This window comes from Chionomys nivalis, chromosome 18 (assembly GCF_950005125.1).
Source record: "Chionomys nivalis chromosome 18, mChiNiv1.1, whole genome shotgun sequence".
NCBI lineage: Eukaryota > Metazoa > Chordata > Mammalia > Rodentia > Cricetidae > Chionomys > Chionomys nivalis.
Window position 1 is genome coordinate 21,453,036 of NC_080103.1, and position 72,089 is coordinate 21,525,124.

The window sequence follows — 72,089 nt, forward strand, 5'->3', positions numbered from 1 at the left end:
TTGATGAGCCAGTTAACCTTTCCATACCTTAGTCACTTTATCCACAACATGGAGGTGGAACTCACTCCGGGGATGACTGTGGGCTTAAAAATGAGATAAGAGGTATAAACAGATCGGCTTTGCAAAAGCTGGTTTTCATGTCTAAATACAAGAGTGAACACCAAGTTCACAGATACTAAGACAGAGATCTGAAAGTGGAAATCTGTAGCAGTTATATGGTGTGGGATTCTCCTCTGTATGCTGTGATTATGTGTTATTACCATTGGTCAATAAAGAAGCTGCTTTGGCCTGTGGCAGGGCAGAATAAAGCTGGGTGGGAAAACTAAACTGAATGCTGGGAAAAGAGTTGGGCAGACGTCACGTAGCTGCTGAAGGAGAAAGACACCAGAAACTTACTGGTAGGCCACAGCCTCGTGGTGATACATAGAGTAATAGAGATAGGTTAATTTAAGATGTAAGAGCTAGCTAGAAATATGCCTGAGTCATCAGCCAAACAGTGGTGTAATGAATAAAGTTTCTGGGTCTGGGCAACTGGGAAACCAATGTGCAGTCTCTGCTTGCAGTTAAATATTTTAGGAAGAATGTCTGTCTTGCCGGGCCTGTGGTACCTTCTGTAATCCCAACACTTGGGATGCAGAAGCAGGACTGTCGAAAGTCCTAGTTCACCCAGGTCATCCAGGGCTACCTGTGTAAGACCTTACCTCAAAAACAAAATAAGACAAAAAGAAAGAACATTTGTTACTTTCTCTGCTCTTGACCCTTGCAGTGGCTTCCCTGTTTTCTCCTGGTCCCTGAAAGCTTAGAGAAAAGACCAGGAATGCACCAAATTCTTTGTGTGAGTCAGAAGTTTGTCTAAGTGGCATATAGAGCATACTAGCTATTTTCTCATTGTTGGGACAAAATCTCAGAGAAAAGTGGCTTCAGAGAGCAAGGAAGGGCTTATTTGGGCTCATGGTTTGAAGGCTCATGGTTTGAAGGCTCACAGTTTGAAGGCTCACGGATTGAAGGTACAGTCTGCCATAGAGAAAGCACAAGAGCAGAAGCGTGAGGTGGCAGCTCACCTACATCCTCAGCCGGAGAAAGACGAATGCTGGCGTTTGGCCCTTCCCCTTCTTATTCAGTCTGAGACTTTAGTTCATGGAATGGTGCTGCCCGCACTCAGGGTGGGCCCTTCCTGCCTCAGTTAAATTGATCCCTCACGGCATGCTGAGGGGTGTGGCTCCTAGGTCGCCTTTAATTCCTGTCAGGTTGACAGTGAAGGCTCACCATCACGGAGAGTAGACAGGACACTTCAGTTCACAAAACTCTTTCCTTTCCCCATCCTATCCTCACATCTCCCTCCCAGAAACAACTCTGTCACTGAAAGGTGTAGAGACAGAGGCCTGTCCATCAAGCCTTCTCCCTAGAATCTGGTACCTGGAAGCAGGAGTAGGGGACCCAGACTTTGGACAGGAGCACACATGGAGCCTGCTATTCGAATCACTCTGTGAGGGTTGCTTACTCAGGACTCAGCATGAGATTTGTTTTCATTCTCATGTGTGTGTGTGTGTGTGCTCACATGCGTGCACACATGTACAGCACGTTCATGTATGTGCAGGCACATGTGTGTGCACACACATAGAGGCCAGCTGACATCCTTGGGGTTGGCCCTCAGAAGCTGCGCGTCTTGCTTTCCAACAAAAGATCTGGAGCTTAGCAAGCAGGCTAGGCTGCCTGGGCATTGAGCCCTAGGCACCTGCATGTCTCTGCGTCTCCAGCACTGCGATTACAAGTGTGCACCACCACTCCCAGCTTTGTGTACGTGCTGGGGGCTGAACTCAGGCCCTCCGGTGAAACGCTTTAGTGACTGAGCTATCTCCCAGCCCATCTCTAACATATTTGCTGTACGGAATACAAGCTCCTTGCGGAAGAGATCCTTGCCTGCTTTCCTGTTACCCAGCACAGTACTTAGCAAACTAGGGGCAACGATCCATAAAGTAATTGAATCCGCAGTGAGGCCACAATGAGCATAAGGTTGGCTCGTGCTGCTGAACACGCTGCCACTCAAAATGACCAGCCCTGCTGAACTTCCTGTGCAACAGGCTTCCCCCAGCGGAGAGGAAACAGAGTACTCCTCCCTTCTGCCAGCTGCGCAATGCTGCCCAATAAAGTGGGTGGGGCTATTGTGCTGGAGCAGTGGGTGAGAGCTCTGCATCCTGATCCACAGTCCGAAAGCAGAGAGAGAAGAGACAGGATGAACCTGGCATAAGCCACCCCCCACTGACACATTTCCTCCAACAAGGACACTTCCTAATCCTTTCCCAACAGTTCCATACCCTGGTGACTAACCATTAAAATAGGAGCCTATCGGGGCCATTCTCATTGAAACCATTGCACTTATAGACAGGACCATGTAAATGTCCAGGGCCCTTCCGAAACATTTACAGAAAGAAGATCTCCTTCACTACCTCCTTTGCAACCAAAGCTCAGGTTTATCTACACAGGACCTCAGCTCAGACGCTCTGGTTTCATTCTACTTTGCTGGCAAGGGCAGTAGCAGTGGACATGTGGTGGGTTATGTTTTCGCTGCAGAGTGTTTCCAGTGCCGTGGGCAGACGTGGGCACCTCCAAGCCTTCAGTGAGGGTATGTTCTTCATGTGTAGTCTGGAGTTGTGTGAGGAAGCGCTCAGGCTGAGCTCTTTAGCGCTTCCTACACTGCCCAGGCTACAAGCATCCTTTTAGTAATCCTGTTCTGAAAGACAGAGTCAGCTCTTACTGCAGGCAACCTGGCCTGATTCAGTTTACATCTGCTAGGATTTCTAGAGATCCTAACAACAAACACAGCTTTTGTCTATTCTGAATTTGTAAAGTGCCTGAAACTGGGTATGGAGTCTCCTTTGGAATCCTAGGGCACCACCGGGGGGTGGGGGGGGGGGGCACTGTCATATCTCCACTTAGAGCGGAAACTCATCTGAGCTATCAAGGTTCTGCAGGACTTGCCCAAGGACTCACAAGAGGATAGTGAGGTGCTGTGGTCATACATAACTCCTTGAAGCAAAATATGGACTGTAGGCTAGGTGGTGGTGGCGCATGCCTTTAATCCTAGCACTCGGAAGGCAGAGGCAGGTGGATCTCTGTGAGCTCAAGACCAGCCTAGTCTACAAGAGCTAGTTCCAGGACAGGTTCCAAAGCTACAAAGAAACCCTATCTCGAAAAACCAAAAAAAAAAAAAAAAAAAGGGACTTTAGGGTAGACTTTGGCAGTCAGGAAGAAAACATACTTTGTTCCATGGTGGAGTGGGCAGGAGTGAACAGATGGCAGTGGTTCTCAACCTCCCTAATGCTGCGACCCTTTTCCTCGTGTTGTAGTGAACCCAACCACAAACTTATTCTCATTGCTACTTCATAGCTGTAATTTTGCTACAGTTATGAATCATAATGTAAATTTTTTTGGAAACAGAGGTTTGGCAGAGGGCTTGCGACCCACTGGTTGAGAACCACTGCTCTACAGCAGCTTCCTCTCTGCAGTAAGAATCAGTAATTCCTCACTGAAAGTGTAGGTGGCAAGATAAAGACTTGGGGATATTTCTCTGTCCATCATGGATTCTGCTAGAGCAAGAGCAGGGCTAGATGACAATGGTATCCTTTGCTACCCCACAGAGGGAGTCTCTGAAACCCACCTTGGACCCACAAGAGGCATTCACTGGGTAGAGTGACGCACAGCCAAAGCAAACATAAGCCTGCTTTTGGCTAAAAGCCTCAGTGCACAGGCCTGCCCTGAAAATACATTTAACACAGGTAATTTCTTTTCCATTTATTTTCCAGAACTCATTTCACTTGGCCAATTCGAAGTCAATAAATCTTAACATTAAGTCTGATTTGATGTGTGATGCAGACAGTCTAATTAAGGCCAGGGTATTTTATCAGCTGCTCTAAACTGTCTTCTCTCTGGTCTGTAATTTTTTTATGCTGGTGTTGATCATCTTTTTATTCATAAGGGCTTCATTCCCATTTGTCATGGTTGCATTAACTGGGCATCTAATGAAGGCTTGGATATAGAAGTGTGTGTCTCATTTATCCTTGGTAGCAAAATTAATAAAGCAAGGGGAAGATAGCTTCCTGTTCTGAAATGCTTTTAGTCCACCTTGACTCATCTAAAATATATTTCACCGTATCTTCTAGAATCGGGATTTGGCTCAGCTTTAGGATACAGCACCCACTTTATCCTTCACTGACAGCCCCATACCCTACTCCCTGCCCACTCCATGGCTTGCAGAAGCTTGGAGAAGAGTGGCCATTAGCCTGTTTTCCCCGAATACACATTTACTGAGTACCTTCTGTAGCTGAGGCTCAGATACAAAATAGTTCAAAGGGATGGGGAAATGGCTCACTGGTAAAGCCTTATAGGCGTGAAGACCATGTAAAACTTCTGGGCATGGTGGTACAAGCTTGTAATGGGAGACAGAGACAAGAGAACCCCTGGAACTCGCTGGTCAGACAATCTAGCCTAGTTGGTGAAACTTCAGCAAGAGATGCTGTCTGAAAGGACGTAGACAAGGTTCCTGAGGATGACACCACACACACACACACACACCACACACACCACCCCCTACCCACACACCACACACACACTCACACATATACAACACATACACCACACACTCACACATACACAACACACACCACCCCTACCCACACACCACACACATACACAACACATATACACCACACACAACACATACACAACACACACACCACCCCTACCCACACACCACACACATACCTCACACCACATACATACACCACATACACACTCACACATACACAACACATACACCACATACTCACACATACACAACATATACACCACACACTCACACATATACAACACACATACAATACACACCACCCCTTCCCACACACCTCACACCACACACATACACAACACACATACACCACAAATACATGCACACAACTATGCACACATAAGCACATGGCACATATGTCTATAATAATTTAAAAAGAAGATTCAAAGCCCAACAGAGTTAAATAGGTTATGTTACCACTGTTGGCCAATATCCAATGGAAGAAAACTATCTTAGCCAAAGGCTAACCGTGGGAGCAAGCTGGAAAGTTCATCTGCTCTCTCTCACTCTTTTGGCCTCTGGGAGGGTGATCTTTCCAACTAAGCCTTCTGTTAAAAAGTCACCAAGTGTCTATAATAGCTTTGACTTGTGGACTTCCTGGAGACACGAATGTACTCATTCCCCATCATAATAATGAACCACTAACTGGGTGGTTTACCCACAAGTCTGGAGGACAGAAACCCTAAATCAAGGCTTTGGTAGAGTTATTTCCTTCTGAGGGCTGTGAGGAAGAGCTATGTTCTAGGCTTCTCTCCTTGGCTTATGGCAGAACCCCTGTCTTTCCCCTGTATGTGTCTCTTTATATAAGGATGTCGATTACATAAGGGTAAGACCCACCCTAATATTTTCATTTTAACTTGAATGCCCTCTATAAAGGCCCTGTCTCCAAACAAGACCACATGCTAAGGTCCTTGGGATGAGGATCCTCACATGTGAATTTGGGGGAGAGAAACACCAGCAATGCATCTCTCTGAAGCAGTTTAACTGTGGCTGCATAGCATCTGGCAGCATGCCGGGGTAGAATACTGGAGACCAAGTCAAAAGGAGGTTTAAGTTGTAAATTAGACCCCTCTCCTCTCTGAACCTCCCAGTTCTTGTCTAAAGTAAGAGGAGTGAACTGGGTTTCCACCTCTGACCCTGAGTTCTAGGACTTGGTTCTAGACAGTGTGGAGCAGTAGAGGAGGGAAGGTAATAGTTTGGCGCCATCACCTTCAAGCAGGATGACCCTGACCTGGCCAGAGTTTTGTTCCGGTTTTGACTGGGAACTCTTTATCTAGAACTGACTAGATTTGAACACGTGGCCTGTGCATCCAGAGTTCTGGGACTACAGCTGCGTGAGACTGTACCCAGTTCACACACTGTACTGCTTTCTGAGCTTTGTGTTTCTGTAGCACATAGCTGTCAGCCCCACACACAAACCATGGCATTGATACCATGTTCAGGAGACGAGCATTCTTTTGAGTCTCAGGTCTCAGTGGTATCCACTGCTAGGTGGCACCACACCCTGTTCCCCAGCCCCCAGCTCTCACCAGGACCCTGTGCTGCAGTTTGGAGTGAGATGCTTGAGCTGGCAAGACTTTGCCAAGCCTTGTGGCTTGTCTTCCCCATTTCCTGTCCGGTTCTATTTCACTCCTTATGAAAGTCGTTACAGTTAGGACTGATTTTTTTCCTCATTGTATTTTATGATTTTATATAACATGTATAGCTTTAGTTATAAAAAAAACTAACAATAAAATTGATAGAACTGTCTCCCTTGGTAGAGCTTTATACAACCATGGGAAGCTACGTAGCTTTAGCTCCCCGCAGCTGTAGACTGATGTCCACAGCTGTCATTCGGAGCTCCTGTCCCCTCACGTTTGGCATCAACCAGATCAAAATCAACCCAAGGAAACAAACAGATTTTCATATTCAAATTGACTCTCATAACACACCAGCCCCTCCTACACAAGTAACCATGTAATCCTCGCCACACCGTGATGAGGCATAAGACAGTGCCCCCTATGCCAAAGGCTCCAGGAGGCTCAGAGAGCCCTTGGGCAGCCAGTGCCCTGACCAGGATTCAAATGTACAGCTCTGTCTCCAAGGCCACCCACCACATTTGATACTTGACACTCTCCTTACCAGCCTCCACCAACTCAGAAGGCTTATACAGCCTCCTCCCATCCCTCACTGCACTACCACACACACACACACACACACACACACACCTCTTAGGCATTGTGCAGTTTTCTGTGTCCTTGGTGCCCCCTAGTGGCTGATTTCGGCTCATTGCACCGGAGGCCTGTGACTAAGCATTTGAGTGATGGGAAAGTAAATGTGGGTGGCCCTGAGATAGCACATCTTTCTGCTCCCAGAGGACAGCTCCACCCACCATTAAGGATCTTTCTTCCTTCTCTCTTCCTCTCTTTCTTTCTTTCTTTCTTTCTTTCTTTCTTCCTTCCTTCCTTCCTTCCTTCCTTCCTTCCTTTCTTTCTTTCTTTCTTTCTTTTTTTCCACAGGGTCTTTCTATGTAGCTCAAGCTGCCTTAAACTTACTAGGTCATCCAGGTAGGCCTCAAATTCACAGAAATCCTGAGGGCCCCGTGGCCCACCAACACTGTATCTAAGTCAGTGCCTCAGGAAGGCCTGCAGGGGTCAAAGCAGAGGAAACAGCACCAAGATAGTATGTAACCTCTGGGGTTCCAATTCGGTACCTCCTTCCCACTCTCAGTTGGGATATGTGGGCTTTGACATTCTCTGCTGTACCCACTGGGGATTTTCATTTCTCAGAGCTTGTTTGGCAGGGTGGGGAGACATCAAAGAAATTGAAGTGAAGAACTTAATAGTTTTTCATAACCAGCTCTTTTCCCCCTAGGACGCCATCTAGAATCTTGTCTATACAGGAGAGCGTGGGGATGGAAGGGATAGGAGTGAAGGGAAGATAGTAGGGAGGGTGATAGACATGTGTGACACAGAGGAGACATTGGAATATTGAGGGTGAAATGGTATGGAAGTCAGAGCAGGAGATGGGGGCGGGAAGTCGGGAAGGAAGATCAACCAAAACAAAGTGTTGTAACAAGGCCACGAGGAAGCCTGCTGTTCTGTGTGCAAACACAGACATTAAAAGTAAAAAGTCACCAGCAATGGTGACACACACCCTGGAGACAGAAGCAGGTGGATCTCTGTGAGTTTGAGACCAGTCTGGTCTACAGAGTGAGTTCCAGGACAGCCAGGGCTGTTACACAGAGAATCCCGGAGTGGGGTGGGGTCTCCCCAGGAAGTGATTAGCCAGCTTCTGCTTCTCTGTGAGCCTTGTGTGCAAAGATGAAGAAGGCATTCTCTCCACTTCTGCAAAGTAAACACGTGAAAAACTCCAACCCAATGAGGCCAGTGTTCGGACATGGGTGTTTGGGATTTTCCCCAGCATTCCAGAAATGGCTTCCAGCATTCAAAACTGCTAACAGTGCCACAAGTTTCCTGAATGCTAAAGAGAGTAGAAAGCAATCTGCAGTCAGAATCCCTCTCTAAACAGCACCTAAGTTCCCAACCCCAGACTCACGTCTATAGCTTTCCTGCCCCCCTCCACTGCATCCACCTGTGCAGGACAAAAGGGATGCAAGACAGAGAAAGAGACTACAGCCTGTCCCCTGTCCCTTCCCACACACCAAATACCCACTCTTCCTGTTTTCTTCTTTCCGCTGAAAAGCCCACCTAAGACCTTAAGAAGTGGCCTAATCTGTAGCCTTCCTGAAAATCCTTTAATATTTATCTGTCTTTGAGATCATCGGAGATGCCCTGGAGATATATTCACCAATACTGGAGCCTGCGTTCACCCAAGGCTACTGCCTGCTTGAAATGTGGTCAGTCGGAACTGCAATGTGCCACAGTGCAAAATGTACCTCATATTTTTAAAGATCCAAGACAGGAGAAAAATAATATTGTTTAAAAAAATCAATTACATGATAAAATGATTTTTTAGATACATAAATTATTGTCAAAATTAATTTCTTCTGTTTTCTTTATGTGGCTCCCAGGCTATTTAAAACGACAAACGTGACTCACGTTGTATCTGTCCGGACAGTGATTGGCGGTTCAGGATGCCAGAACTGGGCCCAGGGTGGAGCTCAGTGGTAGAGTAGTTACCTAGCATAAGTAAGCAGGCTCCTCAGCACCACAAAACAAAACAGAAAGGCCAAGCTCAGGAGTCTCAGCCCAGTAACATTTCTTACCACTTGGGACAGCAGGAGGCAGACCTGATACTGTTTCCTCAGGCATAGTGCTGGCGAGGAGCAGGCTCTCTCAGACAACTGGGGTAAACTTTGCTTGGAATCATATATACTTTCTTTCATTTTGTTTTGGCTTTTCAAGGCAGGGTTTCTCTGTGTAACAGCTCTAGCTGTCCGGGAACTGGCTCTGTAGAACTGGCTTTGTACTCACAGAGATCTGCCTGCCTCTTCCTCCCGAGCACTGGGATTAAAGTCACGCACCGCCACCGCCGCCAACACCACGGGTGTAGGTCCATATTTCTACATAGTGTGACAGCCAGGCTCAGGCCATAGATAGTACCTGAAGTAGTCAGGTACCCTTCCAGACAGGCTGTTGCTACCCTAACAAAAGCTCAGGTATGCTGCTCCTTGCTTTGTAATTATGGAGATCGCCTGGGAAGAGGTGTCAGTTCCAAGCTAGTGACAGAGCTGTAGATGTGACTTTAGTCCAGCTAGCCGGAAACAGAATGCTAATGAACTTCCACCTCAGTTTACCCAGGGGGATGAAAGGTGTTTGGATAATAAACACCAGTGATCTTTAGGATTTGAATGAACCCTGAGACTCCCTTCCAATATTGCTATGTGAACTGTGTTTCAATATTTCCCACGCTTTCACACCAGTCCAGAGAGGAAAAAATAGTTTATGTTGGGGCTTTGGACCCCGACAACGGGCTATACTTAAGTTTTTAAACATAAAGTCTTAATATGAATCCCAGCCTGTCCTGGAATTTATACTCTTCCTGCCTCAGCCTCCCAAGTGCTGGGATTCCCGGCATCCCCCAAGGTGTGTAACTCTAATGCTATCTTTTAAAGGTATCTTTAAACTGCTGCTCTAAAATCTGGATGTCCTACATTGTATTATCCATAACTCAGGTAATTTCTTTGAAGCATGCACCCCCAAAGCCCAAATTACAACACACAAATTGGAATCTTAAGAAAGTTAAAACTCTAGAACCAGGAGCAGGGGAGATGGCTAGGTCAGCATTCTTACCTGACTCACATGAAGACCTGGCTTTAGCCTCCAGAGCCCATAGACAACTGCTGGGCATGCTGGCACACACCTGTAATGCCAACACTCGAGAAGCTGAGGCAGGTGCGGACAAAAGGATGGGGCTAGCTAGCAGTCAGACTAGCCTAATCAAAGTCTCAGACTAGTGATAGACCCTGTCTCAAAAAAGGGTTAACGGCACCTGAGGACCCAGACGTGAGGCTGATTTCTGACCTCTGCCTGCACATGTACGCATCAGAACACACATGAGCATACACATAGACTCATAATCCTGGAAGCGTAGCCAAACACCGTGGCTCACACCTGCACGATAGCTTTATAGCATTAGGAAGGCAGAGGCAGAAGAATCACATGTTACAGATAAGCCTGAGCTGTGGAGGTTTTTTCCTCTTCTTTAAATAAAATTAATTCTGCAAGCTTCATTTTTAACAATACAGTAATGGGCAGACTCTAAATTCCAGTACTAAGTCTTGGCCCCTTCTATTAAGGGGACCAGATCAGAAAAAGCATTGAGTAAATGTCAGAGGTCAGACTGTTGGAGGTAACTTTGTACAAGGCATGCTGCACAGGAGGTAGACATGAATGGGGACTGGAGAGCTGTGGATATACCTGCATGTTCGTCTAAGCTTCTGAGTGTAAATCTGCACTACTGTTCTGGGGAATAATTCATATATATATTCTTTAAAATAACCTTACCTTTTGACCCAAGAATTCTATTTCTAGTAACCTTAAGGGTTGGAGAGATGGCTCAATGGTTAAGAGTACTGACTGTTCTTCCAGAGGTTCTGTGTTCAATTCCCAGCAACCACATGATGACTCACCACCACCTGTAATGAGATCTGGCGCCCTCTTCTGGCCTGCAGGCATACATGCAGACAGAACGCTGTATACATAATATTTTTTTAAAAAAAAAAAGAAAAAAGAAAAAACTTAAAAGTACAATATCTGGATATAAGAATACTCAACCATCCCTGCAACAGCGCCGCCAGGATTGGGTAGGGGACAGGATGATGACACAGAGCAACTTAACTAGTCACTGATAAACAGCAAACTCACTTTGGGTGTAGCTATAACAAAAAATTCGGGTGTTTTGCAACTATTGCAAACAAAGCAAATGAATACTTACTGTCATGAAAAGGTATTTAAAATAAATTCTGTGAGGAAGCCCAGTTACAGAATTCAGCATTATGCCGATTTTGCTTCAAAAAGAAGAGAGAGAGAGAGAGAGAGAGAGAGAGAGAGAGAGAGAGAGAGAGATCATTTGTAAAGACGGCCATATGGGAAAAGTTATTCTCCAAAAATATCCTTAAGGAACTGCCATCTCTGGACTCTGGACAGTGGGGCTGTAGGTGGTTAGTTTATTTTGAAGTTCTTAAAATGCTGGTGTAATCCCAGCACTTGAGAGTGAAGGCACAAGGATCAATAGTTCAAGGCCAGCCTCAGATATATGGCAAATTTGAGAGCACAAAGGCTATATGAGATGTTATCTCCAAAACAACAACAAAAAGGAAATACAAATTTTAAAAATTAAAGTTATTTTTAAAGTAATAATACTTGGTTTTCACTATCACCTAACTGAAACCTACCTTCTTCTCCCAAAACTTTCTAAGCCCTAGGTAGTAGAAATATCAATGCAAACCAACTGTGGGGGAGCATGGCAGTAAATTCGAGGTCCAGGAATTCAAGGCCAGTCTAAGAGAACAGAGAAGCTACCAACGCCTTAACATGTTAAGATTCTGACACTTTCCCAGCACCCGCTCTGGGGCTTCAACCTGTGCCATCTCTTCTTCCTTTAGTGCCTCGTGTGCACCCCTTCCCAGTGGTCCTGGGTCTTCTTGGTGATTGCCTTACTGCCTAGATGAGACCCAGCCAAACCAGCCGGGTTACTTTAAAACTTAAAAAAAAAAAAAAAAAAAAAAGGCCAGCTCTGGCTAGGGCTGGGAGCCGTTTGAACCGAAATCCAAAGGTTAAAAATAATTAAGACCAAGTTCTAGGGCAGGCACAGAGGTCCTGGGGCCCGACTAAAGATCTCCCTGAGGATGGAGAGTAATCTGAGAGCCCGGGACCGGAGACCGAACGCCAGTCACGGCGTGGGTCGTGCCACAGCACCCACGTCTTATCGTAAAGAACGCGGACGCAGCTCCGCGCTGAATTTGGTCCCTCTGGAGACGCCGTCCGGGCGCCCGCCTCGCTCAAATCACGTGACCGAGGCTTTCGGTGAAGCAGGAAGCGTTTTGCTGCGGGGTCTAGGACCGGGGCGGATAGCGGGCGGGATGGAGGCGACTTTGGAACAGCACTTGGAGGACACGTGAGTGTTGTGTGCAGCCGGTCCTGCGCTCTGACGGAGGAACTGGGGCGGGACAAGCGACACGGACTGCGAGTGCCCACGGAAGCGTTTGGGGCACTTGGGGCGGCGAGCGGGTGACTTCTGCGAACGCCCGGGCCGCGCGTGACTCCAGATTAAAGTTTCACTAGGCTCTGTACGCATTCTTATGGAGCAAGAGTCTTGTGGGTCCAAGCGAGAGAGGACCATATCACCAGTCGCCTTGAGATCGTCCGTAGGGTCCGAGTAGCTCCTCAGAAGTTTGGGGAAGGAAGTACCAGATGTGCTAAATCTGCAATGCAAATGCACACCCATCTCTTCTCGCGTGTGTAACCCATCAGTTACTCAGCGCTTATGAAGTAAAGACATCCGTCAAGTTTTTCGGCTGTCTCTAAAATTTAAAATTGGAAAGTGGCCACCTCCCCCTTTAGCTTTTAAATTCCCCCTTCCCCCAGGAGCGAATCCAGTGACTTAAGAATTCTGACAGTTGTTTTGAATGCATTGCTATCCCAGAGCATACTTTTACACCAAGAACAAAACCCTATAGATAACTGCAGTGTTTGTAGCCCTATGAAGCCCATAGGTACCCGGCACAGTTCGTTGTGAGAAAATGGTTTCTTTATTTAGCTTTAGTGCCATCCTATTTTGTTTTTTAAAGCTGATTTGAAGCGCTTAATACTTGATGCATAGAAAACTTATTTGTACTATGATAACTTAAGTATTTCTTAACATCATCTGGCTCGTCTTTCTTGTGTTCCTAAAATTAGAATGAAGAATCCATCCATTGTTGGAGTCCTGTGCACTGACTCACAAGGACTTAATCTGGGCTGTAAGTGTCTCATACCAGCCTCCCTTTGAGAGTCACTGGGAGTTTTGCTTTGCTATTATTTTCTAGCTTTTATTCCTGTTACCTTTTGAACATAGAGAATATCTCCAGGTAAGACTAGGTAATTGACGCCTTTCCATTGTTCTTAAAAGGCAGAAATGTTCCTCCTGGTTCTACAACTGTCCCCACTAAAATGGTTTTGAGTAATTTTCAAGAGGTCTAGAAAAGGGCTTTAAGTAAAACAATCGTCACCGAATGCATTTCATATGCAGGGACTGTTGGGCCATTAAATATATATATATATGTAATTGAAGGATATATATATATATCCTTAATTGCTTCAATAACTGATGGATGAGGCTGTTAATTCATACACTCTTAACTTAGTGTCAGTAAAATAGGGACTTCACAGGTAGACCTATCTGACCAACCCCATTCTCCTATTCTGTCTGCTAACATGAGCCCAGAACAGAACCCTTTGTGGCTTCATTTTCTTCACCGTGTTATTAATTATGCAATGAATGAAGAATTAAGTGTGTTGGACTCTTAAGTATCAGAAACCATTATTTTTTCTTACTCTACACTACATGGACCTGGCTGTCCTGGAACTCACTATGTGGACCAGGCTGGCCTGTAACTCACAGAGATCCTCCTGCCTCTGCCGCGAGTGCAAGGAATAAAGATGTGCACCACCACACCTGGCTAGACACCATTCTTCGTGTTTTACATCGTACAAACTTAAATATTCCTCAGAAAAGCCCTTTGTGGTAGAGAGAAACTAAAACATGGAGTTAATTAAGTACCTTGCTCAAGGTCTTACAACTCCTGAATGGTTAAGATGGGATTCCTTAGCTGCCTCCAAAGCCTAAAACACTCAGTACACAGAACCAAGATGTGATGTTCAATAAACTGTAGCAATTACAGATAAGAAACTAAGTCTAGAAAGGTAAATAGCGCCGGGCAGTAGTGGTGCAGGTCTTTAATCCCAGCACTCAGGAGGCAGAGGCAGGCGGATCTCTGTGAGTCGAGGCCAGTCTGGTCGAGAGAGTGAGTTACAGGACAGCCAGGGCTCCACAGAGAAAGCCTGTCTTGTAAAACCAAAAAAAAAAAAGAAAAGAAAATAGCTAAAGTTAATTAGTGTCAGAAACTGGTTAAACCCAGGAATTCTTAGAACTATGCAGGACTTTTTAGAGCTCTGAGCTTTTATTGGTTTGGTGACGGACAGAGGTACTACAGTTAGTCATGTCTTATACGAAAACCAGTCATTTGGAACAAAGGTAAATATTTCGAAGCATTTGCCAGGACGCTAATGGAAAACTTTAAGTGCATGTGTGAAAATCTAAAGCTGAGTAAGGAAAACCTTCGAGGTCTGAAGTTGCTGTTTGCTGTAGACCTTCAGGCTCCAGCTTGGCCTGTCGATTTCTTCTGTAGTTATAGTAAATTCAGAACTTCTGCCAGGATATTGTCTACCACCTTCATTTCAGATGTAAGCAAGCTCCCATTGCCTTTATTTCAGGGATCTGTTGTACCTAGGATCTGATTTAGGCAATGGTACAGAATCCTTGAGACGTTTGAAAATAGCCCTGCTAGCTTACACTGGCAGAAATAATTGCTTACAGATCTTCACATATGCTGACAAGGTGATCATACAGCTGAACTTTCTGAGTAACCACTTGTTCTTTGTGATTGAGCTTAGAAAAAGAAAATCAGATTTCCCATAAGGAATTAATTTAGCTTCAACAAGTCCCTTATCCACATTGACACACTCTCATCTTTCAATCTTGGTTTTAGCAAAATTCCCATAAAATAAATTTATGATCACCAGATTGATTTGAATTACAGCTTTCTTTTGTGCTTGAGAAGGTGTATAGAGACATATGGTGGTAGGAATAACTTTGAAAAAAACTGCATGCCATTTACAACTTTACTGGTTTAAAAACAATTGCCGGACTTCCTCACTGATGTAATGAGCTGAGTACCAGGTAGGGAAAAATTTCATGTCAACCTAAAAGGCCATGAGCTGAGTTTCTTTTTAGATAGTACGCTATAGGTTTATATTCTAGACACTTAGGTAACAATTTCTTCTCTGTCTTTAGGTCGTGGTACCCTGTCAGATGAGCATGCTGGAGTGATATCTGTTCTAGCTCAGCAAGCATCTAAGCTAACCTCTGACCCCACTGATATTCCTGTGGTCTGTTTAGAATCAGATAATGGGTGAGTACATATCAACACATCCCTTCTTGTTCAGAAAAACTTGATTGGGCGTTCCCCTGTGTCCCTCAGCAGTTCTTTAGTCAGGGTACCGCAGGGCCAGTGGGCATTGAGGCCCATGACAGACTTCATTAAAATGAGCATAAGAACTGTCAAGAACTGCCAGTGTGCCAAAAAAAGAAGAAAAGAAAATAGTAAAAACACAAAAAATTATTAGTTGAATAGAATTCTCTAAAACAATATAAATGTTAAAGATATTCCAAGATAAAGGTCTTTAGAAAAATGCTAAATGAAAACAAAACTGTAGAAGCTGGAAAGATGTCGGTGTTTAAAAGGAGTGCTTGGTCCGCAGTCCTGAGGACTGGGATTTAGATTCTAGCACCCATATAGCAAGCTGGGCATCCCCACAAACACCTGTAACCTCAGCTCCAAGTCAGGAGAGCATCAGAGACAGGAAGATTGCTGGAGTTTGCTGACTTCCAGTCTAGCAGAGAAAAGGAGTCCCAGGTGCAAGGATAAGACCCACGTCAAAGGAATAGCTGCACGGTGATAAAGAACAGCTAGCATCTTCTTTTCACCTCCATACATACACAGGTGTGTGTACCTGCATACACTTGTTTGTGCACACTCACCCAGACACAGATAAAATTAACCTTAAAATGCATACTATAATCAATTTGGGGGTGGGGAAGAAGAGGAATTATATACATACATACATACACACACACACACACATACACACACACACACACACACACACACACATACAAGATGGCTCAGGAAGTAGAGGTGCTTGTAAACAAGTCTGATCGGAGTTCACTCCCTGGAACCCACGTGGTCAAAGGAGAACAAACTCCCTGAAGTTTTTCTCTGACCTCCACATGCAAGCAGTGGCACACATACACATACCAAAAAGTAAGTAACATAATAATAAAAATTAGGGGAGGTGGCTCAGTGGTTAAGAGCATACACTGCTCTTCCAGAGGACCTGCATCCGTTTCTACCACCCACATTTGGCAGTTCACACCCACTTGTAACTCTGACTCCAGAAGATCCGACACTTCTGGCCGTCTCAGGCACCCATGCATATATGCCACATACAAACAGACACACCCGTAATTTAAAAAAAAAATGTTTTTAATCTAAAAATTGGACCAGGAGACTAGGCTAGTGATTTAAGGTCCTGGATTCTAACTCCAACAATACCAACAAAAATCCAGAAAAAAAATCAGAACCATGTTGAGTAGTAGGGATAAGGATTAATTTCATTTCCTTGTTATAATTAACTTCCCTTTAATTCTCAACTGTTTCATGCCCATATATGCTTTTTTATTTTTTACTTATTTTTTGTGCAGGGAGATTTGTCTCGTAGTTTGAGAGTGTAGCCCCTTTTATGCATGGGTAAAACATGGTGGAGACTATGGAAGTAGGGTTGTGGCTGACACTTCCCAACACTGAGTGTTCATATCTGCTTTTAGGTAGGAAGAAAGATGCATATGGTGGTGTTTTGTATCTTAAACCAAACATGTTTAACCTTACACCTAAGTCCCATGTACTAAGTCTGCTGAATATTTTCCTTTTTGCTTTTCAGGAACATTATGATCCAGAAGCACGATGGCATCACAGTGGCAGTGCACAAAATGACCTCGTGACATCTCGTGTTCTCCAGCCGCCTGACATAGGGGTTCAGTCCTACCTGTGTTAACTTGTAAAAAGTAGTAAATTCCAGAAGTTAGGCCATTCACCAAATGTCCGATGTGGACTTTCTTATTTATGACAACCAGTTACCAAGATATCAGTTAGAAAGGATCGTAGTTTTGTTTGGGCTTCTGTCATTTTGCTCCTTGGAGACAGTTACTGCAGTCCAGTATTGCAGCCCAACATTGTAAGACCTGTGTAGCCCAGGCTGGTCTCAAACATGTGGTCTTCCTGCTTCAAAGTCCTGCATCCTAGGAATAGGCATTTGTCACCAAGGTCCAGGTCCCTGTGTATATAGAACTTTGCTGTGGTCAATAAATTGGTTCAGAGGAAAGTGTGTCTCTTTTCTGATTCTTTGAACTCTTACTTAACGCTCATTTTTCTTTTTTCAGTTATCAAATCGTGATTTTTTTTTCGGAAAGATCTTTATCTCGAACTGCTTGCTTCTCTTTCAGAAGTTTGTTTAAATGTCTGAAATGTCTGTATTCTTATACAGGGGTGCAAGGACCAAACACTTCCCTTAATCCAAGTGACAAAGGTAATGTAAGTCCTTAATGAGATAAGAAACTATCTCATTATATAACACAGTAGGTACTCTTACCCTCTCTTTCTTGTTGCTTGTATTCATCTTTTAGTGTGCACAATACACTGTCCGGATAACACTGTCCTACATGTGATTTGCCCTGTTTTATGTTTATGGAACTGAAGCTGAGGGATCAGTATAGTCACCACCTGACCTCCAAGGGCCTACATTATTTTGGGAAGGTTGGGAAGGGTTTGAGACAGGGTTTCTCTGTGTAGTCCTGGCTGTTCTGGAACTTGCTGTGTAGACTAGGCTGGCCTCGAACCCACAGAGATCCACCTGCCTCTGCCTCCCAAGTGCTAGGATTAAAGGTGTGTGCCATCACTGCCCATCGGGCCTACCTTCTTTTTACTTTGTTTTTACCCAATTTCATAAAAATTGTACTACTGGCCGGGCGGTGGTGGCGCAGGCCTTTAATCCCAGCACTCGGGAGGTAGAGGCAGGTGGATCTCTGTGAGTTCGAGGCCAGCCTGGTCTACAAGAGCTAGTTCCAGGACAGGAACAAAAAAGCCACAGAGAAACCCTGTCTCGAAAAATTAAAAAAAAAAAAAAATAAAAAAAAATAAAAAAAATTTGTACTACTGAATTTAAAGACACAGGTTGACACCAATTCATGAATAGTAGGTGATTTCAACACTCCACTTTCTCCAATAGACAGGTTATCTGGACAAAAAGTAAACAAAGAAATATCAGAATTGACATCATACATCAATGAATTTAACAGACATATACAGAATGGTATACCCAAGTACCAAAGAATATGTATTCCTCTCAGCAGCACAGGAAAATGTCTAATACAATATCCTGGGACACAAGACAAATTTTAAAAGGTTGAAGTCACTCTTTGTATCCTATCTGACCTGACCACAATAGAGTAAAACTTTAAATGAACAGGAAATAAATCTTTAGTAAATACACAAATCATGGAGATTAAACAACTCATTACTGAATGATGAATGGGTCAAATAGGTGAAGGCTCTAGGAGGCCTGAGCATGGCCGGCATGGGCCTGCAGTTGTAGCACTGCTCAGATCAGAAAAGTAGGCCTTTGGAAGAATTTTTTTTTCTTTTTTTTTTACCATTTTAGAGTAAAGGTAATCTTTAACCTTCAGTGGTTCTCAACGGAGTACTGGACAAGCAGGCACAAAACACTTGTTTTCTGTGTATGTATTATCTTCTTTATGTATGTGTGAGTTCAGATTTGTGTGTGCATGTTGAGACCAGAGGACAATATTTGGGAGTTTATTCTCTCCTATGGGATCTAGGAATCCAAGTCAGGTTGTCAAGCTTATACAACAAACACACAAACACTTTTGCTTCCTGAGTCAGGCCCAGTTTGTTTATTTGTTTAAATAGTTTCTACTACCCTTTGGCAATTTAATAGTTCCCAATATAAAAAAAATCTGGAATATTAGTGTCAAGTGCTGTTTACAGAATAAGGATTTTGGGTAGGACACACAGCCCTTGAGGTGGTATACTTAAGTAAAAGGTATGTAATGTATGTATGTAATGCCCTAATTTAGGCATACAATCTGTTTATCTGCACCACTGCCAGATCTGTTGTGAGAGCATGACCTTCGTCTTATATCCTAAGCATCTAGTTCTTGGTGCATAGCAGACACTAAATAAGCTCTTGCTGCATACATGAGTTTAAAGGTTTTGATCAACTGGGCCCCAAGAATAGAATGAATGCAAAGAGGGTTTCTAGCAAGAGGAAAGCGATAAGAGGGCAAACCAGAAGGTGTACTTATATAACAGCAAACGCTCGAGTCTGTTAGGCAGGAGGTGAAAAAGCTAGAAGGCAGATAACTCAAGGAAATGCCTTCTTAGGAATCCTACACCCAGCTGTGTGGTGGTGGCTCATGCCTGTAATCCCAGCACGAGGCAGGCAGAGCTTGGTCTGTACAGTAAGTTCCAGGACAGCCAGGGCTACATAGAGAAACCCTGTCTAAAACAAAACAACCCAAAACACAATCCTAGACCTAACAGACACGGAAGGCTAAGACAGGACTGTTGTGAGTTCAAGGCTGGTCTGCACTACATGGTTCCAGACCAGCCTGTCTCAAAAAAAGAAAAAAAATATCCTGGGGTAGTGGCAGGTGGTCCAAATTAATTTTTTCAATTAAAAAAAAATCCTTGCTCATTAGTCTCCAATTTCTAGCCTAAATGTAATGCCCATTAACACACACACACACACACACACACACACACACACCCAGGATCTTGTATCTCAGGCTAGCCTTAAATATTATTCAGACAAAGATGACCCTGAGTTTCTGATCCTCCTGCCTCACTAAAAGTGCTGGGATTACAGATTACAGGTGTGAGCCACCATGCCTGGCTTTTATAACTCAGTTTTTAATAAGATTTTTTTATATTCTAGACATATACTAAGCAATTTCTATGTATTTAGTTTATTTAATCTTCTGTATTGTCCCAGTTTAGAAAAGAGTGGGTTCTGTGAAATAATCAGCTTGGTAGTAAATACAAAAGAAAAAGGCAACAGAGCAAACAAAGAATAGGAACAAGAATTGAATTTCCTAGTCTACATAGAGCAGAAGACGGCTGATTTTGATTTTAGCCACATTGAATTTGACAGGGCATCCTGGTGATAATATGCTCGATAACAGGGTAAGTGCTCACTGCACACCAAGCATAGTTCCAAACTTTCAGGTACTCTCCATCCATTGCATTTTGAATAAAATTCAGGGTTGCTAACATGGCCTGCAAGACCCAGCTCCTGCCCACTGCTTATCCCGTATATTCTGCTACACCTGCTTACTCATAACTCCTTTCTTTAGCAGTGTCTGTGAAGCAAACATTTTCTCATTTACTCAGAACTATTCGAGGTAGGAAAAGGTATATCCAATTTATTAATAGAGCAAGACTTCTGTTGGGAAGACCTGAAAGCTAGATATCTTGTTACTCTGTGACAAAACACCACGGCCAAGGAAACTCAGAAAAGAAAGCCTTTAATTTCATTTGCAGTTTCAGGTGGTTAAGAGTTCATGATGGTAGAGCAAAGGCGTGGTATCAGCAGCAGCTGAGAGATCACATCTTGATCCAAAGCAGGAGGCCGAGAAAGGCACACTGTGAATGCCAGGAGTCTTCTGAAACGGCAAAGACTGTTCCCAGAGCACATCTTCAGGCAGGCTCTGTTTGCATCCTTTGTAAAGAGCATGACCGACTGCAGCCAAATATTCAACCTTAGGAGCCGGTGAGGTTATTCTCACGCAAATCACCACACTGGAGACAGCTAATTTTCTAGTCTATACAGAACTAAAGCCGAAATATGGTTGCATGGGATTTCCCAAACCCATTCCCTATGACAGTTAATTTTGTGTATCGACTGGACTATGAGATCCAAGATACTTGAGTTTGTGCCTGGACAGTGTGTTTGTGGGCCTCCTGTAACCCAGTAAAGCCCTGAACAGACTAGAAACCTTAGGTTCTTTCTCCTCTCCACTTGATTCTTTGACCTGGGGCACTGGCCCTCCGTTCACAGACTGACTGAAATGACAGCTCAGTTTTATTGCCCTTGTTTGGAATGGAATCCTACCATGCAGTTTGCTGACTGCAGATGTTGGGCTTCTTAGTCTCTATGATCATGTGAACTATTCCTTATAGTAAACCTCACTGTCCCCACTTCTACTGCCAACTGTTTCTGACTCTGGAGAACATCATTTCTTGGGAGAAGTCAGGTAAATACTATTCGTCAGTGAGCTGGACTGTTTTATGTCGACTTGGCACAAGCTGGGGTCATGTGAGAGGAGGGAACCTTAATTAAAATGTTAAAATGCCTCCATGAGAACAGGTTGCAGTCAGGCCTATAAGGCATTTCTTGATATTAGTGTTTGTGGGAGAGGGCCCAGCCCATTGTGGGTGGGGCCATCCCTGGGGTAGTCCTGGGTTCTATTAAGAAAGCAGACTGGGGACTGGAGAAATGGCTCAGAGGTTAGGAACATTACCTGCTCTTCCAAAGGTCCTGAGTTCAATTCCCAGCAACCACATGGTGGCTCACAGCCATCTGTAATGGGGTCTGGTGCCCTCTTCTGGCCTGCAGGCATACACACAGACAGAATATTGTATACATAATAAACATTTTTTTTAAAAAAAAAAAGAAAGCAGACTGATTTGGGTAAGTGATATTTATCCAGAAAGTTGTCCATTTCCTTTACATTTTCCAATTTTGTGAAGTACAGGTTTTCAAAATATGACCTGATGATTCTCTGTATTTCCTCCATGTCTGTTGTTATGTCCCCCTTTTCATTTCTAATTTTGTTAGTTTGGATATTCTCTCTCTGCCTTTTGGTTAGTTTGGATAAAGGTTTGTCTATTTTGTTGATTTTCTTTTTTTTTTATTTATTTATTTATTTATTTATTATGTATACAATATTCTGTCTGTGTATATGCCTGCTGGCCAGAAGAGAGCACCAGACCCCATTACAGATGGTTATGAGCCACCATGTGGTTGCTGGGAATTGAACTCAGGACCTTTGGAAGAGCAGGCAATGCTCTTAACCTCTGAGCCATCTCTCCAGCCCTGTTGATTTTCTTGAAGAACCAACTCTTTGTCTCATTGATTCCTTGTATTGTTTTCTTTGTTTCTATTTTGTTGATTACAGCTCTCAGATTATTTCCTGCCGTCTAGTTCTCTTAGGTGAGTTTGCTTCTTTTTGTTCTAAAGTTTTCAAATGTTTTGTTAATTCACTAGTGTGGGGTTTCTCCAGCTTCTTTATGTAGGCGTTTACTGCTATGAACTTGTCTCTTAACACTGCTTTCATTGTGTCTCATAAATTTGGGTATGCTGTGTGGTCATTTTTATTGAATTTTAGGAAGTCTTTAATTTCTCCCTTTATTTCTTCCTTGACCCATTGATGATTCAGGTGAGCATTGTTTAATTTCCATGTGTTTGTGGATTTTCTGGAATTAGTATTGCTGTTGACTTCTAGTTTTAAACCATGGTGATCTGATATGATACATTGGGTTATTCCATTTTTTTGTATTTGTTGAGGTGTGTTTTGATACCGAGTATGTGGTCAGTTTTTGAGAAGGTTTCATGAGGTGCTGAGAAGAAGGTATATTCTTTTCTGACTGGATGGAATATTCTTTTTTTTTAAATTTATTTAGTATCCAGTGTTCTGCCTACATGTGTGCCTGCAGGCCAGAAGAGGGCAACAGATCTCATTACAGATGGTTGTGAACCACTATGTAGTTGCTGAGAAATTGAACTCAGGACCTCTGGAAGAGCCGTCAGTGCTCTTAACAGCTGAGCCATCTCTCCAGCCCCCTGGATGGAATATTCTATATCAGTGTGGCGATTTCTCAGAAAACTAGGAAACAACCTTCCTCAAGACCCAGTAATACCACTTTTGGGTATATATCCAAAGGATGTTCAATCGTGCCTCAAGGACATGTGCTCAACCATGTTTATAGCAGCATTGTTGTCATAGCCAGAACCTGGAAACAACCTAAATGCCCCTCGACCGAAAAATAGATAAGGAAAATGTGGTACATTTACACAATGGAGTACTACACAGCAAAAAAAAAAAAAAAAAAAAAAAAGGCATCTTGAATTTTGCAGGAAAATGGATGGAGCTACAAAACATTATTTTTTTGAGTGAGGCAACCCAGACACAGAAAGACAATTATCACATGTACTCACTCAAGAGTGGTTTTTAAACATAAAACAAAGAAAACCAGCCTACAAACCACAATCCCAGAGAACCTAGACAACAATGAGGACAAAGAGAGACTTACATAGATATAATCTATATGGGAAGTAGAAAAAGACAAAATCTCCTGAGTAAATTGGGAGCATGGGGACCTTGGGGGAGAGGAGAGGCAGGGAGGGGAGCAGAGAAAAATGTAGAGCTCAATAAAGGTCAATAAAAAAAAGAAAGAAAGCAGACTGAACACGCCAGTAGGCAGCACCCTCCATGGCTTTTGCATCAGTTCCTGCTTCCAGGTTCCTGCCCTGTTTGAGTTCCTGTCCTCACTTCCTTTGATGATAAACAGTGATATGGAAGTGTAAGCCAAATAAACCAAATAAACTTGATCATGGTGTTTCATTGCAGCAATAGAAACCCTCACTAAGACACTTAGTTCTGCCGGGCGGTGGTGGCGCACGCCTTTAATCCCAGCACTCGGGAGGCAGAGGCAGGCGGATCTCTGTGAGTTCGAGACCAGCCTGGTCTACAAGAGCTAGTTCCAGGACAGGCTCCAAAACCACAGAGAAACCCTGTCTCAAAAAACCAAAAAAAAAAAAAAAAAAAAAAGACACTTAGTTCTGATGATTCACTAGGGCTCAAATGTTTCAACATTTCCCTGTGGTCATATTTATTATAGTAAAAGGAAATGGTGTCTGGAAGAAAATACAAGGCACATTCAGGATTCTCCTTCAGTCAGGCCACATAGAACGTACTCACCTTCCGCAGCACTGAGCTGTGATGATACTTATGAAACATCTTCAGTCAGTGCCCAGAGGAGGCCAATCACAGGAGCATTTGCTAAACTTCCAGGTTCCCAGAAGTGAGCGAAGCCTAAGTCTGATTGTTTGTTCTCTACGGGAACAGTGATCCATTCATGATTTATGAAATGGTAGGAAGGAAGGCTCCTGAAATCTTAACTCCCCAAATGCCAGTCAGTCGGAGGCCAACACTGTAAGCTTATTATTATTATTATTATTATTATTATTATTATTATTATTATGTTATTATTATTTTCAAGATAGGATTTCTCTGCATAGCCCTGGTTGTCCTGGGACTCGCTCTGTAGACCAGGTTGGCCTGGAACTCAAGATAGCTGCCTCTGCTTCCTGAGTGTTGTGAGCAATGGTGTGTGCCACTACATCTGGCTTTGTGAGCCAAAATTTTAAAGGTAAGGACTAAACAAAGACAAGGAAAGGTTTGGTTGGATACCTTTCTTAACCTGGTAATGTTGTACTAAACTGAGTCCTACTCACAAATTATCTGACAGTAGAACAGTAGTAAGGAATTACAGTAAATTCTTGCCAAAGAGCTTGAGGGCCAAGAGTTAAAAGGTTAGAAGCTGAGAAACTAATCATATGCTTAAAGACTCTGTAAGACTCATGAACTCCATGGGGATGGGTGTCGAAATGTTAATATCCCAGATACCTTAACAATTCTTTCTTCTGATTAACAAGAATGATTCATGAGTTTTTGTTTGGCTTTTCTTTTTTTGGTTGGGGGGCAGGGTCTGACTTTAACCCAGATTTGTTCAAATTCACAACAGTGCTCCTTGGTTCAGCATGTGAGATTCTAAGTGTGAATTGCCATGAACAACAGTAAGAAGTATCCTTAACCTTTAACCACAATCTTGCAAAAACAGTATTAGCCATATTTTATAGTTTCAGAAACAAATTCTAAGAGGTTAACTTGCTCAGAATTTCAAGACTAAAATGCAAAGTTGAGATTCTAAGCAAACAGCATGACCCACTATTCCACTATGCCTCAACAGTTTCTATCAAGGTGGTTATATAAATGGTGTGTCTGAAGGGGCTCATCCCCGAGGACTTCAGTCCTCTGAACCTAAAAAGGACTGTTGCACTCCATCTCAGTCTAGTCCCAGGGCTCCAGACAGAGCTGTCAGCACCAAGCTCAACTTCATCTCTTGTGACTAAATCAGAGCCTTGCTTTAAGAGATCTTGAAAACAGTTCATGAATGGTAACTAAAAACATTTTCTAGGGTACATAATTATCACAGAGCTCTCTGAAAAGTATTCCTCTTCCTCTGGGTTTTGCCTTCTGAATGTTTGATTTTTTTTTTTTTTTTTTTTTTTTTACCACCAACAGCACATAGATGCATCATCTTTCCCATGGATACATTTGCTGAGCATCCTCCCAAACTAAGCCACCCTACTGCATGCATTTTAAATCAAAAAGTATTGGAGCTGGACTTTAAGAGGATGAGAAGCCCCTTGTTTAAAAAGCAAGCACACAAACAAGCAAAAAGTACAGATTTCAAGATCAAACAACTCACACTTTGGCTTAAAACACACATTGGTTTAAAATCTGGAATGTTGGTGCAGGGAGATCAAAGGCACTTGCTTGTTGATTTTTGTTTTCTTTAATGTGGAAGGTGGAGCAAAGGAAGGAAATTGGACTGGAATGTTGAATTATTGGGATAATTTTCTAGGACTCAGTCTTAATCTTTTTTTTTTCCAAAATGCAGTAAGAAAAAAAGTTTCATTAAAATTACTGTAAGTATACATTTTTTCATGGGAAGCATTCGAAATTAAAGTAATTAGGTTCAAAACAGCAATTAAAATGGTACCTGAAACCCCAAATTAGTAATCATACTATTTAGTTAATGAGCACAAAAGAGCACACAGCAGACTGAATTTACTGAAGATTTTTGTGTTTGTTACTAGGGACAAAACCCAGGTGCCCCAGTTAAGTATGCACTTTATCAGAGGGCAACATCTTCAGCTCTAACATTGCCATTTGTGGCCCAATAAAAAAAAACTAAAGAAAAGACCCTCCCAGTTCTGGAAGAATTGTTTCTCTTATAAACTGGTGACTTCCTGAGAAACTTTGGACAAGTGTTTCAAAAATCTGGAGGGTTCCCTGTGTCGGTTCTTCTCTCCCCTCCCCCTCTCCCGCCCCCAGCAGGCTTGAGATGTCACTAGGAGGATTTTCTCCTTGGCTTACTCCAACCACTTCTGACCAGTGATGGAAAACGTCTACTTTGTGGGCTGGCTGGAAGGCTGGCCTGAGTTGATCTCAAGTTACACCGCCTTTCCTCCTCCCTCAGGAAGTAAAGTCCACCGGCAGGAGTGCCTGAACCACTCTGCTCTGTTAGACTTGTACAAAAGCCTGCTTGTTTTTATCAAGCAGCGGAATGTAAAACCTTAGGAAAAAAAGTAACATTTTAGGAAAAGTAACTTTTTTTTCCTCCACAATTTTCTTGTCTAAAGAGGATTCATTTGAAGAACACATCCTTAAAGGTAAGGTAAAAATGAACTGGGTGTTGGGTTGGTTTTCTCAGGGGCCTTGGAATAACTGGAATCTCTCTGTCTAGCCTAATCATCTCACTGATGTCACACGCACGCACAACACGCGCACACACCCTCGGTTATCTTTCTATCCAGCCTAATCGTCTTAACATGTTACACACACACACACACACACACACACCCAGCCTGCTTTAACAATGGGAAATAGGAATAACACCCATTCCTCAAAACACATACATTCTCTTCTCACTCTTTCTCAATATATAAGTATTTACTTACTCAACTCTGAAGGTAGCACACTATGACATTCTAATCTTGAATACCTAGCATCTCTCTCCTAAGGTGGAGACTAGTCTCCCACAGATTATTCCTAAGTTCACTATAACACCCAGAATATTTAACCTCTCTACAGTACCCTCTATTTCAGTTCATTCATTTCCCAAGTGGGCTTCCCAATTTTTTTTTCCTGATCTAGTATCCAATTAAGAAAGAGATAATGTACTTTGTTGGGGTATCTAGTTCTTTAAAATACCTAATGCCATATAAAGGGGCTGTGTAAACCCAAGGTCCCACTCCCATTTATTTTTCTTTAAAGTCAAGGACGGGTCTGCAGAACTGGAAGGGCAATATATGGCTTCCTCAAGAATTGCCTATAGGTGGTGGAGATTTTGAGCACGAGTAGCCATTATAATCCCAGAACAACTGCTTTTATACTATGGAGAAAAAAAATAAAATTTAAAAGTTTAGCCACACACACCTATAATTCCAGCTTTCAGGAGAAGGCAGGACTGCCATGAGTTCCAGGCTAGCCAGATCTACAAAGCATGACCAGATCTTAAAAACAACTAAAGAAAGAGGTGGGGGGAGAGGAGGAGGAGAGAAGAGAAGAGAGAGACCCACGTAAGTTTAGATCACTTTCTTGGCTACTGAAGCAACTGTTTTGGATCTGCCACAGTGATCTGTCTGGAACATAAAGGAAACACCACAATGAACAGGGAAGAAAAGGCTAAAACCCCAGATGGAGGATGGGGATGGATGATCGTGCTGCATTTTTTTCTGGTAAGTTTCTCTCCCCTTTCAAGCTGCTAAACTGTCTGGAAAAAAGCTTGAAGCCTAACAAATATCACTTCAGAAATAATGAGATTTGAGTAAACAGGCAGCCAGGAACTTCCCCCAAACTACTAAGATCAAAGGCCAACCCAGCTAAACCCAGCTGAGCCGCTTCTCTTGAAAGCAGAAACATTCTTCTATTCTTATCCAGTCCTCTCCTCTGCCTATGATCTCTTAATCAGAGAATGCTCCAGGCTTGATTGGCAGTTCTACCCTGGCAGCATGGCAATTGGGATTTGGGGACACTGCATTTCTTACTATACTAGGGCTATCACTGGGCATTTCTAGAAAGTTATCAGTCCTGCCAGGGGTGAGACTATAATACTTAAAATTCCAGCATTAAAAGAGACCAAATCAAAATGATTGCTGAGAGTTCAAGGCCAGGCAATCATACCTGGCAAGACCTTATCTCAAAATTAAGTGCCCACTCAGCCTAACATGTCCACAGTAATTCTACCTGACACAAACCTACACATCTAGAAAGAAGGAACGGCAGCTGAGGAATTGCTTCCATCAGACTGACTTGTAGGCAAGTCTGTGGGGGGAAATTTCTTGATTAATGATTGATGTGGGAGAGTCCCGTTCACTGCCACCTCTGGACAGGTGGTCCTGTGTTGTTTAGGAAAGCAAACTGAGCAAGCTGGGAAAAGCAGGATTCCTCCATAGCTTCTGCTTCAGTTCCTGCCCGACTTCATGGTAATTTATAAACTGTAAGCTAAAATAAACCCTTTTCTTCTCAAGTATTTAATCAGAAATAGAAAGTCAACTGAGACAGCTTCCTTTATTGATAGGGATTGGGAACATTCAGCCTGCTGCTCACATCTCCCCCCCCCAATAACTTAAACTAGAATAAACACTGTATATCTGACATGTATTGTAACCTCATCTCCAAGAACTGTTGGGTTTGCTGTGTGAGAAAGTGGTGATGTGCATTATCAGCGTGCCCGTTCCATCCACGGCTATGCCTCAACCTGGGCATCCCTAACGGTAAAAAAAGGAGAAGGCAGAGATCCTCAGCTAAGGTTTGTGTATTATGAAACAATAAAGCACACGTTGCTAAATTCTGGCTTCATTACCAAAGACTAGCATTTCTCCTCCCCTTACACAGAAACATTACTAACAGGGAAACTAAAGATGCCTTAAGTCTGAGATCCCTGCCTGATTAGGCCTCCTCTCAAAGCATGGTTTATGGTGCTGGGATTGTTGGATAGTCTGGTTCTCCCACTTTTTTCTACATTTTTCTCAATGGCTAGCAAGTTATTTGATTAGTTACTGCTAAGAAAAGGCACCTCACAATCAGGTTAATAACATCTTGTTTGGGTAATATGATGATGCTTATTGAAGCACAAAAAATATAGCAAACTGTTAACAGTGAACTCGGGCCAACTCACTGCTCACAGTGATAATGTGCATCCTTACAGGCCACTGCGTTTATTTCTGAATGAATTACCAAGACTACTTTCCCATAACACTTAAACTCCTGAAATAGTGAAAAAAATTCTGTGTACTTTGTAAGCTCCCCTACAAAGGCATAGGAAGGTTACATTGTAACTTACCAGACTTTATATATAACTGTTTCTGTGTTTAGTATGTCTTACCAGACATATTCTATGCCTTCTCTGAATATACAGCCTGAAACACAGTAGCCATTCATTAAATACCTGCTCGTGGGGGATGAATAATCTGATGAGGGTAGATGAAGTCAGAGGTGCAGAGAGGCTATAGAAAAAACCTTAAGGGACAAATGTGGTGTTGCACACCTGTAATCTCAGCACTTGGGAGGTAGTGGCTGGAGGACCATGAGTCCACAGCTAGCCTGGGCAGCACAGTGAGATAATCTCAGAAAAATAACAGATTTTGGTTGTCCTGAGGTTATGAAGTTTAAGTGAGGCAAGTTAATCAGGAAAGTATTGTAGAGTTACATCTGTGGTGGTTAGTCCATTACTGAGTGGACTAGTGAGGATTGTATCTAGACATAGGGTATCTATTGGACAAGCAAAGGCAAGAAAACAAGTAAGGCCCCAAATTTAAGGAAGACACCAGAAATAACTGAAATACAGATCTGAGCATATCAAGAGGGCAGGCTAGGATGCAGAGAGGAACCTACACAGCAAGGAATATGAAGAGTCCAGAGCTGTTAGCTGAAGCACTTCGGTGAGTGATGAATGCCATTCACTCAAGTTAGGAGGAACAGGAAAAAACACTCTGAACAGTTGGAATGGCTTAATCTTGAACAGAGTCCGGGACTTATAACCACGAATGGGCTTGATATAGTCTATATGCATCTGAAGTAGAGCAACCTATGTCTCCAATATACACTGTTTAAAACCACCAGAGAAAAGAAGAATAGGACAAATCTTGGGGGGACTCAATGTGTGATGAATGGAATCATTCAGAGAGGGGGGAAAAAGCATAGAAGTAGGCAGATGTCTAGAAATTATCAGAGAAAAAATGATGCATGGGCACTGTTGAGATCACACAATAGAGATGGGAACAATCTCCTGGCTTAGCAATAAACAACTCTGATAACCTTGGCCAGAGCTCTTAGATGAAGGGCTCTAAGCCACTGAACTTCAGTTTTCAGTGGGATACTGTGATAAATAGAATCAACAGACTATGAAGAAACTTGTCTGTGAAGGTCAGGACAAGCTAGGCTATTACTACAAAAGGGCCTGGGATAGTAAGAAACTGTTATTAATTAAAAGTGACCCTAACAACTGGCAGTGACTTCAAAATGAATCAAGGCTGATCTAAAACACACAAACGAGTAAGAACCACTTAGTATTCTTATGGGTCTAATATAACTAACTGCTTTTGCCAGTTGGTATTTGCCCTTGCCTTTAATTTCAGCACTTGGGACGCACAGGCAGGTGAATCTCTGCATTTGAGGCCAGCCAGGTCTACAGACCGTTCAAGGACAGCCAAGGCTACACAGAGAAAAAAAACTCCCATCTCAAAAAACCAAAACCAAAACAACAAAAAACTGCTTTTAAGTTGGAAATTAGGGGTTAGACCATTCCTAGGTTTTTGCTTGATTTGGAAGTGAGACAATTACAAAGGCCGATGAAGACTAAAGCAGGACCAACACCTACCAAACTTGATCCAAGGCACAGGATCAAGACTTATATAGGAGTCTGCTTGCTTAATGAAGGGAAAATACAGACATTGGGATAAGTCTTTAGTATTTTTTTGAGTCCCAATAGAAATGAATTCTGAAGTTAAAAGAGCTGGCTGGGGAAATGCAGGAGTTCCACCTTTCCTCTCCTGAGACTCAGTGAATACATAACAGTCTGGGGGCACGCCCCAATGCTAGAGTTAGAAGGAATAAGAAACAATGTAAACAAAGAAACGCTCCTACTGGAGACCAGGAGCAAGCCATATTCAGATGATTCAACAGAGGTAAGCCGCTTGTGGTGGCACATGTATTTAATCCTAGTACTTGGGAGGCAGAGACAGGAGGACCTTTGTGAGTTCAAGGTCAACCATGTCTACACAGTTCTAGGGAAATCAAGACTACATACATAGACGTTCTCAAAAAAACAAAACACATACAAAAAAAAAAACAGGTAAGCATTCTGTGGACATCATCACCACATAGCTCACACACACAGGAAAAAAGCTTACAAAACGACATTTCACATTGGTGGTCCTTGCTCATAAGTACACTCTATTTGACATTTACACAATTTGCTAGTTTTTTTTTTCTTTTTTTTTTTTTTTTGGTTTTTCGAGACAAGGTTTCTCTGTGGTTTTGGAGCCTGTCCTGGAACTAGCTCTTGTAGACCAGGCTGGTCTCGAACTCACAGAGATCCGCCTGCCTCTGCCTCCCGAGTGCTGGGATTAAAGGCGTGCGCCACCACCGCCCGGCACAATTTGCTAGTTTTTTATTTGGAGGAAAGTTATAATAGACTGCCAGATTGTGGGTGCTGGAGACTAAACCTGGGTCCTCTGGAAGTGCAGCAAGTGCTCTTAAACATTAAGCCATCTTTCTAGCCCCAAGTTTTGTTTTGTACTTTCAAATCAGAATGAGAAAACTGTTTAGGACTGAACTTTGAAAGCCTCCTAACCATTGCCAACTCTCAGTCTCTTGCCTCCAGATAAGAGATACTATTGTGAAATAAGACTGGAAATGCTGATTCAAGTAAGGTGGTGTTGGTCATGATTCTTTAGGATTCGAGGAATGGTAGTATCTATTCAAACAGAAAGTCTCTCCCCACCAAAGGCATCTGGAATAAGCAACCTCCTGAACTGCTATACAACAAGGAAACAAGAGTAGTGGTGAATCTGGTGTCAGTCTAGGATACAAGCCTCAGCGCCTGGACCATCATTGCTCATTTGTTTTTTCTCTTAACTTCTACTTCTCATCTATAAAACAATGGTGACACAATGGGGATTTCAAGTCTATATTTTCATGGCTATGTCCCACCACTTTAAAGAGGAATGAACTGCTTCTCACCCCCATTACATAACCAGAAAGCACCAATAAGAAAAATAGGTTAAGTATTGAAACGCTGGAGCAATAGAACCTCTGGTAATAGCACTAGCCTGCTTTCTACCTAACAAGGACTGATATGCTTTGATTTAGGTAAATGTGTTTGTGATGGCAATGACCAAGACATTTGCAATATTCTTTGTGGTCTTTCAAGAAGAGTTTGAAGGCACTTCAGAGCAAATTGGTTGGATTGGATCTATCATGTCAGCACTCCGTTTCTCTGCAGGTATGAAACTGGCAACAAGCTTGCTTCCTACAGAGAACGACCACAAAGGTCTTGACAACACCATCATTCCTTTAAGGTTGAAGTACTGTTACATTCAACTTTACTTAATATGCATTAATATCAGTACGTTATACTGAAAGAGACGCCAGTGTTTAAGCTCTACTTAACCTGGCAATTAAGTTGTGAAAATTAGGGTTAAACAGGAATTAAAAATCCAACTATTTGATTTATGAATGGAATTTTTCGTCCCTTGTTTCTTTCTAGTCTGGTAAGGCTTTCAGTCCAGTGAGCCAAGTCCTCAACCTAAAAATGAAACCATTCAGTTTTAATTATGTGATCATATTAAAAACAAACCAATTTCTCTTTTAGTTCTAGTTCAGTAATATAATACGGAGATTAGTGATTCAATTTTGCACAAAACAAACACCATTAATATAAATAAAATTTTATTTTATTGAATATACAATACTTTAAAGCAGTTATCCTGTCTTCTTCACATTCATTCAAATCACACATAAGGACTAAGGAGTGCCAGAGAACATTAATGTAGCACGAATTCTAACTGGTAGTAATAATAAAATCCCAAAGTCAGATATAGGGGTTAATGCTGAAGATCAGAGAAGCACAGTCAGCAGCCACTAGCGTTCTTTTATCTCTACCAATGCTCAGACTGAAGGGGCAATTCTGTCCTCAGACTGCATCTCCTGACTGCATCTGTCTTCACCAAACTCAGACTGCAATGAGCTCCTGTCATCTCCCGCCTTATATTCCTCTCTGCCCAATCACATCACTCCCATCTCCACCTCTCTAGTGCTGGGATTACAGGTGTGAGCCACCACTCCCTGGTTTCTAGTGGCTTAGCTCTGATCTTCAGGCAAGCTTTATTTGTTAAAAAGTATCACTACACGTTAACCTAGCACTCTCTCTTCTCTCAAGGTCCCCTGGCTGCTATTATTTGTGACATACTTGGAGAAAAACCTACCTCCATTCTTGGGACTTTCCTTGTTTCTGGTGGCTATCTGGTCAGCAGTTGGGCCACAAGCATTCCCTTTCTTTGTGTGACTATGGGACTGTTACCTGGTGAGTACTGTAAATAGACTATAGAAGATGAAACAAGAAACCTTTCTACTGCCCAAGGCTCCTAAATAGATTATGTGATCTGATAACTAATAATCTAATAAGAAAGTAATTTCAAACTTGTTTTTCTTTTAGGATTGGGGTCTGCTTTCTTGTACCAAGTAGCTGCTGTGGTAATTACCAAATATTTCAAAAAACGATTGGGTCTTTCTACAGCGATTGCCCGTTCTGGAATGGGACTGACGTTTCTGCTGGCACCCTTTACAAAATTCCTGATAGATCTTTATGACTGGACAGGTGAGTCAGTCTAAGTTTCTAAACTATCAACACCAAAAGGTTGTTTCCCCCTTCCCTTTGATGATGAGTGAAGCTTCGAGACCAATAAATTCTGCTTCCTTGCTCCCTGGCGAGTCCAGATCTTGCTATGTAGACAAGACTGGCCCCAAACTTGTGGCAATGCTGGGATTAAGGAAATGAGGTACCATACCACATAAAGTGAAAACACTTGCAGGTGTTGCTATAGTGCTTACACACAATGTTCTGGGTTTAATCCCTAGCACTGATAATGAGAGGGGAAATAAGGATGATACTGAATAGAAGAACATCTCCTTCCTCAAAAAGCATGAAAGAAAAGAGCTGGGAGGTGGTGCGGGCCTCTAATTCCAGCACTTGGGAGGCAGAAGCTGGCTGATCTCTGTGAGTTCAAGGTCAGCATGATCTACAAAAGCTAGTTACAGGACGAACAAGCTACAAAGTTACAGAGAAACTCTGTCTCAAAAAACAAAAGAAAGAAGGAAGAAAGATAGATCTTCCATAGCCTGGAGGCTTTGCTAGCTGACTCAGAACTCTCTGGAATTCAATGCCTGAGAGCCAACTGGAAGGCCCTCAGAAAAACAATGCTCTTCCCCTTTTCCCCTAACCCTTCACTAAAATAGATTATATGAAGAAAGTATTTGTAAAAAGATTAGGCTCCTATTGGACAATGAATACATATATATGCGTGTATATATACTAGAATTTTTCACAAAACCACTTTCAAGTATTTTCTTTAAAATATTCATGTCTATTTCTGTCTTTATATTGTTGTATTGACTCTTTCCTATGTAGAGCACTTACTCAGTAATCTCATGGTGAATGGTAATCTTCAGCTGACAAACCTTTAAGAAAGCCTACATAGCTTGTTCTCTCCAAAGACACGTCATAACTTTGTTCAGGACACACCAAAACCAATCAAGCACTCAGTATCTAGGGCAAGACTAGCATGTCTTCTTTCAAAAGTGTTTTAAAAAATATCAGACTGAAAGACTGTCTCCTTTCCTAATGTTTCCCCCATGATTCCCACTGATTAATTCTGTATTTCCTACACCAAAATCCAGTCACTGCAATATATTTAAAATAACCATTAAGAATGTATTGTAATTTTGTGTCACTCAGATTATCAACCCACCTTCAACCCCTCCCACCCCCCCTTCCTTTTCATGACTTCTTGGTCCAACTTCCTGGTTTTCCATCTCCAAAGTATTTCATTTTTTGCAGCATGTATACTGTTAATAGATTTAAATGCTTTCAGTTAAATTAGGAAAGCAGGGAAGGAGATGGCTCAGCAGTTAAAGGCATTTTGCTATTTATTCTTCCAAATGACCAATCAGACATCTCACAACTGCGTGGAATTTCAGCTCCAGGGGATCTATTCTCTTCTGGCTTCAGTGGGCCACACATATGCTTGCACACACACACACACACACACACACACAGACAGACACACATAAATAAAATGGATTTTTAAGTAAACATGGGAAGCAAAGTAGTACTTTCAAGAATTATTGGACTAAGTCTGTTGGTCTCTTCTGAGCCTATAAATAGTACCACGAACTAGAGTATTCTTATCTTCTCAATTTCTCTTCTACTTAGGTGCTCTTATATTATTTGGAGCTATTGCATTGAATTTGGTGCCTTCCAGCATGCTCTTAAGGCCCATCCGCACTGAAACAGTGAACAATTCTGGTATCAAAAACAAAGGTAGCAGTTTGTCTGCAACTGGATCCGAGGCATCAGACAGGACAGAAACATCATACTGCAATGACACACAAGAGTCTTGTATCCAAGGCATTTCTATGAAGAAATCTGAACAACTGACTAAAAATTTAACTGTCTTAGAACATCAAAGTGAAGAGTTCGGCAATGGACCTCACAGGAACAGACTGTCACTTATGAGCAATGACAAAAGTTACCAAAAAAAGTTTGTTTCATGGAAATGTAAACAAAATCTTTTAGATATTTCTCTCTTTAGGAATCCTTTCTTCTATATATTTACCTGGTCTTTTCTCCTCAGTCAATTAGCCTATTTCGTTCCTACTTTTCACCTAGTAGCCAGGGCCAAAACTCTTGGAATTGACATAATGGATGCCTCCTACCTTGTATCTGTAGCTGGTAAGAAAATCTATTTCAAGCCTCCTACCTAGAAGGAAAAATAAACTTAGTTTGATAAAATTTTATTTTAAAACTGAAGCAAAGAAAAAAATGGAGGGAAATCGCAAGAGCAATCCTGAGTGGGCTGTGGACGGCTGGGAAAGCAAGTCCTCTGGGGCTAAGCAGAATACCTCGCATTTCCGCACACAGATCTGTCAACTGCGATCTTGGGGATCTGAGTGGGCCTAACTCACCTTACTCATTTTCAGGTGTCTAACACAGTAGATACCAATTACTTCTTGGGCAGAAAATTTCAGAAAGCTGGCGCTGTCAACAGCTAGTCTGGGAAGAAGGAAATCTCAGCTAGAAAACAGTGTGGTAACTGGAAAGATGGATTCTGAAGCTTAACTTTCCAGGTCAGGGTCTTGCCTGGATTTCCTTACTGTGTGTGACCTTGGGCAAGACGTTCTCTTCTGTGCCAGGATTTCCTTTCTTATCTATAGGACAGGTGTAAGGCACTGCTTTCTTTCACAGCTGTATTAGGAATGTAATAAGTGCAATTCAGTGTAGTGCCTGGCCCACACTATTGGTATTTGATGGTAAATAATTTCTTCTTGAAATAACTGTGAGATAAATATGACCCTTGAATTATTCACTAATCCACAGGTTCATACTTAAAGTAAATTAGAACATCAATTAGAAAAATACAATTATTTTTATGGAATTACAAAATGTTGTAAGATCAAATGCTTAGGTTGTAGATTCTCTCACCTAACAAAACAAGGAGTCTGAAACAAATGAAAAGGGGTAAGATCGAATCTTGGTTTGCTCTAACCCAGAAATTCTTAGTAGTTCAACTTAACTTTTCGATAGGTTAGCCGGGCGGTGGTGGCGCACGCCTTTGGGAGGCAGAGGCAGGCGGATCTCTGTGAGTTCGAGACCAGCCTGGTCTACAGAGCTAGTTCCAGGACAGGCTCCAAAGCCACAGAGAAACCCTGTCTCGAAAAACAAAACAAAAAAAAACCTTTTCGACAGGTTTCTTACTAGCCAAGCCCTTACAAAGCTGGACACCTAGTTTCAATGTGCTTCAGTCAAAACTGCTGTTACACTGTGCAGAGTAGACTGGCCTTGAATTTACAGAGCTGCCCCACCTCCCCATGCTACCACACCTGGCTTCGTGCTGCTCTTTTGGTATTTTAACTGCTATGTCCTGTAACAGGATAAATGGTAAGAATGCTGAGTGAAAAAACTGTGGTTCTGAGTCATTGCTCATTACACCTTACCACCTATGTCCCAAATGACATTTTTAGACTTCTTACGTATTTTCAAACTACAATAACCTTTGGAAGTCTTAAATTCCAAAGCTTCATAAACAAATATAAGTTCCAGTGTCTCTTAATATAAGATTTTAATTTCTCCCATGTTTTACCATGACTCCTCATGACACATAAGTTTCATATCCTCACTTGCAGGTTCTTTTAAGAAGCTGTAAGATCTCTTCAGCTCATGCCTTTTTGTTTTTTAAAGCAGGGATTCCACACAAAATGAGAAAACACATGGGAATTTGATGGTTTCATGTTCTGCTGGAGGCAGCATTTTGTTGTTTTATTAAATGTGTTTAGAAGAGGAAGTAACTTATATATCCTATTTCAGTATGAAATCATTTTTCCTTCATGTATTCTGGCCTCAAAACAGAGTGCTACTATGTGGAGAAAGATGTGCTTATACACTGACATTGCTACAGGGGTGAGGAGACACAGATTGCCTGACTTTGTATTTACTGTTCCAGGTATCACTGAGACAGTCAGTCAGCTTATTTCTGGATGGATTGCTGATCAAAACTGGATCAAGAAGTATCAATACCATAAGTTTTACCTCATTCTATGTGGTGTAACTAACCTGCTTGCTCCTTTAGCCACCACATTCCCACTCCTTATGGCCTATACCATCTTTTTTGCCATTTTTGCTGGTGGCTACCTGGCACTGATACTCCCAGTACTGGTGAGTAGACTCATTCATTGATGTTAAACCACTCAATACAAGGCTCAGTAACAGTTTTCCCAAAAGAGAATTCAGATTTTGTATTATTTTTATGACTAAAAAGTTACATGAAGCTGGGCATTGGTGACACCTTTAATCCCAGCACTCGGGAGGCAGAGGCAGGTGGATGGATCTCTGGGAGTTCCAGGTCAGCTTGGTCTACAAGAGCTAGTGCCAGGACAGGCTCCAAGGCTACAGAGAAACCCTGCCTCGGAAAACAAAACAAAAATTACATGAGACCTCAGAAACTCTATAGCTAGCTATATCCTGTAATTATTTATCTTACCACGTGAGGAAAAGAAGCTGAGAGATTAGCCACATAGGACTGGAAAAGGAACAGAGATCAGAAAGATTCCAATGGTCTTCTGTTCACTCCTCCCCTCCAGGCTCCAGGGATGTCTGATTCTTACTAGAACACAAGCATGTAAGTCTAACAAATGTGGCTTCTGTGTTAAGGACATTGTTTTGACAAGTTCTTTGTCTTTATTGTAAACTGACTTAAATCCTGAATTCAAATGGAACTGAACTATTTCTTAAAGTTTTATAGAATAGTGTATGAGGCTTAGGCAAAATTTCAGCTTCCGAAGGCTGAAATCAGCTCGTTGTGTTACTCAATTTCTTATAAACCTATGGCTGGTAGTCAGTCGTATGTAGATCCAATATTACTGTAAGTGCAGAGTGCCAAAATACTATTTCCTAATGGGAAAATCACTAAGGTTTGGGAGGTAAATACTCTCCTGAACTACATAAATCAAACACCAACGTACCCCACTAATAAACTGAAAACACTACTTTGCCTAGCCAAAGTGCTGTTCCCTAGTTGACTTTTGTTCCCTTTCCTAACACTGGGAGCAAAAAGTTATCCAGATCACCCCAGGAATCAAACCATTTAGTTTAAGATTTAAAAAAACAAACAAAAATAAACAACAATAACAAAAAAAACCCAAAAACGTCACCCCTTTGTAAACATAAGACACCGGAGACGTTCATCCTTAAAATGATTAATACTGAATTCTAATTGCAGGTCGATTTGTCTAAGAATTCTAGAGTGCACAAGTTTTTGGGATATGCCAGTTTCTTTGCTGGAATGGCTGTCCTTTCTGGACCACCGATAGCAGGTAACAACTAAGTCATAATCTTAAGCAAACTTCAATGAAGAAAATAGGAATCTAAGATCAATGGCAATAGAATCAGGTTTAACTGTTTGACTTCCCTCTACCCTGATCACCAATACAGGAAAATCTGAGAGTTAATTCTGTAGATGTGCTATTTTACTTTACTGGAAATAATCAGTTTAACCTAAATGATATTGTCTGCTTGCTGGTTTAATTAAAACATTGACTACTTGTACAAAAAAAAATTATCCCTAGGGCACAGGATTAAATGTTATATTCTCACAGACCAAAGGGTCAATATATTTGATCTTATTGATTGCCAAGTATTTGCAGTGTCCACAAAAAGGAACTTACCTTAAAATTTACTTTGCTATTTTTAAATGGTTTGTTTTGTTTTTGAGACAAGGTTTCATTTGCCCAAGTGGACTTCAAACTCCCCATGAACCCAAGGAACCTTAAGGACTTTGTGATCTTCCCGATCCCACCTGTGATTACAAGTGTGGAATCAATTACTTGGGGTATGCAGTGGTAGGGATGGAATCAAACTCAGGGCATCCATGATAGACAAATAATCTGCCAATTGAGCCAGCCCTCACTTTTGCTACTTTCGGACCATAACTGAAACAGTAATTTTGCTCTATCATAAAAAAAAAAAAAAAAAAAAACCACTTATATTAAGTTTGTACTTTATTTTTTATGTTTATTTACTTTTCAAGTATGGTCTCATGCAGCCCAGGCTGACTTTAAACTCAATACCTAGAGAATGCTGGCTTTGAAGTCTTAATCCTCCCTCCTGCCTTCATCACCCAAGTGCAGGAACTACAGGCATGTGCCACCATTCTTAGCTTCTATTATTTTTTTAATGAAAAAGAACAGACTACAACAGAGTAAATTAGAAAACAGAATCACTTTATTGTGAAACTTTTATTTCATGAGCACACCTAATGCATTATAAAATATTTGTTTTCCATCAGTCAGAAAAAAATGTTTATAGCCTTTTCTTACTCAAAGTCTAGGATACTTAGAACTATATGTAAAGATAAACATAGAGCTCCTGAAAGATACTTGTATCCACTAGTCCTAAGGAACGGCAGCAGAATGTTCTAACAAGTTACAGGTAGTAATTGGGCTATTGCTAAAAGCTCATATAGATTTTTTTGTCTCAGGGTTGCTCTTGGTATCTCAAGATTATAAGACACTAAACTAAGAATATCTCATTGCTAATGATGTTGTGTGGCTAAACACCTTGTTAAAAGGAGAAGTTTCATGGAAGCAAGTCTTGTTTCTTTTAGTCATTCTTCTATGAAATGATAAAGAGGACTTTATAAAGATCATTAGATCTCTTCCCAAGTTCTGACTTTAGCAGCAACCAAAAAACAAAACAAAACAAAAACCACACACTACAATGATTGTTTTCAAAGTAGCTCAGTTCTCTGGAATGGAGAGGCAGCTCAGTGACAGACTACTTACCAGCATGTGTGAGGCCCTAGGTTCAATTACTAGTACTTGAAATCCAGAAAAGTGCCTGACTATTAAGAGGTGTGGGAAATTACGTGACTGTGTTCACCGTTAACTCTAAACATTTACTGGTAATCTTCAGAGCTGTAGAAGTCTCATTTTTACTTACCCATATCTAATATCAAATGAAAAGCTGAAATTCCTATAAAAGAGTATATATATACATGTTTAAGTAGGAATCTGGCAAACAGTGAATCCTCAGACAAAATGTTTGTTTAAATTGGTAACAGTGAATACATAAACAATAAACTTCTCCTTCCTGTATGGGAATGAAAAAGAAAAAAACATTAGTTCTACACAACATTTTAATAATTCTAGCAAAGATAAAAACATAGGAAGCCTATAGAAACCATGTAACTTTAAAAAAAATACACAATTTAAAAAAATCTATAAATAGAACACATGGGAAATAAAATCATTTATATACCTTTATCATCATGAATATGAGAAATGTAACAGCAACACAATTCCTTAACATAGGACAAAAATTTGAAGGCCAAAAAGCCAAAAACATATCCTCCTGAACTCCTCCACAGAACACTACCCCTGCCCACTACAGCCAGATTCCTTTTATCCTTTTCCAGTAACTAGTAACAAATCCACTTTATTTAAGAATATGGCCCGAATCACACTCAGTTCCCTGGCTGAGGGTGGTTAGCAAACTAAATGTAGGTTAGATGTCAAGGCACACCCAAACCTGTCAGTGTCTTGCTGATAGAGAGCCTCCAGGATTCCACATTAGCACCAAGATTGCAGCTTTGAAAAGTTGTGGGAAAATACAGTATTTGAAACTTTGTTATATTTCTAGCTGACCCTTGCTAAAAAACAAATGATACAATATTACAGATGACAACTTAACAGAAAAGTATAATCCATATTCTCAAACACAACTCAGACATTAACCATATTACCTAAGATTCCTAATCGTGACTACAAAGCATTCTACATGAGCTCAAAATTAAAGGCTATTTTATTTAAAATTAGGCTTGATTAGCTACCTACAAAATAATAAAACAGAATATTGTCCTCCCTTCTCCCACTATTCCCCACTCCCAATAAACGAATACATTATGCACATACATATAAATACTTAAATCACCAGCCTGGTCTACAGAGCTAGTTCCAGGACAGGCTCCAAAACCACAGAGAAACCCTGTCTCGAAAAACCAAAAAAAAACAAAACCAAAAAAAAAAACAAAACCAAAAACAAACTTAAATCAAGCACAAATATCTTAAAAACTCTCCTAAACTTTTAAATTAGTTTGATGATTTCTTACATTCACGCAGTAACCACTAAGCAACTTTAGTTTGCTGAAACTCAGTACATAAGACTCTTCACTCTCTCAAAGCCCTCTAAGGAAACTTTTAAATATTTATTAATCTTTTTGATTTTCTAAGACAGGGTCTCTCTGTATAGTACAGGCTGCTTAGAACTCGCTATATAGTACAGAGTGACCTTGAACTCCAGATTCTCCTAGCTTTCAAGTGCAGAGATTAAAGGCAAGTATACCATGCCCTGCTTGAGAAAAAGTTCTAATCCTGTTCCCTCTCAGGTATTTCAACCTTGTAAATTAGAGATAACAGGGTAACTGGTTATCTTTTCTAGCTCCGTGTATTATAGGAAAAGAAAATGGATAAAATATAAAATCAATCCATCCAAGGAAGTCTCTGCCCCTCTAACAAATAAGCTATGACATGAACTGACAGGTTAATCCCTACTTCCAGTCTATCATCAAGTACAATACTGAACAAAACTATCTTTATTCCACTATTTACCAAATTAACCTTTAAAGTTTCATCATGCCTATTAACAGAGAAGTTCTCTGTGGCCAAAGAATTTATTAGAAGAAAACAAAATAGCTCAATCTTTTGGTCTGTTATAGATCCACTGTGAAGACTGGGGTAAGTGGAAGACAAGTGAGAAAACAGCAAAGTTCCTTGTCTGTATAAATAAACAGGAATATACTAACATTGAAGAAAATAAGTAAACTGTTCATTATTAGGTGGTTAATTTATGTCAAAACCAACCCCACACCCAACTTTACTCTGACTCAGGGTTCTTAAGATTGATGAATATCTATGAAAACAGCAGTAATAAATTCCAAATAGCTCTATTGTGGTTTAAGAGGAGAAAATTATCATTCTGCCCTTGCAAAGACTGGGTGTCCAGATGCTAATCCTCTAATAAAACAGAGCACAGAGAGCCAATGCTAAGTATCCTGATAAATCTTCTGGCAAATTTCTATCCTGGGGCCTTCAGTGAGTTCCAACCTTACAAGGCTTGAGTTTGCTAAACCATGTTTCCCAAGATTTATTCATATCATGACACATATAGAACACATAAATATTTTATAACACAACCAAAGTAAGAGATAAAACTGCAGTACCCAACCAGTGTCCTTGAGAAGCAAAAGGATCAGGGCCCAACCAGGCGCGGTAGCACATACCTTTAATTCCAGTACTTGAAAGGCAGAAGCAGACAGATTTAAGTCTGAGGCTATCCTGGTCTACACAGCCTAGAAGTCTAGGCCATCCAGGGCTACCTGATGAGATCCACATCTCAACATAAAGAAATGAAATAAAATAAAATCAGTGTGTCCATACACCTTTGAAGTTTGTCACTACACCTCCTACCCAACAGAGAAAAGTTCAGTCTCAGAATTCTCAACCTCACAGTTGAAGGACCATCACAGAACTCTGGGATCAAGGGCTTCCAGGGTCTATTTCAAATAATAACATGATGATGATAAGTGGAAATGTAACAGCCAGCATAACGGATGTTTTTTCCTTTCTTTTTGAGCACTCACTTACTGTGTGAGTCTGTGTGTTCATGCACATGCCATGATGTATGTGTGGAGGACAGAAGACAGACAACCTGTGGGGGTCAGTTCTCTTCTTCCATCATGAGTTCCAGAGATGGAATTCAGGCCATCGAGATTTGTAGCAAGGACCATTTTATTACCTGTTAAGCCATCTCAGCAGCCCCTAGCAGGTTTTTTGTTGTTGTTTTTTGAGACAGGGTTTCTGGCTATCCTGGAACTTGCTTTGCAGACCAGGCTGGCTTCTAACTCTTAATAGAATTCCTAACTCAGTTCAACAGTCAAATTCTGAAAGATATAGTAATGAATACCTCTTAGAACAATATATTCCCTTTTTCATAATTCATAAAACCACATACAAAGTGTGTTAGTTAAACATCTTTAAATTCAAAACAATAAATATTTGAGGGTAGTGACAAGATGTCACAATGGTAAAATTTCCTACCATAAGTTCATTTCATGTACAAAAATAGTAAAAGTATTATATAAAATTATCTTCAGGGGGGATGGAGAGATGGCTCAGCAGTTAAGGCCAAGGTTCAGTTCCCAGCATCTACATGGCAGCTCACATCCATCCATAACTCACTTCCATGGGATCCAATGTCCTCTAAGGCACCAAGCACATATATGGTGCATAAACATACATACATGAATGCAGGTAAAATATATATATAAAATGAATAAATTTTAAAAATTATCTTCAGGCTATGTATATAAAGTATACACAAAACAAGTGAGTTTTCTGTTTAGACTTGGGTCCCAAGCCTAAGATAGCTTATTATACATATGTTAAAATACTTCTGATATTAGGTATCCTAGATAAGATCAACCCTTATTAGTCACAATAAATAAGCTTACATTTAAGTGGCTTTTAGGTGAGTTAAAAATTCAAGCTTGATAGGTGTTAAAACATCTACTTGGAGTAGTGAACCTTTGTCCATCATTAAAAATTAAGGGTTATATATTTGGCTCTGGATCTCAACTAGAATTTTAAAGATACTGGGATCTCAATTACCAAGTATAAAAAGAACATCATCCAGCTTGAAATATGCCAAATGATCCCCTTCTCAATTATAAATATATTTTAATACCTCAATGTTTCAGATATAACATTCTCTTTAAAAGGTGTGTGAAAAGCAAAAAGTTATAAACAACTCTCTTGAACCCATTTTCACCTTTGCTCTCCTGATAGTTTCTAGCACTATCTACATTACTATCAAGAACCCCTAGTGTTTTTCCTATAATGCTAACATTTGATACCCATTCAGAAATTCATAGTAAACACATATATATGCATAAGAGGAGGGGTTGCTGTTCTATTTTCCCTCCTTTCTAGAAAATTCCATAGCTCAGGTTAGTCACCTATTTTTTTTAGAAAGTCAGAGGTCAGTCACATCCACAGAATACAAAGACTCATCCGAGCTGACCTCACTCCACTCCCACAACTTACCCCCAAGAAACATTTAAATAAGAAAATCAAGTAAGGAATCAATAAACTCCTTAAAGTTAGCTGAATTTAAAAGGCTATAAAATATTCCATTTATACATTACATTAAAAATAGGAAATACAAATTATCAAAACAAAAGGGACTGGGAGTGTAGCTCAGCAGTAGAGCAGTAGAGCACATACTTAGCATGTATGTACATGAAGCTTTGGGTTCAATCCCCAGAACCAAATAACAAAAACCCCAAACCTGCCAGGTGGTGGTGGCGCACGCCTTTAATCCCAGCACTCGGGAGGCAGAGGCAGGCGGATCTCTGTGAGTTCGAGGCCAGTCTGGTCTACAAAGGGAGTTCCAGGACAGGCTCCAAAGCTACAGAGAAACCCTGACTCGAAAAACAAAAACAAAAAACAAACAAACAAACAAACAAAAAAAACCCAAACCCTGAAAGTCAGAGCTAAAATAAGAGAATGAAGAAAAGGCAATAAACAATTAACCAAATGGTCGGGGGCAGGCAGAACAGCCAAAACACATAAGCACAGAGTATTCCTACCTCTCTCTTCATCAGTTTATCATCTCTTAACCCAGAACCACACAGGCATATAACACAAAGAGCATGACTGGAAAGATGGCTCAGCAGTTAAGAAGCCTGATCTTCCAAAGGTCTTGAGTTCAATTCCCAGCAACCACATGGTGGCTCACAACCATCTGTAAAGAGATCTGGTGCCCTCATGGGGAAAAGTCCTCATGAAACCCAATATGGACAAGTTCAAAAGAACACCATATATGGACTGCACATGCATGCTTCAGCATTGCCAGGACATAAATTTCATTCATTCATTCATCCTGGAAGTCACTCTGTAGGGTAGGCTGGCCTCGAACTCAAAAAGATCTGCCTGGCTCTACCCTCTGAGTGCTGGGATTAAAGGAGTGTGCCACCACCATTATATCACAGACTTTTATATGGACATTTAAATGTTCACTTCTTCCTATTATTTTTAAGATGTTTTACTTAAGTTCTAGTATGTGCCATTGATGAGAAGACTGCAAGGCTTTTTTCATTCTTAAAGAGCATCCAGTTAGGAATGCAGCTCAATGGCCTACCATGCATCAGGACCTTGTCTACACGTGTGTGTGCTCTCACATGGACTATTTAGATTTTAGAAAAATTCCTTTAGCACATTTATCAAACAGTTCCTTCTCATGTGATATCATAGCCCCCAAGCCTTCCCTTCATAGAACTTACCAAATACATAGTTAAAATGGTTAATATCTATTTTCCCACTAAACTATAAACTTTTATTAGTGCAGGGACCATGTTTATTTGGCTCAGTACTGTTCTTGACGCATAGCCTGTTCTCAGGAACATGGTAAATACTCAACTATTAGCTCAGTAAAGGAAAGAAGGTTCAGTCTTCTTTTGAAAAAAGTTATTCATGGGCTGGAGAGATGGCTCAGAGGTTAAGAGCATTGGCTGCTCTTCCAAAGGTCCTGAGTTCCCAGCAACCACATGGTGGCTCACAACCATCTGTAATGGGGTCTGGTGCACTCTTCTGGCCTTCAGGCATACACACAGACAGAATATTATATACATAATAAATAAATAAATAAATATTTTTTTTAAAAAAAAGTTATTCATGATTGCTTTCTTGTAAGAAAACAGTAGTCTTCTTGTAAGAGTATCATAAAATGAAGTTCTAATTTTCTCCAATCTCCACCCTAAGACATGTTTCTGAGTCCACAATGACTTTTTTAATGATGCAAGTTTCTACTTAGATGAAAGTGATTCAGTTTCAAGTAAGACAAGTGAGAAGCTGTATTAAATCCAGTGGCTCACAATACAGACTGGGAAGATGAGGCCTCTTTCTTCAAAGTCTAAGAGTTGCTTGAGAATTACAAACAAAAAAGTTCACTTCATTAACAGAAACCACTCCTTCCTTACAGGCTGGATATATGACTATACACAGACATACACAGGATCTTTCTACTTCTCTGGCACCTGCTATCTCCTCTCTTCAGTCTCCCTTTTCTTTGTACCACTGGCTGAAAGATGGAAAAGCCAACAGCCTGACCTTCGAAGGACTACAATCAAGTGAGAGTTTAACGAAAGAAAATCTAAACAAGCCGCTGGAAACAAAAGCGTAGAACAAAAATCTTTGTAAAAATGAGAAAGTAAGCCATATAATTTTTAAGATTCCTTCTTGCTTTATTAGCACTGCTAGAAATGTCCAATTGTTGGTACCTAATCAAACAGGCTAAAAACTGAATCAGTTGAAGCAGCTATCTGACCTATTAAATAAAAATCCAGAATGTACCTATAATAAATACAAACTTTCATTTGTGCTATGGTAATTCTGTCACCAAAATGTGACAACGGTAAACTATTTTCTTTAATATAGTAACCGGTTGACTAGAGCTCTAGAATCCGAATAAAGCCTTTCACAGTGACAAGAATGGTATATCTCCTCCAAAAATAATGTATTGTTGTTTATTGATTATAAGTAATCTTCAATTATTTTGTCTCTTAACTTCCTAGTGAAATAAAATTTGATAAAATAACCTTTATTTGAAAATCCTTTGAAAGGTATTACTGCCCATCTAAACAGTATTATCTTTTCACTATATTTAATTATCTAAAATATTTATATAAAGCATCTAGATGATTCTTCAGAGCTGTAAGTTCCATATGGAAGTTGAAAAGGAGGCTTTAAGAGGAACTATGTTTGTTCAAAAGGTGTGGGTCATTTATAGCTAATTAGTAATGAATGGTTCTTGCCTGTGAATAATGAGCTCTTGGCTGTTTGGATGATCTTTAAAAGGATAAAAAAGGGTTTTCTAAGCAGGGAATGGTGGCATATACCAGAAGTCCCAGCAGTCAGAAAACTAAAGTGAGAACATAATGAGTTTGGAGTCCAGTGTGGGCTATGCATTATGAACTGTGTCCAAAATAAAAACCATTTTCTGCAATACAAATCCCTTAACATCTTTCAGAATGTTCCAACTATTATTATTCCACCCTTCACTCTTCTCTGCTTTCAAACATCTACTGATTCCTTAATAAAGAAAAACCCTAAACTGAAGTTTAAATTTGGTTCCAAGATGCACACCTTGATACTTTTCAAATTAGCCTTTGTGCAAACTTTGCCGGCGGCTATAATTCCAGAAGTTTGCCTTCTCTGACCAGGTCTACTCATACTTACCACTTACAATCTGGCTCACTCAATACTCAGATGGAACAACTTTCCCAACTTGTGGAATTTCCCCTAACTTCTTTTACAGTGCTAGAGACTAAACCCTTGGCAGCACAGGCAAGCACACTACCACTAAGCTCCATCTCCAGCTCTGTCTAGCTTTAAACTGAGGACTCTATGAGCTCACATTTCAATTTTCTCTAGTTTGTAATATCAACAAGATGTTTCCAAGGCCTGTTATAAACTTTGGAACCAAATAAATCTGAAACCTCAGCTATCTCAAAGACAGTAAGTTGCTCTTATTTAAAAGGTAGGTTTTAAATAAGACCTATTTAAATAAGACACCTATTTATTTTAAACAGGGTCAGGTTGGCCCTAAATCTACAATCCTGCTTTAACTTCCTAGAATTACAGGTTTGTATTACCATAACCAGCTACAGAGTTTTACACTTAAATATACAACATAAAAATAAGAATATCAGGCCAGAGAGACGGTTCAGCAGTTAAGAGCATTTGCTGATCTTCCAAACAATCCAGGTTCCAATATCTATAATACATAGTGGCTCATATACAGTCTCTAGCTCCAAATACAGGGGATGCTACACCCTTTTTTGGCCTCCCTGGGCACCAGGAACACACAAGGTACATAGACACATGTATTCAAAACACCCATACACATAAAAGTCTTTAAAAACATGACTCCCTCACACAAACAGCAAACTAATAAATCTAAGCTCTTTCATTTGCTGTCAAATGACTTCCTAAGTTGCTCAAGAACTGAAACCCAACTTTCTCCTCTATAAAATGAGGATTTCACCACCTACCTACCTCATAGATCACTGTGAAGATTAAATGAAAATATACTTTCTGAGCAAAATATCCTTCATAAACAGCAACTAAATTTTATTGCTTTTCTTCTGTCTTCTATGTCAAAAGGATAAAACCAATAGGAACCGCTGTAAAGTTCCCTTTCCATTTTGAGGAGCAGTTATTTTCAAAAGATTTCAACAACCCAGACCTTTCCTATCAAAGCAAACTGTAAGAGTAACTAAAGAATTCCAAATTAACTTAGAAGGGATTTATCAATCTTATACAACAAGTTCTTCATCCTACTAAGCAATAATAAGGCCCTCAAAATACGAATTGAGAAAGGCTGAATCTCATGCAAGGAACTTGCACACACCTGGACTCTAGGAACCCAAAAAATGGAGTCAGGGAGCAAGAGGGTCACAAGTTAAGGTCATACTGTTTAATGTTTCAAAGTACAAAGAAAGAAAAAAAAGCAAGTTTAAATCCCCAGAATTAGAAAGCTATAGACTTCTACAACTAATATGTAGATTGTACAAACAATACCCTTCTACTGTATTTCTACTCCTTCACTGTACTATCGTTTTAATGTGATGTCACATAACTACTTTCCAGAAACCTGTAACACAGGACGATCAGCCCAAATACATATGCACTTTAAGAAAAGCACAATATTCACTATTTCCTCTTTTCCTCAAGAGATCCCTATGAGGCACATACACACACAAAATTAGATAGCACGTATGGGTACAGGAGAAACTCAGTATGCCAACATCTAATAACATAACTGTCACCAGTTAATAGTATATAACTGTCTAGTAATATAACTGTGTGTACTTTATTCTAAATTTTCAGACAGGTTCTCATGAAATTGTCCACCTTGGTCTAAAATTCTCTATGTAGCCCATGCAGCCTTCATTTTTGCCTCAGCCTTCTGAGTAGCTGGAATTACAGACATGCACCAGTTTTCAACTAGCTGTGCACTTTTTGTATAAAGTATCTAATTTCATATACTTAGGTATTTATATGGTCTTTTGTGACAAAGTCTCATATAACTCAGGCCAGCCTGAAACAACTCTAGTAGCTAAGGATGACCCTGAACTTCTGAACCTGGGACTACAGGCATGTGCCACCATGCCTAGCCTCACCTTTTTTAGAGAGGTGGGCTGGGATGGGGGAAGAGGACAGGGTTTCTTTGTGCAGCCCTGACTGACCTGGAAATTACTCAATAGACCAGGTTGACCTTGAACTCAGAGATCCACCTGCTGGGATTAAAGGCTGCACTACTGACCGCCCAGATGCCTAGCCTAATCTTAATCTTCACACAATCTTCAGAGGCTTTATCTGTAGTGCCCATTTTCCAAATGAGTATTAAAAAAAAAAAAATCAAAGAAACACAATATTCAGTAAATAGTGAAGTCACAGCTCAAACAATCAACACAAAACCTCCCCATTTTTCCTTTATATTACCTTTACTTCTTGGCAAGCACCAACAAATTATAAAGAGTAGTTTTATTGAAACAGCTATAAATTTGTTTTAGCTCAAAGTTGACCTAAAACTATACTAAGAATAAACCCACTCCCTAAAATTAAAACCACAACCATTAGATATTACCTGCTGTACTGTAACAACAATGCATCTTCCAGAAGATAACAAGTGAATAAATGAACAGCTTTAATAATTTTCTAGTCTCTCAGTGGCAAATGCCCTTGAGCTACAGGCTAAATACACTTTACCAAAATATTCAATTCAGGTTGACTTACATTTAGCACTTGTGTTCTTAAAAACAACGAAAAACTACCATGCTGATGCCATCTTCCTGGCTTCCTTAGGCATCAGACATACATGTGGTAAACAGAAATACATGAAGTCAAAAAACAACAGCAAAAACAAACAGGGGCTGGAGAGATGGCTCAGTGGTTAAGAGCACTGATTGCTCTTCCAGAGGTCCTGAATTCAATTCCCAGCAACCACATGGTGGCTCACAGCCATCTATAATGAGACCTGGTGTCCCCTTCTGGCTTGCGGGCACACATGGAAGGAATGCTGTACACATAATAAACAAACAAACAAACCCAAACACAAATACACAGAAATTAAAAACAAAATATATAAAGCAGAAAGACAAACCTATGGTAGCACCGGGAATTACTATAATCTGACACTGTAGGCTCTTCCTGAGTTTCAGGCCAGCCTAAGTACTACACAATAAGACTCCCATACATTGATCCTTTCTGGCAGAAGCTATTGTACTATAGAATGTTTCGGTACATAACAATGAGCAGTGACAACATTGCCTACAATCTCAGCATTCAGAAGAACGAGGCAAGACTGTCAACAACTTGAGACTAACCTAGATTTTATAGCAAGACCTTGTCTAAAACACAAAAACGCCCAAAAGCTCTATTACAAACCTCTAAACTTTAGTGAGAACTTTTTAGGGATGTAAAGAGTGAACTTGGATTAGAGTGATTGTCTGGGCTGATCAGAAGAGAATTTCCTAGACTTTTAAAGATTTTATTTTTATGTCTATGAGTGTTCTGCCTACATGTACGTCTGTTGACCACATGTACACAGTGCCCATGGAGGCCAGAAGTGGGCCACAGATCCCTTAGGACTAGAGTTACAAATGGTTGAGCTGCCATGTGGGTGCTGAGAATGGAACCTGGATCCTCCGGAAGAATAGCAAATGCTCTTAACCACTGAGCCATCTCTCCACCCTGATGAGCTCCTGGATTTATTTTATAACTAGGACAAACTATTCTTAAGCAAAAGATGTGTCTGAGTGTTTGACAACAAGGAGTATGCCAAACTTTCTAGCCATCTTCCCGCTCTTGCTTCCCTCTAAAAAAAAAAAAAGAGCCGGGCGGTGGTGACGCACGCCTTTAATCCCAGCACTTGGGAGGTAGAGGCAGGCGGATCTCTGGGAGTTCGAGGCCAGCCTGGTCTACAAGAGCTAGTTCGGGACAGGCACCAAAGCTACAGAGAAACCCTGTCTCGAAAAACCAAACAAAAAAGGAAACATAATCCATGCAGACTTTTACAATGCCCCATACATGTTTTCTATATGCCACTTACCAGGAAAGTACAACAGAGTAAGATTAAAAAAAAAAATCAATATTGTGACTTGTAATATTTTTACTTGAGTAAAAAGTAAACTGACAGTGATAATTCTACTGAGTTCATTCCTTTAAGAAAGGTGAAGTCAGAGTCACCAGAAAAATAAATCCATATTTAAACCCTCATTATGTTTAATGACTTGATGTCAGTTTCCTTCCAAGTAAAAATTAGTAGTTCCTATTTGAGAATACTTTACCACTCACTCCACTGTGGAAACTGATACCAGGCCATAGCTGGTAAGATATGGGTTTATAATATGGAATTAAAAGAAACTTACCCTTTCCCTCTGTGCAGCTCTGACTTCCAACCCAGTTTCTATAGAAACAGGAAGACAATGCCAGTACCAGAGTCTGGCAATTAGAACTCATCTTTTAGTTGCTGAGCAATAAAGTCATATCCAAAAGTCAGCTATAGGTTTTGTCAGTAGTTCCTAAAAAGAAACCCAGGAAGAGAAAAAAAGATGTTTAACCAGTTACTGTACTTAAAAGGCTACCTTTAAATTTGGCAATTAAAAAAAGGGAGGAATCTAATACTGTTTTTTTAAAAAAGTTTATATATGTATACACTTCAGTCATTCCTAAAGGAAAGCAAACAAACCAAGGGTGTCGCAAAACAAACAACCAACAACAAAATCCCTCATCTACTTAATTCTCCACTAAAAACCAATCTCTGAAAATAAATCATATATAATATCATAAATGTAGCTATATCAAAAGCAGATTCTTAAACTTTTGCGTGTCTGTACATGATGTTGGGGCTCAAACCTAGTCCTCCCACATGCTAGGCAAGCATCTGCCAAATTTTAATGTACCCATGAGTTACCTGCAGATCTCCACCCCATCAACAGGTCTGAGGTGAGGCGCTACAATTCTACATTTCTAACAATCTTCCAAGAGATACTAATGTAATGCTAGTGGGCTGTGACCAAACTCTGGGCAGTAGGGATCACAGAAGTTAAGCAATATACATATTGTACTGCACAACAATTATACTGATTTTTGTTTTCTTAAAAGGTCTGTATTTCTTTTTCTTTACTTTCTTTTCTTTTTTTTGATTTTACGAGACAGAGTTTCTCTGTAGCTTTGGAGCCTGTCCTGGAACTAACTCTTGTAGACCAAGCTGGCCTCAAATTCAGAAATCCGCCTGCCTCTGCCTCCAGAGTGCTGGGATTAAAGGTGTGCGCCACCACCACCCAGCTTAAGATCTGTATTTTTTGAGTATGTATAAATTTAAGCCTCTAGAGCAGTGGTTCTCAACACTGGCAGGACAGTAGAATCACCTGCACACTTAAAACAAAAGAAAAACAATGTCTGAGGCTTTACAAAGACATTCTATCTACCCCAATTCAAATCAACCTGAGGAAGAACCTTAACTTTGGAAATTAAAATTCCCAAAGTTCCTGAAGGGTCCTTACATATAATCAGGGTTGAGATACTTTAGAAAGCAGAAACAAACTCAATTAAGGAGTCGTTTACTGGTATGTTTCTATAAACAAAGATATGATGGCATATCCCAGCACCTGGGAGGTAGAGACACGAAGTGAGAAGTTCCAAGTTACCCTTGGCTATATGGAGAATTCTAGGCCAGCCTGGACTACAAGGGACTTTGTCTAAAAACAAAAAATTTTACACTAAGCTATAAGATACACATCTTGGGAGACAAGTAAACTATTAATATTCGGCTTCTACATACTAAAATGCAATTACATGGGATACTGATTTTTCAATATGCATTAAAATATGTAATAAAAATACATAGCACCTCATCGTAAATTTTATAAGAGTTCTACTTTTAACATAGGTGTACTAACAGGTTCATCTATAAAAAGAAATCATTGAGTCCTTTTCTTGGGTAAAAAGGAAATTCACTAGTTACCTAAGAAATCATAAAATAGATTTATACAATTAAAATCTGCTTTGCATAGATGACAGGCATTTAATGGAAAGATTTTTTTAAGGTTTTTTTTTTTCCTTTTTAAAGATAGTCTCATTACACATTCCTGGAAGGCCTGGAACTTGCTATGTAGACCAGGCTGGTGTCAAAAATAGAGATGAGATCCACCTGCCTCTGCCTGTGGAGTGCAAGGACTGAAGGCGTGTGCTAACACGTCCAACTACACCCTTTAAATTTCAGAATGAATTTAGCTTGATACCACTAAAAAATTACAAATTTTGAAATACAGAAAGTGTATCTCAGAAAGTGTATTTGAATACAATGAAAATTTTCATGATAGTTTAATGAAACAGAGACTATCAAGCAGCAGATAATGATGATGTACTAGGAAGACCATTCTGAAAGCACAGGGTGGTCAACAGTTAGAGTCATAAAAAAAACCCTGAAAAATAAAATATCAAAGAAATAACACTTGTAGAACTATAAAGAAAACTAAATGAAACTCAATGGTATACCACATACTTGAGCATGCAAGAAGCCTTGGTTCAATCACCACAAAATAAAATTTAAAACACTCTAAAGAGGACTATCAAGATGGCTCAGTGGGTAAAGGCACTTGCTATGAAAGTCTGGTCTGGAAACTTGAATTCAGTCATAAGATTTCACATGAAAATATACTAAAAAGAAAAAGAAAAAACAACTCCACAAAGCTGTCCTCTCACCCTCACACGAATGCCTACATATACATACCATACACACAACACATTTTTATGTAATGGATTTCTGTGTATATGTCTTCTGTGCACCATGTGCATGCCTTGTGACCAAGGCCAGAAGAGGGCAGCAGATCCTCTGGAACTGGAGCTGCCTTATGGGTACTGAATGGAAGCTTATGTCCTCTGGCTCAACCAGTGCTCTTAACTACTGAGCTTTCTCTTCAGTCCCAATTTTAGAAGCAAAAACAACTAACAACCAAAACACCAGTAAACAAACCCAAAAAGAATATAAACATAATCTCTATAGGTAATCTGAAATGATAATTTCCCTTGGTCCATCAAAGTATGCGTGTGCATGCACTGGCACACATACTAAAATGCTTTCAATTTTTAGACTTCAGTCACATTCTTTTCATATTAATATCTGACTCAAGGATACCTCAATAAGTTTGTTATGTTTCACTTAACCAAGATATATAACTTTTCCCAAGTGCTCAGCCACTGGGCTAAATCCCCAATCCTTGTTGATAAGGCAAAATTAAATACTAAGGAAGGACTACCTTGAAGAAATAAGAGATTAACTGCTACTTAATGACAAATGTTTCATTTTGAAACAGGGTCTTGCTATGGCCTTGAACTCTATCCTGCCTCCCAAGCCCTGAGATTAGAGGCATGTGCCATAGTATCCAGCATTTAGGTAACAACTTTTAGTTAGAGTACTTAGTTTTGTCCTGTTTACTCCAACAATTTTGAGCTTATCTTCTAGACTCTTCTCAGCTCTGAAACAGAAGTTTTTGATCTATTTATACTTCTTTCCAAATACTACATTTTTTCCTCATTCCTCAAACATGACCCTTGGTTTATACCTCAGCACTCTGTGCTCTTAGTACAGTGTTATTCAACACACAGCCCATGTGTGATCGGAGAACATAGCAGAATTATCTGAAGAACTTGTAAAGGAACAAAATCCCAGACTATACTGGTCCCAATAAATCTCAAAGTAGATAGAATGGAGGAGCAAAGAACCTATTTTATAGACATAGCAGTATCATTTGCAATTAACTGCTTACACAATTTCTCAATTTACAGCTTCAATCCTATCTATGGCTTCCGTGGGCAGGGTGGGGGGGGGGGTGGGGAGAGCAGTGATGATCTTGAGAACCCTAGCCAGGACAAAGGCCTGGTTAGAATCCCTCCCTGGGTCCGTATATTAGATTAGATAGAATGTAGAAAACTTAAACAAGGCAATGGATATACAGCACTCTGCAGAATGCTCAGCGTGAAGTACTTGTATTTAGTAAGTAGTTTCTGTCAATAAGCTGTAACTGATGATCCATCTCCACTCCTGCCACCTCAAATTTGTTTGCTCTTCAGAATTTCCTATTTCATTTGACCCAATCATCATACTTCTTTTCCAGGAGTTAGTCTGTTTTGTCTTTTCCACTCAACAAGCTACTATATTCTTTTTTTAAAGATTTATTTATTTATTACACATATAGTGTTCTGCTTGCATGTATGGTTGCAGCCAGAAGAGGACACCAGATCAGATCTCATTACAGATGGTTGTGAGCCACCATGTGGTTGCTGGGAACTGAACTCAGGACCTCTGGAAGAGCAGTCAGTGCTCTTAACCTTCGAGCCTGAGTCACCTCTCCAGCCCCCCCCCTTTTTTTAAGCTACTATATTCTTATTCATGTGTGACTGCCTCTATCATTCCACATCCTCTTTTCTCTTTCAGTTAAGCCTTTCCTACCCATCCCAGCTTCAGAAACTTATTCATACTGTTATATCCATCATCACCCACAAAAAAATTAAAAAAAAATCCTTAGCAATTGATCTGTTACATCTTTCCTATTATCTTAAACACTACTAAACCTTCCCCTGGTGGCTGACATCTCTTTATACCTAGTTCCTTAGTGAATAAACTGTTACTTTATTCACTATCTGATACTTTCTTAAATGTCTACCCTCAGACTCTTGGTTCCAAGTATATAGTCAATATTCACACTGTTGAAAACTTCAACTGGAAGATGAATACTACAGTCACCAGAGTTGAAGAATAGCAAATCCTTTAAGCTAAAAACTTTGTTTTCTTTTGCTGCCAAGCTGAACTTGTCTGAGGTTTGAAGTAATTTGCCATTCAATAAGTCTCTGTTAAGAATTTAAAACCAGGGGGCTTTTAAGAGAAGAGCACCTCTTCCAGAGGACCAGATTTCAATTCCCAGCACCCACATGCCAGCTCTCAACTGTCTGTAACTCCAGTTCTAGGGATCTGGCATCCTCACACAGACACACATGCAAGCAAAAACACCAATGCACATAAAATAAAAAAAATTTAAAAAAGAATTTAAACTAGATCCAAGTTATTAATAAGATGCTGTGAAGCCAGATGTAGTGTCGTGTGCCTGTACTGTTAGCACTTAGAGAAGCAGAGGCAGGAAGACCTTGAGTTTAGACCAGTCTAGGCTTCATAAGCAAGAGGACTGTCTCAAAAAAAGCCTATGTAAACAACAAGCTTGTAACCAACTGATTTAAGTTATGAAAATGTCAATTTATAAAATCTAGGTTGTTTTGCTTATGGCAATATTTATTTTGAATACTTATTTTCAATTTTAACCATCAAGGCTAAGTTTTTAAAAATGAACTCAAATTAATTCAGAGGTGTCCTAGAACAATATGCTACATCTAGATTATTCTAAAGATACTGGAAAACCATACAAATAAATTCAAAGAGCACTTCTACATTTTAAAATCAGAACATCCCATCAATTAACTTTCAGTGAAGATAAGAATAATTTCATGAATACCATAGTTTCAACAGTGTTATACTGTGCGCCTTCCCATTTTGCATATGGTTTTATATAATACATTAAAAAATGCTGACCTGAAACTTTTCCCTCATTCTTGAGATGGAAGTCTGAGATTACAAAAAGCTAATCATGTAGAAATGCATAAGCAAAGCAACAATCTTCCTAAATATCCAGTTATTTATAATATTTGACTACTAATTGATAGACTACTTAAAAGACTAGAAAGAGACAAAATATAATGAAAACTGGACTCTCCAACAGATATAAACAGTTAAGATATGCAATGAGAGCTCAATTACCAAAGCCTAAAGTAAATCACCTCAAAAGCACATTTGGGCTAAAAACACTTGTAAAAAACACACCAAGAACCTGAAAAGGCCCAGTTTTCTCATTTTTGTCCTTCTCATGCTTATCAATGTTTCTATCAGATATTTAAGCTGTGTTGCTAAACCATCTATGGATCCCAAATAAACCTACGGGGGAAAGTAACCCAGTACAGACTAGCTACTATAATTAGCAGATTCCCTAAGTCTTATGAGAGAAGTTATGAACAATTCTATTCAAAATTTCTGATCCCATCCAAAGCAAGTGATATACAAAGTGAGCTGTTCTTGCCCACATTTGATTAGTGTGCACGGAGGACCCTCAGGCCACTAGAATAACTGAACAGTGAAAATGGTTTGGGCTAAGTCAGACTTCACTGCCTGTTCATTTCCCTCAAGCTGCACTTGCTTCAATTTCATAATCTCTTTGAGGGACAAGGAAAAAAAATACAAAACCATTTTGGATAAAATACCTGTAATTCCCAATAAAAAAATATCCGTGAGTGTTTTGATAGCTGTAAGTCCTCTTGCACCATTAATCAAAATAAAAGGTAAACTCCAAGGTTAATAGCAAACGTCAAAACTTTAAGACACAAAGGCTCAAGTCCATAATCAACATGTTAACAGTTTATCTCCCATGTTAAAATATTTCAGATGATAAAATATACTCAAAAATGAAATACAACATAATTATCAAGAACAAAGTTGCTGAATTTCATAAACACGTAAGTGCAGGGAAGACACCTATTAGCAGCAGCAGTGTCTAGAGACTTCCAAGCAGAGAAACATCACCGAAGCATTAAATGCCCTCACCCTAGGAATTATCATTTTGACCTCTAAAAAACCCTCTTACCTGTTTACAAGCTTATACGGCTGTTTACCACTGGAACACCACCTTGCAGAGTATAACCGTGGCATCCTTGGTTGATAATCACCTGTTGCCTAGCAATCATCATCCCGCATGGAGACAAGACAGCACTAGGGCTCTTCCATCCGAGGTTAAAATTCAAAACAAGCCCAAACAAGCCTGCATGTCAAGGTGGTCTTCGTCTGCAACTAGTTAAGTTTACAACTGGCAAACAACCATGGTGTCTGAAGCCAAAGATGCAGAATTGCTGGCTTCCTCTTGAACTCCAGCGTTGTCACTGTGCACTGAAGTATTCTGCTGCAAACAGGGAAGTTTTTTCTCCTGTACTGGGAACAGGCTTCCAAAACTCAAGAGCCCCTGTACAGGACAATGCAGGAACTAAAGGCAAATACTTTCTCCTCCTTAAGGATGCCTCCATTTTTTTCCTCACAATCTGTACTACCAACCGGAGTGACTGGGCCTGAGTGTGCGTTCGTACCTATGAAACCGTCACGATGCATGCACATCCAAGGCATGTGGAACCACAGGTCAAATAAGGCACAGATACCAAGTAACGGTTCTAATTACAAACGCTAGCTCTCAGGAACTCTTCATCCATTCAGAACTAAACCCATCACTGCATAACTCTGGTAAGAAGCCCCTGGAGATGGAGGAGCTCCTCAAATGTGTCAGGAAAGGCTTTATTAACACCATCATTAACATTTAAAAAGCAACCGGAGCATTTCTCCTTCTTTTGGCAATTTGGTGCAAATGTTAAAAGTGCAAGATAATGCAATTTCAAACTTTTCTTCAAATTAAAAAATGAAACTAAAGCCAAACGTGATGGGTGAACAAAATAAATCAAAACTTAAATTTCAGGAACTCCGGCTCTTCAAACCAGCAAAGCCCCCGACTTGTGCACTTTGGTGAGGCTTAGAGTGCTTGCCCCGGCTTCTTGCACGCCAGCAAACAGCAACCTCATCCTGTTGAGGACCGAGAAGCAAAGGATCCCCTTCACTGCAAACAAAGGGGGTCACTGTAACACTATGATCCTTCAGAATTGACACACCGTGATAGTCAAAATGAAATTGATGGTCTCCCTGCTTCTTGCTCAAGACATACAAGATCTGAGCAGCAGCAAGTACCCGCTCCGCTGCAAACAAAGGGGTCAAGGTTTGCCGTCAATTCACTTCCAGGCAGAAAAACATTTTCCTCAAAAGAAACAATTTATTTAGAATAAAACAAAAGCAGCTCAACTGTGAGCCCATGTTTGAGTGACAGCTACTTTTAAGCTGTGTGAGCCATAAAAAGGGTTTTTCTTTACTTTTCCAGAAATCTTGTGTACACAGCACAAAGCAAAGAGGTCATTTTTCCACTTAAAACACCGGCATTGGCATCACAATAGCAGATACACAATGTTAAGCTGCCATTTTAGTAAAATGCACAAAATACTAAACAGATTAGCTTTCTTCCATCAGAGGCCCATGTAAACTCCACATAAGCCACAACTTCTCTTCAAAAAGGTCCATTAGAGCTTTGAATTCCGTATCTTCATCCGCTGTTCACCAGTTTTGCTTGCGGGAGGGGGGAAAAAAAGGTTATTCAGTACAAACGTTTACAGTATTAAAAATATATATATTTCCCCTATGCCATTATAGATGAACATAGTATTAACAAGACCTTCCTGGATAGTCCACTTTAACTTCAAAGAGCACCAATAATATCCACTGGCACAAACCTTGAAATGAATTTACTATATGAATACACAAATAACAAGTAGAACAATAGAATTTGATGTGTACTTTTTTAAGACTGTCATCAAGGATTTTAGAACTGGAAATATCCTTTATCCTCAAATAACTGACTAAGCACATGGCCAAATGTTCAGGAAAAAGCAAATTTATGACCAACTCATAATTAACCAACATCTGCTCTAAATGTAACTTTAAAAGTGTAACAATAGACCGATGGATTTAGACAAACTTTTTACCCCTCCACGTCTATTTTGTAACTTATATGGAGATAGACTACTCCATGACTGCAGAAAGGGGTCGAAGCTACAGAGCCATTGACAAACCACCTTTATCTCTGCCACCAAAGACAGTAGTGTTAAGAATGCACACATACAGTTTACTAAACAGTCAGAGAACACTTCAGGACTCATACTTTCCAATTATGTTCAAATTATACACAGAAGAACTCCTCATCAACACCTGAAATCATTCCCACCATAAGAATATCACTCTAGCAGGGCTTACTCTGGCTTTTGTTCTCGTACCTTCCTCCCATTTCAAAAATCAGACTTTGTGGCAAACACAGGGGGAAAAAAATGCAGAAATTGCTTCCATTTTTCCCCACATAAGTCATTAAGGCCCTCTTTCATAAAAGATTTCATAATTCTGTTACTACAGAAGTTTTGGTAAATGGTTCTTATATGGATACAAACTACAGTTCAAGTTGTACTGCAAAATGAGCAATTTTACTAGGAAAAAAAAGCTACCTTAATTAAAAAAAGAAAGAAAGAAAAAGTAGTCAGTGAACATAGTTTTAAATAAACCTGGAAATCTGACTATGAAAAACAACTTTTACTGCTTTGCATCAAATGATCTAGGTGAGTTAGTCACAAAGAGTGACTATAACCTTCAAAATAATAACAAAAGCTTATGTAAGCCAGAGGATGTACATTTTAAGAGGTTAAATCTAAAAAGAAACTCATCTTCAGTTTGGTAGTGTACAAAGTACACATTAAAAATTTAGGTTTCTGTATGAAAAATTCTTTACAGGAGAAATCCCTATTACAACCAGCAAAACAATACCCCACAATTAAGCAGAACCATTTGCTAGAAGCTGAGTGATTGCTTAAGTTTCCATACACTTTGAAGCTGTGATCATTAAGTCTTATCTTATTTTTACCAGTATATTTAATACATAAATAGCATACTTAAGAAATTTTCTTTCACCGGGCGGTGGTGGCGCACGCCTTTAATCCCAGCACTCGGGAGGCAGAGGCAGGCGGATCTCTGTGAGCTGGAGACCAGCCTGGTCTACAAGAGCTAGTTCCAGGACAGGCTCCAAAACCACAGAGAAACCCTGTCTCGAAAAACCAAAAAAAAAAAGAAATTTTCTTTCTATTCATTTTTGTACTTTCTGGAAAGAAAAAAAAAAGTTAAAGTACTAAAGTTATTAAAGAAAAGGGGGGAAAAAAGGGCTGTTAAAAGAAGTATTCAGAGAGGCCAGAAGAGGGTACAGGATCCCTTGGGACTAGGTGTTGGGAACCAAACCTGGGTCCTCTGGAAGAGCAGCCAGCATGTGGTATAGACATACATGCAGGCAAAACAGCCATATGCATAAAATATTTTAAAAATTTTAAAAGAATATCCAATATGGGATTCTGACCCAGCTAATGAGATCTAGAAACAGTTTTAGACTGCTTTCAATCAAATTCTGAAGGTTTAAGTGGCCAATTGACAGATATTATGAACTTGCACAGGAGTGGGCAACACAAATAAGATGATGGCACTTTGTAGGTAAGCACCCAACTAATTTACATAATACATATATTTGGAAATGGCAGCAAGCCACTGTTTCAAAAACACTGAAGCACTACTTGATTAGATCTAACAAAATGTAGCAGTGTCAGATAAGGGTTCAAACATGGAGCAAAAATCAATATTCTTCAATATGCTATTAACCAACAATGTTCCTAAAAAAGGAAAATCATCACAACACATTTGATTAATAGTAAAATTAGATGTCACAGACTTCACTCTCTAACAGCAAAATCATTTGCCCAACTATCTAACAACAACAACAACAACAAAATACTAAAAGGTGAATGGCTAGTGAGATTACTTAAACTGGAAAAATCTATCTACCTAACTAAAACCTATACTTAAGCTCCATGTGCACAGACTACACTTTCATCAGCTTCTGAGTCGACGTCTATATCACACCACTATTGGTTTTGGAAACAAAAGACAATAAAAGTCTTAGTTGTAGATTTCAGGTATTTTTCCTACAGGCACACCAAGGTCCTTTGTGCTCATAAGCCTAGTACATTCTTTTTCTCAAAAGCCTCCAAATTAAAATAAAAATTATAAATACATAGTGAAAAATGAAAGTATGATGTAGTAGGTAATGGGGCTATCAGATTGACATAAATTACACACCCGTCACAATGAAAAATAAAAATTATATAACATTTCTCTGGGTTATTATTGATGCTATTTCAAATCTACCAGCTTTGATAACAAAAAGAAAACATTTGGGCTCTGCAAGGCTTTGAGTAGTCACTTTCACAAAATAGAAAAAAAAAGACCATGATTCAAAAACGCAAGTTCCTAATCATAACTAAATACTGGACCCTACCTGAAGTTCTCAGTACTTAAACTGAGAAAGAAAATCATATTTAATAATGGTCTTAGATATCACAAGTAGCGGCAAGAGGAGCACATAAAACAAAAAATACTATTGTAAATTAACCGAAGCCCTTATTAAGAACCAGATGTCATATTATCCTCAGCTTTTTATTTTGGGTGAGAGGATTTGTGGGGGAAAGGGAGTTTTGTGCAAGTAAGTTAAATTATTTTAATTACAGGTACCGGGGAAATGAAAAAAAAAAAAAAAAAGATTTTCTAACACTGACACTTCAAACCTCTACAGTTAGACAGCAGTCAAAATATTAAACATTAAATTTTGAAGATATTCAAAACACTGTCAACAATGCAATGCCGCTACTCCTGTTTAAATATGAAAATAAAAATTTAAGGAATTTTCTTCAAATATATCAAGGGCATTTTACAATAACCTTTTTTAAAAAAGTGTAATTTAGATGTCTGATTAATGTCCACAAAGGAAAATAAAAAGGATTACATATAAGCCTGCAGACAAGTCTATTACTGAAATTTCTTAAATGGATACAAAAAAAACCCTTCATTTTTGATTTAAGTATACACAATTAGATTTGCTACACCTCTCAAAGGCAACAAAAAACACCACCGTGCACCTAACTTACCAAAAAAATTCTCATTTTAAAAGCACTTACTCATTTCTTGCAGACCATCTTAAGATGTAAATGGTTTGTAACACAAGTCTCAATTTTTACCAGTTACTGTTACAAACACAGGATACAAAACTCAAAAACTAATGATATAAATGTTAAAGCAAACTTTCTGGGAATAAACTATTTAAAGAAAAATACTCCAATACCTGATTAAAATAAATGAACTTTGCAATACCTGATCAATGCTTCTAGTATAGGAATTATCTACATACCAACCAAACTATTTTTTCAGTACAGAAGGCTCTTTTCTCCAAATTATGATTCTAAAAATTGTGGGTTTTATCATTTTGAGGATTTTTTTTAAACTCAAGACTGAGAAAGAAAAAAAAAATCTGAAAACAAAAAAAAATTTCCAATTAAAGCAAATCCATCTTCTTTCTACCTTCAGGGCATCCCTTTCACTCAAAATAATAGCTAAACTGCCCCAATATCTATTTTAAGGAGGTTTACAAAAATATAGATATAAAAAAACCAACTAAACTAATTGAAAGAAATTTATCTGATGCTGTATCCCATTACATATCACAAAACAAGGAACCATGTCAAAGTAGTAAGTACAAGTTACACATGGACTTTAGGACGCACCACGGACAATGATCATGACCAGGTAATCTTCTTCAGATTTGGCCAGTGCCTTGGCAGGGGAATCCAGGAACTGCTGAGAGAACTCACAAGGTGGGAAGGCATGAAGAACCCCCGTGTTTTCCTTGTCTTTGTTGCCTCCCACAGGGAGGCTGATCACCCCAGCTGCCTGCTTTTGCTTTAAATAGGACACAAGGTTCCTAAGTGGCCTCTGAGTAGAGGTGGCAGTGTCTGATGTGGCTGAGGAAGAGGAGGACCGGCTGTCAGAACTTCCAGGTACAGCCAGAAGTATGGCATAACCATTCGGCCCTGCCACTTTGATGCGACGAGTTACTTCATCCAACTTGGGCTGGTCCAAACGGAGACGCTGAGTGATCTTGAGCTGGGCTACTTTGCCTCCTGTTGAACCCTCCACAAGCAGACTGCTAGCAACTTGGAGGTCACCCTGCAATAGATGCATGTTGGAAGGGAAGTTGCTGTTCTTCAGTAGAAGCATGCCTTGCCAAGCCAAACAGAGTTTGGGAGAGGATGCTGCCACAGGAGCTGTCCCTCCATCCTGTTTCTGGGAAGGAGGTTTCTGCTTTGATGAAGAAGTGCTGGTACTGGGTGCATTGCCATCAGACCGTTCTTCTTTTTTCAGAGGGTTTTTTCCCTCTGTGGGAGCAGCTGTCCGGTGCTTTCTATCCCTTTCAGCTGATGCAGAGTTTTTACGGTCTCGCTTCTCACTCTGGCTCTTCTCCAAACTGCCCCGTCTATCTCTGATTGGAGAAGGCCTTTCCAAAAGAAGAAGACGGGACGACCGATCATTGTCACTGTTGTAGCGATCTCTGTTACTGCTCAGTTCTGGACTTCGGTCAGGAGAAGGAGTGCAGTGACGTTTTCGTGGCCGGTCACTCTCAGGTGATCTATCCAGATGCCGTCCTCCACTTTCCTCAGGCAGCCTTCGCTTCCTCGGCTGGTCCCTGCTACTGGGCAAATCCCGATCACCTCTGTCCCTGTCCAATGACCAGCCATCCCTCCTTCGATCCAAGCTATCCAGGGGCTCATAAGCAGTCACAGCACTAGCTGCAGCACGAGCACTGCGTTCTCGAACTGGTGGTGGGGGTGGCACCCAATCAGAATCAGTATAAAGGTCCCTATCACGATCTCTGTATAGTAAGGGTGGTGTCCTATCCCGAGCACTCCTCAAAGGGTCAGGTGCTCGATGTCCAAAAGTATCTGTCACTAGTTCATAATGAGTCAAGGGCAAAGGCTGAAGATACTGCTGCTGGTAACGGTGCTCTGTGTCTGCAAAGTCTACTCTAAGGCGACGATCTGGGCCACCAAGTGGGAATCCACGCATATGGGTCCAGGCAGCATGAGCTGCATCCAAGCTTTCATACTGTATATAGGCCCAACTATCACCTTTTCGGTAGTCTATGGTTCGTATGGTGCCAAATCGATCAAATTCTCGTGCCAGGGCAGCAAGAGGCACCCAAGGTCCCAGGCCACCCACCCAAAGTCGGGTAGTGGGTGTAGCTTTACCATAACCAATCTTGATTGGATTCCGAATTATAATTTTGCCAGACATTGCTAGTTTAGCCCTGTGAGACATGTCCAGATTCTCAAATTTAAGAAAACCATAGGTACTGGTCTGGCCCCGAGAAGGCCTCTTAATGTCCACTTCTGTGATGACTCCGAAACGATCAAAAGCCCTTCTTAGATCATTTTCTGTCACAGTGATGTCTAAGTTGCCCAGGAAAAGTGTCCGGTTGGCACGCTGATCGTCCTCGGGTGAGATCTCATCCACTTCTCGGAAAGGAGCGGCCCCGGCTCCAGCTCCCACCCTGGGCTCCAGACTGTACGCTGGGCGCACTCTGTCATAGAATGGATAGTCTCGTTCTCTTTCCAGCTCTCGGGGCAATGGGGGTGGGGGTGGAGGGGGCAGGCGGCCGAGAGCCAACTGCTGCAACCGGTAGTCTCTGTATCCCAGCGCGGCCCCGCCAGGGGAAAGTGACCTCTGACCGCCGCCTCCTCCGGGGGCGTGCCGGTGGCTCCCCACGGAGCTTCCCACCACGCTGGACGACGGCGGGTAGGGATCTTTGTCCAACGGGGAGCGGCTGCGGCGCCGGCTCACGTACACGGCTTCTATCTTCAGAGGCCGGTCATAGAGCACCAGGCGGCCTCGGGCATGCTTGGCCGCCCTCGCGTCCTCGGGCCTCCGGAAGTTCACAAAGGCCACCCGCTCATCCCCGCTGCCAGAGCCCGAGAGGTGGCTGATTTTGACACTTACATCACCGAAGCGTTTGAACTCGTGGAACAGCCCGTCCTCCACCGCCTCGTCGCTCAGCTGCGACCCCAGCTCGCTGATCTTCAGGGTCTTGTACTCCACGCCGTCCCCGCCGCCGGGCGCGGAGGAGGCGGCCCCGGAGGAACGTGACTCCCCGCCTCCACCCCGGGAGCTGCTGCGCGACTCGCCCCCGCCTGAGGAATTTTTGGTGCTGGGGGAGCTGTAACTGTGCAAGCGGCTGCTGGAGCTGCCCCCGCCGGTGTCATACTCGCGGCTGCCGCCTCGGCTGCTGGACTTGTCCAGGTGGAGGCTCCGCCGCGACCCGCCGCCGTCCGCCTTCCCGCTGCTGCTCCCATTGCTGCCGCCGGAGCCCCCTAACTTCTTGCTCCGTTCTCCGCGAGAACTGGAGTCCTCGCCACCGCGGGAGCGCTTGGGCTTGACCGGCGAGCGCTCCTTCCCTTTCATGGTGGAGGGTCGCCGGAGGTCGTCTCTGCGGAGCTGACTAACCCGCCACCCCGCGCTCGTTTCACACAGCGGACTCGCACGCCGCCATCTTGGACTCCGCCGCGGCAAAGGCTCCCGCCCCGCAGACCTCATTGGTCCATTAACTCACTCGTCAGCCTTCTCATTGGAAAAACTATTTGTCCGTCTTTACATCTCCCCGCGCTCCGGGAAGGCGCCCGCCTCGACGCTGTTATTGGGTTCCCAACGCCCGAGTCGGAGTACCTCATTGGTTATATTCGTTGTCTATCTTAACGGTTCCTCGCGCCAGGCCGCGGCTCCGCCCCTCGCACTTCATGGTCACCTGACCCAAAGCCTGGAGGCGTTGATTGGCCCGAAAGTCTGCCCTGTAACGGTACTTCTAGCACGGCGAACGCAGCGAGCCCACCTTCTCTTCCCTCTCATTGGCTTGCGACCACGTCCTTTAAGCCACTACTCGGGAAGTCTGGACATCAGTTCTGGCGTTTTGGGGTTTTTTTTTGTTTTGTTTTGTTTTGTTTTTTTTCTGAGAACTTGGCTCTCCCCGATCTCGCGAGAGACAAAAGAGCTCCCTCGCTCCCTCTCTCGCTCTCTTGCGACCCCAGTCTTCCAACTTCTCCGGCGGCTGAAGGAAGTTTAAATCTGATTGGCTGTTGGCGAGGGCCCCGATAGGGTAGGAGCGCTGTCCATCACTTACTTAAAGGCGCAGGCCCGTGAACTGCGGCGTCTGAAGGTGAAAGCCCAGAACACGCGCTTGCTGTGCGACGTCACTGGGCTGTCGCGAGATGGTGACAGGGAGTCAGGCCCGCCTCCCCGCGCTTTCGGCGTTCTCTTGAACACTGCTTAAGTCCCACGCTGTACTTGGCTGTGCTTCGGTCCTTCGAGTCTGGAACTTGCGGGCTCCGCTCGGTCCCGTCCGGGCGGGACAATGGGCTCGGCGGCCCCTCCGGTTGCTGGCCCTCGATCCCCTTAGGCGGCGGTCCCGGGAAGTCCAGCCGACACCATCTTAGTCAGCAGCCTGAAAAAGCCCCACCCCCGTGCGCGAGCAAGCGCCTGCCCGGGTCTGTGCAGCTGGCTGGGGCGGTGAGTTCAGGGTTCACTGAGCCTCGGGTCACGCTGACGCCCTGGGCGGTACCGAGTCACTGCCCGCCCGCGGACGTAGGAAACGGCTCGGCGGAGACCTGGCCGCTCTCTGTGGCCGCCCGAGGCCTCGCGGTGACCTGTGCTCACAGCAGGCCAGGCCTCATGGAGACCTGCAGGGCGGGCCACTGCAGACCTTCCCTGGCGCCTGTTTGAGGTTGTGAAGCCTTATATGGTTTGCATTTACAAAAGAGCCGTGGAACGTAATGTAGCTGTGCTTAGCTTTAATATGTAATGCTTCTTGTGGGGGGCCAGCCATAATAAGCTAAATATGGACAGGTCACTCAAAGGAAGTTCTTTGCCAGGGTAGAACTTGGCTATTGATAAATTTAATAAGAGGCAGGGATCTCAGTAGTTTACCTGAGGCCGTGCATGGCTGCTGGAGGAACCACAAGCTGAAATTACCCGACCCCCCCACCCCCCCAAGAACAGACCATTCAAAGGAAATGCCTGGCATTCCAACCGTTGTAGATAGGTTCACCTGTCAGCGCACATTCACCAGGACACCCCTCGACAGATGTCAGCCAATCAGAATCAGAGGTCCTGGACCTCAGAAACCCCTCACCCCCAGCGTAACTACTATAAAAACCCAGTTCTAATTGAGCTCGAGGCTCTCTGGATATTCCAATACGTTGGACGTGCGGGGAGACGAAGTTTGCAAACTTGATTAAAAAATAAAGGCTCTTTGCTTTTACATATGGAACTCCGTCACTTTTGTTGACTTTTGTGGGGACACCGCAGATTTGGGTATAACATTTGGGTGCCGTCTGGAATCCCCCATAGCCCACTAGGACTACCATCCGTAGAGCCTTGTTTTAACAATTGTTTTGATTTTTGAGACAGTGTTTCCCTGTGTAGCCCTACCTGTCCTGCCTCGCAGCTTTGGGCATAACACTTCACACCGTCCGGACGCATTACATTTTCTCTGATTTCTTGTACCTCAACACTCCGATTAATTCATATTAGGATCCAGTAACATGGCCACCCTGCTACTTTCCTAGATTCACCTCCTTTGAGCCTTTTAATCATGATCCACTTCTAAATTCAACTCCCTGACCCCATTTACCTTTATCGTGTTGGTTTAGAGGGTAGTCTGTTCCACTGAAAGTAGGCTTCCTGCAGTCTCCCCAAGAATGTACCTAGGAGAGATTGGGAAGATTTTGGTATTCCCATCTTAGAAGACTCTGGGAGTAGAGGATTTTTTTAAAAGTTTCAAGGTAACAATAATGCCCCCCCCCACACACACACCAAATACAAACTGAAATCTAAGCTTTTAAAGCTCTTGAAAATTAGATACAGCAAACTGGTTAGCCCTAGTTCAACCGTTTCCGGGTTTTGTTGTTGTTGTTTTGTTTTGGCATACAATCATGAAAAATGTGAATATTCGGACCAAAATCTCTAGATCACATCGAAGGGATTTGAAAGAAGCCCAATATGTAAAATATAAATCGCCAAATGCCATAATGCATAGACATACTTGTATTAAAAATAGCTGTTGTGGGGCATTGTGGAATTGCTGTAATCCCAGTTCATTAGCCTGAGAAATTAAGTAAAATTCTGCCTCAAAACCACTCACACACCAAAGAAGTCTAGAGACACAGCTCGGGACACTTGCGCACCATGTGTGAAGCTCCAGCTTCAAACCCCGCTACTGGAAAAAAAAAAATGCTTTTAAAAGTCTTATTTTTGCCGTGCGTGGTGGTGTATGGCTTTAATCCGAACATTCTGGAGGTAGAGGCCGGTGGATCTCTGTGAGTTCGAGGCCAACCTGATCTACACAGCGAGTTCCAGAACAGCTAGAGCTGTTACACTGAGAAACCCTGTCTCGAAAAACAACAACAAAAATCCCAACATTTGAAAGGCAGGAGAGGGCAAATCTCTGTGAGTTCAAGGCCAGTCTGGTCTACATAATGAGTTCTAGGCCAACTAGGACTACACAATGAGACACTGTGTTAAATGTTAAATGTGTATATGTATGTGTGTGCAAGTGTGTGCGTGTGTGTGCATGTGTGTGCATGTGTGTGCTAGTGTTCATGCCCAGAGAAGGCAAAAGAGGGTAACAGATCCCCGGACGCTGGAGTTACAGGGTTGTGAGTCACCAACCTAGACCCTGGGGAACAAATTGCAGTCCTCTGTAAGAGCTGCAAGCACTTTAACCGCTGAGCCATCTCTCCAGTCCTGCAAAAGCAATTTTTAAAAAGGCTGCTAATATAAAATACCATCAGTCAGTGAAAAAAATGTGTATAATAAGCTACCAATTGTGGCTTCTGAAATTGCATTGTGTTGTATACCTATGCTTATATTTTTAATTGAAATTGTTACAGAGATTGCTGTCAGGGACAGGGCTGAGGATCTGGAATTAGCAAGAGACTCTTTGCTATTATAAATGAAATTTTTTCTTTTTATAATTTTTGTTTAAAATATACAGTAGTAGAATATGCTTTGTAGGCCATCCCTTGTTCTGAGCACACAGTCTTAACAATTGTAAAACATGTCAATGGTTTTTCTTTAAGTCTACAATCCTATTCCCATTCTTCCCTGCTCCATTATTTTGTTCCAGGAATACTTGATATATTTTCTGCCTCAGATGTAGAATCCACCATTCCTACAACAAGTTCTGGTTCTCTTTAGTGGGAAGTTATATTGAAAGATAAAAATTTGGATACTGGGAAATAAAGTATTCATATACATAATCTATAAAAAAAATAAAGTAAAAGCTTTATGAATACTACAAAAAGGGAATTGAAGTTAGGCCTTAACCTGATTACTTAGTATAATGGCCAAACCAGAAAAACTGGAAAGTGACTTCTTTTTTTAGCCTAAATTGATTAACATAAATGATTCTTTGATCCAAAGGAAAGATAAGGACCAATCAGTGTAGGGGTTTGAGGGAGCACTAGAACTGAGAAGAAGAACTGAAGGGGATGACAAGGGGCAGGCTGTGTGGCAGTCCCTGAGGCATGCCAGGCTTACTGGGTTCTTTTTTGGTAGAACTTTTCCCACATCTGACAATGGTAAGAAGGCTCCCTAAGGGAGCCAGTAGCCTGCCTGGAGCCAAGTGGTCTAGTAATTTTAAAACTAACAGTAAAGGCCATCACCAACAAGAGTCAAGATGTAGACCGTTACACATGTTTGCCCATGACAGAACAGAAGCACACACATGCTCCTTAAAAATATAATCTTTTTATTCTGCTTGTATTTGACTTTAAACTAACGTTCACTGAAACAGAAAGCAATCGTTTAGAAGCCATGCTGTGATTAAGTGATTTATATCATTTTTATTTCCTTTGTGTTCTTTGAAGCATGAAGCTATGTAAGTGAGGTTTTAGCACATGTGCTTTGCAGAGGGCTGAGAAAGGGGAAAGGTGACCCATGGTTTAGAGGGCAAGGACTCAGAGCTCTTCTTTGGGTGTTGTCAGTGAAGCTGTTGAGCTACAATCCAAGCTTTCGTCTTGTCTCCAAGTGATCAGTGGCCAGATCCGTGAGGGCAGCTGCCCCAGATGAGGAGCCTCTTTCAATGTCTATGACTGGAGTTAACCTCCCAACAAATTCCCCTAGCACCATAGCAGTATGTCTGTCCATCGCTTCTTTCAGTGCTCTGCCAAAACCCATGAAATGGTGTTGAGGAGAAGCTGCCATAGTCCACTATGCCTCAGTGTCGATCACTGGAGCTCTACTGCTCAATGCCGTAAGAAAAAGTTACCACCAACTTTCTCTATAAAGTGTTTCCCCCACCTCCTTTAAAATCAGTTTTAAACATAAAAGGAAAAAGGAAAGTTTATGCACAATTTTAAAAATGCCAGTATAATTTCAATGTTCTTTCCATCTCTGTTCTTCCTAGGTTTTATTGTTTGTGAATCCTCAATGCACGCACAATTATGATTGCAATATGAACTTATCTTAGAAGTTGAGCGCTTGTTAATTTCCTGCTATGTGCAAGCAGAACTCAGGCTGAGGACTGAACATTTCTTCTTTCCTAATTAGATGAAAATTTTCTGTTTCCTTATTAGATAAAAATTCTCTGTCTCATCTGCTAAAATAAAATGAGTGGTCTCTTGACAGTGAAGTTTGTTTTATTTGACATATGAAGAATACGTATTTTACCTA

At 41.2% G+C, this 72,089-nt stretch overlaps 3 protein-coding genes across 4 annotated transcripts; 2 read left to right on the top strand and 1 right to left on the bottom strand.

Annotated features, from left to right (window-relative positions):
• The first annotated feature begins 11,915 nt into the window (after positions 1-11,915).
• On the top strand, positions 11,916-17,262 carry Lamtor5 (late endosomal/lysosomal adaptor, MAPK and MTOR activator 5). The gene is made up of 4 exons (XM_057792986.1): positions 11,916-12,184; positions 12,967-13,028; positions 15,122-15,239; positions 16,828-17,262. The coding sequence occupies exons 1-4, from the start codon at positions 11,916-11,918 to the stop codon at positions 16,886-16,888; spliced, it is 510 nt and encodes a 169-aa protein (XP_057648969.1). The 3' UTR covers positions 16,889-17,262.
• A 9,085-nt stretch (positions 17,263-26,347) lies between these two features.
• On the top strand, positions 26,348-47,202 carry Slc16a4 (solute carrier family 16 member 4). Of its 2 annotated transcripts, XM_057794139.1 has the most exons (9): positions 26,348-26,484; positions 27,449-27,552; positions 32,189-32,321; positions 33,258-33,401; positions 33,534-33,695; positions 35,310-35,828; positions 37,597-37,808; positions 38,872-38,965; positions 46,686-47,202. In XM_057794139.1, exons 2-9 carry the CDS (start codon positions 27,481-27,483, stop codon positions 46,835-46,837), a joined length of 1,488 nt encoding a protein of 495 aa, XP_057650122.1. In that variant the 5' UTR covers positions 26,348-26,484; positions 27,449-27,480; the 3' UTR covers positions 46,838-47,202. The 2 variants fall into 2 exon arrangements, with proteins under 2 accessions (XP_057650122.1, XP_057650123.1); XM_057794140.1 differs by lacking the exon at positions 35,310-35,828.
• A 12,465-nt stretch (positions 47,203-59,667) lies between these two features.
• Rbm15 (RNA binding motif protein 15) lies at positions 59,668-67,193 on the bottom strand. Its single transcript, XM_057793605.1, has 2 exons — positions 64,097-67,193; positions 59,668-60,023 (listed from the first exon to the last, which is right to left on the bottom strand). Exons 1-2 carry the CDS (start codon positions 66,957-66,959, stop codon positions 60,001-60,003), a joined length of 2,886 nt encoding a protein of 961 aa, XP_057649588.1. The 5' UTR covers positions 66,960-67,193; the 3' UTR covers positions 59,668-60,000.
• Positions 67,194-72,089: the final 4,896 nt, after the last annotated feature.

Bases quoted from the DNA above. Each gene is read 5' to 3' on its own strand.
- Lamtor5 (XM_057792986.1), top strand. From the start codon at position 11,916: ATGGAGAGTAATCTGAGAGCCCGGGACCGGAGACCGAACGCCAGTCAC. The intron at 12,185-12,966 runs GTGAGTGTTGTG...TCCTAAAATTAG, and splicing joins GAACAGCACTTGGAGGACAC to AATGAAGAATCCATCCATTG. The intron at 13,029-15,121 runs GTAAGTGTCTCA...CTCTGTCTTTAG, and splicing joins ACAAGGACTTAATCTGGGCT to GTCGTGGTACCCTGTCAGAT.
- Slc16a4 (XM_057794139.1), top strand. From the start codon at position 27,481: ATGAACAGGGAAGAAAAGGCTAAAACCCCAGATGGAGGATGGGGATGG. The intron at 27,553-32,188 runs GTAAGTTTCTCT...GCTTTGATTTAG, and splicing joins TCGTGCTGCATTTTTTTCTG to GTAAATGTGTTTGTGATGGC. The intron at 33,402-33,533 runs GTGAGTACTGTA...TTTTTCTTTTAG, and splicing joins GACTATGGGACTGTTACCTG to GATTGGGGTCTGCTTTCTTG.
- Rbm15 (XM_057793605.1), bottom strand. From the start codon at position 66,959: ATGAGGTCTGCGGGGCGGGAGCCTTTGCCGCGGCGGAGTCCAAGATGG. The intron at 60,024-64,096 runs GTGCGTCCTAAA...CCCTCCCGCAAG, and splicing joins GGTCATGATCATTGTCCGTG to CAAAACTGGTGAACAGCGGA.